Raw genomic sequence first — 72089 nt, 5'->3', positions numbered from 1 at the left:
AAAAGCACATTTAAATTTTTTGGATTAAGATTTCTTTTTTGACATATTGGTATAACTACAGGTCTTTAAATACCCAAAATACATAGTATTTTTGCTAGTTATTTTTTTGTTATTGATATCTAATTTAATTACAACATGGTTGTAATTATAATATGTATGATTTCATTCCTTTAAAATCTGGTGAGACTTGCATTGTGTTCCAATATTGGCCATTTTTGTAAATGATGTTCTTAGAAAGGATGTGTATTCTGTAGTCATTAGGTATTCCTTACTTAAGAAGCTTTAAGAAGGGTTCTCCTATCGTCAAAAAGCATAGCTGTCTATCTGCTAGTCACTACTATGAATTCCTTCCTTTATAATCCTTTAGAATTCAAATATCCTTTGGAGTGTTGAGTCACTAAAGCCTTCAGTTTGGATATGAGGATAAGTTGAATTACCAAGAGAATGGGATTTGTGGTCAAGAAAGTAGCAGGTGGAACCTCCTGCCATGTGGTACTCTGAGGAGGGAAGATCTGTAAGGATCTCTGTGGAGGATGGAGAAAACAAACGTCTAGATGAAAGAAGAAAGGGAGTTTCCAGGATATGAGAATGAAGACTGAAAAGTAGAGCAGAGATAGGAGTGCTTGGAGGGCACACTCTACTTACAGTCTACCATGCTTTCTTCTTTCTGGAAAACTCTGTGTTCTTCTTCAGCTGTGTAACAACTGTGACTTTGGCACAGTGATCTTATATAAATAGGGTTTCCAATTTGGGGCATCCTTCCTCAAGGACTATGGGGACAGGACCCAGAAAATAACAAGTGGATTAAAGTTCCTGAAGTATTCTGTCCCTCCCCATCTGCTGTTGAGTTAATAATGACAGTGTCACTTGTTGGATGGATTTTCCTCCCACTATTTTTCCTGTGCTTTCATTCTACCTGTATCCCTGTGTCCCTCCTTCAACTCCTCCAACCCCAAGAGGGAAGGACAGAGCAGAATGAAGAAAAAAGGGAGTCTTCCTGGCTTTAGGGAATCCGGGAGGACTTGAGATAAAGGCAGAATATTCAGAAGAAGTGGGCTTTGAGAAGAGTAGGACTCTTCTCATATAACGAGAACATTTCTCTGGTTGGGGAGAGGGTAGGAACAGGAGAGACACTGAGAGCAGAGTTTGGTGGGTCCCAGAGAGATGATGACCTTGCTTACCGTTCCTCTGACAGAAACTCGGAGGGGGATAAAACCCTACCAATTGGAAAGGTTCTGTGTTTTCTTTAGGCAACAGTACTTCAGAAAAGAAATGGCTTCTAGGCAATGTCCTTCATGGAGGACAGAGCCACAGACATTCTCACATATGTTCCTTTCTCAGTGGGGCACAGAATTAGCAGAGAGCCCACAGAGTTAAGGAGTTGTGAAGATGGGAGGGTGTCCGCAGTGACCTGATGGCTAAGGTCCAGCTACATCAGTGTGTTCCAGCGAAACAGATGCTCCTACACAACCCTGCACCTTGGAACTACATGAAAGGTTCCCCAAATTAGAGGTAACCCTATGAAAAGAACAGAGACCACAAACTAGCTGAGATTAGGTTTCTATCACAAAGGATGACTGGGAGCTCAAAGTACAATTTATAGATACAACACACATCACAGTTTATTAAAGACATTTGTATGCAGGTTTATTGTTTTAACATACATCATTTTACTTAATCCCCATGATAACCTGGATAAAAGGATATCGTACCTTATCTCATAAACAGGAAACTGAGAGTCAAAGAACTTAAAGAGCTTGCTAAGATTTGAACTCAGAGATGTCTGATACTGTATTTCATACTCTTTAATGACTATGTGCCTGTCTCTTTTTAACGAGCTCCACTCTCTTTTGGACCCCAATTCTTGTTACCTGTTCCCACAGTGCAGTTATCACCAGATCTGTAAAAGTTTTCTCTGATTCATATGGATACTAGAGAGATAAGTGGTGGCAGAATTGCTCATTCTTTAGTGTAAGTTTTTGAAAGTTATCAATTAACCATTTATCAATTGTCTGCTTTCCATAAAGCATTATGTTATGGGCCCAAGATTATATTATGAGTTTAAGAAATCAAAGATGAGAAGGAGAGTCTCTTACTCCAAAGGGTTTTTAATCCAGCAGTGGGACTGAGGAAAGAGATGTGTGTACATGCACAGCAGAGTCACGGGGGGTGGCAGGCTGGGTATGGAATTAGTCACCTTTAAGGCTTCCTGAGGACAAGGCTGGTGTCAGAATGTGCATATATTGAAGTTCTGTCACAGTATATGTATGGATATGCATGACTGGGACATTATGCTGTACACCAGAAGTTAACACATTATAACTGAGTATATACTTCAATTAAAAAAAAAGTTTTATCACAGAAGTGTAATCAATCGTAGAGAATTTTATTGCAGTGTGAGGAGAAGAGGGGGTAATATAGGGGCCTATTTTAAATTTATAATCATAAGTAGAAGATTGATTCTAGAATATGGTGAATGAATGAAGGTTCAAACACAGAGTCTGAAGGAGGTAACTTCATTTTCTAACCATTTCTTAAAATCATAGTCCAAAATTCCAGGAGAAAGCTCTTCCACTTCAGGGTAGCCCGTCAGAGGTAGAGCAGGACATTATTGTTAGACACTCATTTGGCCATTTGTGAGGCATGAGGAAGGGCTTTCTGAAATCTTGAGTTGGGGACAGAGAGCTTAAACTCAGAGCGCTTCTCTGCTCTCCAGTTTCCTCTCCCTGGGTTGCTCATTGTTCTTTATTGACTGTTTTATAAACTCATATGATCTCAACTTGGATAAGGAAAGCAGTCTTTAATACTGGCAGAGCTGTTAAGGACGATTAAACCTTGGGGCTGCTCCCTGAGACAGATGATGGGGCTCCCTTCCTCGAATATACTACTAATGTGGATTCTGCCAACACCCGTACTATTCAGAGTGTGTGAGGACATCCAGTGTCACCTTCATGCCCTTCTGAGATCCGTGTTTCTTTAATTCAGGGTAAGATGTATTAGCTTGATTCCTTCAGGGGTGGGTTTGAGCTCTGGCTCTGTAGGGTGAGGACGAGTGGGTGCAAATCTGAGATACTTTCCTTGGTTCTTTGGTTAGAAATAACTGTTTCTTTCTCTGTGATCCTGCAGTGCTTTATTTATGTTGTTTTCCGTGGTTGCCCTTATAAGAGCCTAATCTGTATAATGCCTACTTGTGGGAGAGTGTTTTCATCAACCCAGCACTACTTACTCAGTTCTAATTGCAGCACTATTTCTTTTGGATATTCATCTCCTCTATACCATGCTATTTCAATAGGGCTACCAGTTAAAATACCAAGTTTCTCCCATCACAGGATTGGGTATAAGATCCAAGCTTGGCCAGTCAGACTGCACCATTATCTTGGTCTCAGTGATTGGCTCATGGATGAAATAATAATTCTAAAGTGGCCAATCAGAGCTCTTCCTTGGAATATTTTTTATACATAGACAGTGGGAGGCAGATGATCTTTTTTTCCCCTTGGAGAACAAGGTGAAGGAATAGGACTGCAAAGGTAATTATGGTTATGTCCCCTAACTTATAGAAGGGTTTAAGAGAATAAAGTTTAATCCAAGTGAGAGATAGAAAGGTTGAGACTCAGAATTGTTATGCTATTTGAATCCCTGGATGCAGTCTTTTCTGAGGCTAGGTTCTTTTTATTCTTATAATCATACTGCTAGTATAATTCTCTATTTAAACTTAAACTAGAATATAAGTTCCATGATAGAGGACAGGGGTTTTAGTTTTTATTTTGTTTCTCTTCTGTATTTCTAAATGCCTAGAGCAGTATCTGTCACATAGTAGGCACTCACCTAATATTTATTTAATGAATATTTGCAACTGAATGAAGCAGAAAAACATAATATGAATGTCTTTCCAACTGTGTTATGAGATTTTTGAGAAAAATTCAGGGACCAATTACTGTCAAGTTGTGGGAATTGAAGCTTGTTTGTAGGGCTGTTATGCAAATTCGCTGTCTTTCTGTAACTTTTATTTTTAAATATAACACAGAAAAAGTGCATAAAACATAAATAATGTAATGGGATGAATTATAATCAGGATGAAACCTGAGGCCCACCATGCAGGTCAAGAAGTAAAACATTGCCAGCATTCCAGAAGTTCCCCATATGTTCATTCTGGAATGTCTCCACCTCTCTCTACCTGCTAGCGGTAACTACTATGCTGAATTTTATGGTAATCATTTTCTTGCTTTGCTTTATAATTTTAGCACCAATAAATGCATCCCTTAACATTTTTGCTTAGTTTGTGTTTTGTTAACTTAACATAAGTAAACTATTATATTATACTATATACTTTTTTTGTATTGTGCTTTTTTCATTCAATGTTATATTTATACGATTTGTCCAAGTTGAGACACATTGTTTTAGTTTGCTTATTTTTCATTTATATATTTTATAAATATAACATTATTGCTGCTGAAATAATTTTTCTTAGGTTTTGACTATAAAATCTATGCTGCTATTAAAGATATTGTACTTGTATCCTGGTACCTAAGTGTCCATGGTTTCTATGGTATTCGTACCTGAGAGTGAAATTGCTGAGTCATAGTTTGTGCCTGTTTTTTAGCTTTAGCAGATAATGCTTCACATTGTCACCAACACTAGGCTTTCTCAGCTTTTTGTTTTAGCCAGTTTGATGCATATATGGTTGTAGTTCTCTGTAATTTTCATTTGCATTTTCCTGGTAACTAAAGAAGTTGATCTTATTTGTTTATCAACCATTTGGACTGTCTCTCTTCTGTGATATACCCAGTTAAGACTTCAGCCCACTGTCTTTATTAATTTGTCTAAGTTTTTCTTATCAATTTGTAGTTCCTTATGTAATCTGGATACAAGTCCTTTGATAGTGAGACAGTTAAAAACATCTCACATCCTGCGGCTTGTATTTTTCACTATATTTATGATATGTTTTAATACCTAGACATTTTAAATATTATTACTGTCAAGTATATCAATATTTTTCCTTATGAATGATTTTTTGGGGGGCCTTTTACAACCTTTTCCCCAAAGTGACATACTGGCATATTTGCCATATTGATAGAAGTCTCAGTCCAACCCCCAGTTAAGAGGAGAGAAATTAGTCTCCAGCTTTTCAAAGGAGGAATCTCAAAGAATTTTTAGACATCGTTTAAAATCATTACATGGGCCACAATCAGGTGAAAGTTTTTTAGACAAAAGGGTGTAGGATATTTTTAAATGGAGAAAGGCTCAAGTTGAGAGCTAGAAACCATAGATGCTGGAGAGAGGAGAGATTAGAATATATGTTTTATCTTTTATAGGTGTTATTGTTCCCTTTTGTGCCCTAGGTCTTTGAGGACAGTGACTGTGTCTAGCAGAGATGGACACATACTTGGTGTTTAGTAATGACTTGCTTGTTGGCTGATACGTTGTAATAAATGATTCCCCAGTTCCTGATCAGATTTTTGTAGCAGTGGTGGTTCTTTCAGTTGATCTGATACTTTCAAAGTATTGATTGACCTTTAAATACTAAAATTAGGATCAGATCCTAACCAATATGCTAAGTAGAAAAAATTAACTTTAGGTCAAATCTGACTATAATCAGGATGATTAGAAGCCCCTATTGCTCTGTCCTTAGCCATCTGATGTCCTCCAAGCTTTCTCTCCTATTTCTTCCCTTTGAAATTTAGTTATCTTATTTTCTTATTCTCAATCTGTCATATCTGGGGAGATCTGTCAAATTTATCCTTGATGGAGACTTACTCTTATTAGCTTAATAGAAAATGATTATAACTGTTTTTTTTTTTCATTTTAAAAGTATATTTTGAAGACACAAAATTTTAATCTAAACTAAAGACTTTCCTCTGAGTACGGTCACATAGTGTCCATTCATACACTTGTTAATATCCAAAGAGTTGGAAGAAACGTTAAAAGACATGAGCTTCTGTATTTATGGGCAAGGATTCTGCCATCGAACTGTGTTCTGCTCTACCTGCTCTACTCATTTGCCCTTGAATTTATCCAGACCCAACATAGCAGCATATTTGGCCTTGTACTTATGTTTTCATGCAGTCGGTGATTTTCCTTCTCTTCCCAATTAGCCACTGCTCTAATCAATTTAATCCATCTCTGACAGCAAGCCATATTTTCCTACCTTGTTGATGAGCATGTCATGTGGAACAGAGTCAGAAGCCTCCCTGAAGTCAAAATATATTATGCCTGTCCCTTCCTCCCTGCATACAAGGTCTGCTACTCTGTCAGAGGAGGCAATTGAATTGGTCTAACATGATTTGTTGGTCAAAAAGTCATGCTGGTTATTACCCATCATTCTGAGCCCTTCCATGTGTTTGCAAATTGATTAGGCATCTTGATCTTGTGGTTAATGTACTTTTTGTCATTGTTTAGAGCTGGGGACATGCCAATGCAATCTTGGGCTACTGTGAGCCTGCATTTACCATCTCTTCCCAATTGCATAAAGATAAGGAGCTCATTTGCTTTTACAACTCAGAAATTCTCAAAAAGAAAAGTTAACACTTCCAAGGACTCCTGGGATATTGTATTTGTAGCCTAGCTTTGGTATCACAAAATCAAAAATTAGGTTTCTATCCTCATCAATGGGAAAGACAAATATTTATTGAGTCCCTACTATGTGAAAAGCATAATACTGCTAGGTTTGTGAGAAGCACAATGCTATTTAAGATGGTCTCAAACCCTGTATTGTCTATTGAAAACACGAACACATAGAAAAATAATGGACAGTGATATTTTGCATGGAGAATAGGGAAAAGAAAGACCATAAAACTTTTTCGTAGGTTCTATGTTACAAGTTGCCACATTTTCTTTATGCATAATTGTATAGCTAAATTATTTTAAATAATAACCCAGAAATATTATTTGTATATTTCTTTTTTAATTGATTGCTTCCTGAATTTTTCATTGTTTTCCAACTTCCTCAAAATTTTTAGCAGCAACAAGGTTGATTTCTTTATTCTCATTGTCATTACATATGTTTTCTGTTGTTTTCTTTGTCTACCCATATTCCTACCTTTTTTCTCCCCATCAACTTTATTTTTGTGCCTAGTTATAGGCTTATAGTTATGTTCTTCTAAGATGAGGAATTTTTTCCAAGGTTGTTGATTGTAGGGTCTCTTGGAAACTCTCATTCTACTGTTCTGATAAATGCTTGGTAATACCAATTATCACCATCGACAAAATGTAAACATACAAGTCTTTACATTTATAAAAATTAAAAAAAACTTTATGAAAAAAATAACATAAGTGATTGACCAAAAATGTCCAGTGACCACTTTTGTGTTTTATAAATTTATTTTAAAATACAATTTAGACTTGGAGTACTAAGCTGAAAATGTCTTAGGCCAGACCAGAACATTTTTCATTATACCCAACTATTATCAACTAAATTTATTAAATAAACTTTAAAGAAGTATCTTCTATATCACTTATAGACAGGACCTCTACCATTAAAAATTCCCAGATCTTTTAAGTTGGAGAAAAGTATATCAGATACTATTAGGTAATTATTGTTTATTCTTTTAGGTGTGAGAATAGTACTATAGTTAGGAAGGGAATTACTCGTTTTTGGAGAATGACGTTGATCTACTTAGAGATGAAGTGTAATGATCTATGTAAATTACTTTGAAATATTTTGGCAATATATAATGTATGCGTATATATGTGCAGTCATACATGTAAATGCATGTACATATAATATATGAAATTGCAAATCTTAGTTCCAGAAGCAGCTTTTTGTAAATTTTTTCCCCTTGCTTTTTCTTATCACTGCATTATTTCATGGCTTCATTACCCCACAATCTCCTTTAGTTTTTCACTTATATGTCATTGATTTTCCTCCTGCTACAGGCTCTAATTAATTTTTCCAGTGTATTAAAGGTGAATTTCAATTGCATATCATATTGTCCCATCAATGTTTTGAGTCTGACATTGTCCTTTAGCCTAACTCCTCTCTCTGTAGCCAGTGAAAATTAAAAGGTGGCAACAGGGGAACTCCTGGATTTACATCCACGCCTGCAATCCAGCCATGCTCCTCTGCTTTCTTTTTCTCTCTTCCCTTAAAATACACATGGAGTATGACAGTGAATATTTGGTAAAAAAAAAAACACTGGGGGAAAAAATCAATTGATGAGTGCCTCCAATAGACAGGTGGTCCTCAAGACAAGTTTATAAATCTGTAATTTAGGTATTTAGGAATCTGCCAAAGCCCCTCCTTGCTAGAGACATCTTCTAAAAGGCTTTCTTGAAAAGGCTTATGTTTTCTCCAAACATGAAAGGACAGAACATTTCAAAAGAGAGTTACATTGTGAGACAACTTGTCTATTTTCTGAAAGATATAGGGTTAAAGTAGAGCTCGTTAATTTTCCAATTTTATTTCAATAAAGCAAAATCAATTAATATGATGCTTACGTTTGAAATCCAAGCAAACGCTAGCACAGTGTAAGTGCACAAAAAATGTCCGTGAAAAAAGAATGCAGATCAATAATTGATTTTCTCTCATTTAAATTTTTTATTTTTTGTCGGTTGAGATACAGACTAGAGGGAGTGAAGACTTTTTAAAACTCCCTGCTTATTTGAAGTGTGTGATGGCTGGATAAAAGGAAGCTTCTTCCAAACATAGTTCTCTTGCTCTGTCATCATTTTAAATCTGTGAATGTGAAGCACACAGAGGCTCAATTTTTGAAATACATTAAAAACAACAATTGCAAAAAAAGATCAAACTCAAGTTAATTCAGAGGAAGTATGAGCTAAAGTATAAATTTGCTGCATAAAACCCACAAAATACACTTTTTCTGACTCCATTTATTCATCCATTCATTTATTCAAAATTTCATAGGCGCTTAGAGATGTAACAACTTTAGAGGTCTTTTGATTTGTCTTTTAAATTTTTGGAGTCCTACGTGGTGGCCATCCTGTCTGCAAGTTCTGGGAGGCTCCCACTGTATGAAAGCTAGACTTAATTTTATTGTTGGACAAGTTAAATTTTAGTTATATTGGACTCTGTTGGACTGTACTGTAATTTTGGTAATTTTTGCTGATGCATCCTAACCTTGTCTTTTGGAATTATATATAATAGCTAATAAATAGGAAAGTATTATATTATACAACAGTGGTTGTCAAGGGTGGTCCGTTGGTCACTGACATCAGCCTCAGCAGGGAATTTGTTATAAATCCGTTTATCTGGTCCCACCCAGAACTATTGAATCAAGAATTCTGTGGGGGTGGGACCCAGTACTCCATGTGCTAACAAGTCCTCCAAGTGATTCTGAAACATGTTAATGGCTAAGAATCTCTACTTTATCTCTTTCTCTTGTGAAATAATGCATATTATTCTAGGATAGTTTCTAGAACTTTTGTTAACTTCCCCTGAGCAAGGCATGGATTACATAAATAAAAACAAAAGCATATACATTTTTTTACATTTTCAATCAAGTCCACCAAATTCAGTTCAAGCAGCAGCAAGCTCTTGTCCTGACTGATCAGATCAAGGAAGATGAAAAAGAGAATAACTGTCATTTTCTATTTGTAACTTAAGCAAAATCGCCTTTTCTGATTTTTATTATCACTGTGGATCAAATTAACTATAGGGAAAAACTCAAAGCAACATGAACAAGAACAAAACATGGCAGTGAAAATTTTCTTTTTCTTTTTTGTAAATTGGGATTTATAATTTCTTTTTGTTGCTTTAAACGTCAAATAAAGCCTATCCCTAGTGCTAAGTCTAAATAAGATCATAATAAGTTACTACTTGAAGAATTCTGAAATTGGATGTAATACATCCTTGTTACTCTGTAGATGAGGAAACTGAGTTTAAAGTGGGTCAGTTAGCCACCTACATGGAATTTAGAGTCAAATGCATCCCCTTACAGCAGATTCTGGACCTGGAAACAGTCTATGGATTATTGATTCTCCATGCTTTCCCATCCATTTCTTTGCTTGTTCTAGATCTTTTCTTGTTACCATGGAAGCCACAGAAACAGAGCAGCATGGCAGCACACTCAGATTTGGAGCGGTTCATGGTTGTGCATGTGGCCTGGCACATCATGGTGCAAATGTAGAATTCCAAAAACTAAATTATGTGGACAGTCCAAAGGACAGAGAAATGCATTGTTCACCAGTTTATCTGTTTATTTACTCATTTGCTCATTTACCCATTCATTTTGTCTGTTCAATGGTTTATTTAATAGGCATTTTCTTAGAACCTATATGTGCTCAATTTTGAACTTGCAACTGGGGGAATATTGGGTGTTACACATAGTTGAGTGTCACTTCCATAAAGTTAAGTACTGGAGTTTATACACACTGTAAACTTGACAGTGATTATGCACTGTCTTACAAATGTTAAAATAATAGTTATTTGATGGATTATTGCAGAAAGAACAATCAAGAAAGAGATTTTATGCTAAGTGCCCCCTCTCCACCTAAGAGTAGAAAAAGCAGGAAGAGCTGTCATAACCCAGAGAAGAGTCAGCAGAGGCTTCAAGACTACAAAGCAATGTGGATGAGGCAGGATTTGAACCGAATGTGGGAATAATGGAAGTGACTTCTAGACTGAAGAGCATGAATAAAAGCTTCCAGTTCAGAAGGACCAGTGGGGCATTTGGGAGACATTGATGATGAAGGCAAAACTCTTCTAGCATTGTAACTTGGGCTCCTTGACTATCTTTGAACTATAGAGCCTAAAAATAATTGCACATCTGGAATTTTTGAACTTACGGAGAACTGGCATGAAAATTTAAGCTCATAGGCGATGGAAGTATTTGAGTGAGAAGGGGACTATTAAGATATTTGCCAAAGCTCCTCTTTGCCAGACACTTGACTTTCTGATTTTCATTACTGTGCACTACACACTGTGTTCATCTGTAAAACACCCATCAACAAATCATTTACTGAGCAACTGTAATGAACAGGGAAGCATGTGCTTAGGACAAGAAACAGGGCAAATGTAAATACTGTTGACTAAATTAGCTTCCAGGCTTCACCCCGCTGAGAGTCCCCATCTCTGTTTCCAAATGATCTGCTCTAGATACATGTTGTTAGATTATAAATGGTAAATTAAATTGTTCATGGGACCAGGCAATTAGGTAAAACAAGTGACTGAAGCAGGTGTAGGTGCATATGCTGACACTGAGCACCTGGAGAAGGTTTGCCTGCACACACACACACACACACACACAAAATGCAGCTGCTATTGAGACCCGGCTACTTACTGCCATAATGAAATGTCAGCTGGCTGCCATATATTCTGAATTTTTCAAGAGAAGCCAGGTATATAGATTCTATGTAAAATTACCCACTTTAAAAATATTGCCTCCAACTTAATAAATCACTGTGTCAGCTACACAGTAAGATAAGACAGCAGTCCTCATTTGGACCTGGACTGCAGTTTGTAAACTTTGAGGTTAGATGACTCTCAGGCTTCCAGGAAGCAAGTCTTTGGAGGAATAGTACCTGGACATTTGGTCTGGAACTCTGTGATCTTTCCTAGATACTATAACCAGCCTCTGGCTTCCTAGAGGCTTTTGTGTCTGCTTGATACTGTACAAAGTCTGATTGGCAAAATTTATATCCAGTGAGCCTCCTGTTAGGGAATTCTATTTGGCATATGTCTCCTTCTAAACCTCAGATTGTGTTTCCAGACAGACAATGTAATAATCATGCCCAAGATGTCCCCAAATGCTTCTAAAATTTGTGAGAATCCACTGAGGTTTGAATAAAAATGCTAAGCCTATTGTTATGGATTGAAAGTATTTACCATCTCTGATCCAGATAATAAAATGAACAAATTATGCATTTTGAAGTTTCCTGCACAGTTCTGAATTGGTTGGCATCAGCTGGATGAGACCTCATACAGTGGGGCTTTCTGCAGCTTCTGGAACCTGTGTGAAAATCACAGAAGGTGCATTTATTTTGTATGTTTATTATTTCTTTGTGACTTCAGTTTAGATTGATTATAAAGACAATGGTCTTCTGCATTACAAAATATCATATGTTGCAGTTTCGCTAGAGTGTGTTTCTGAAATGTTTTGGGCCATGATCAAACTGGAAATACATTTTCCCTTGCTATCTGGTACACACACACGCACAGAAACAAAACTTCAAGAAACAATTTTTACTCTTACTATGTAAAATGCACTGTGATATTTTATTTTTTTATCTTTTCATGTCTCTACTAGACTAGCCAAGTGTAAACTACTCTATTCTATTACATTAATAAATCATTAAAAAGATGTTATAATCCACTAATGAGTTGCAACCCACAATTTCAAGATAATTGTTCTAAAATATGTCATTGTTTATAGTGATTCTTGGTTGACCTGATTGCTCAAGGTCAATGCTGGACAAATCCTTATTAACAAAAAGAAGAAGAAGGAGAGGAGGAGGAGGAGGAGAAGGAGAGAAGGAAAGAGGAGACAGAGGTAGAAGGAAGGAAAAAACAACCCCAGTGGATAGTCCCAGTTCTTTAGTTAGTGCTTTCATTCATCATCCTAACACCTACCATTAACTGAGCACTAATTAAGCATTAGTTGAGTCCCAGTTGAGATTGAGATTAGAATGAATTGAGTGAGAGAGGGCACAACATTTAAGGAAGCTCTTGTGTTATTTTAAATTGTCCAAAGAACAAATCCTAATCAGGTCAATGTACGAATAGAGCTGGGACTTTAGAAGTGGGGAAGAATAAGGACAGAAAAGGGAAATCCACTGCTGTCAAAGGAAATGTTAGAAGTAATTTCAGGGATATTAGAATAAGTGTAGGATATTTAGGAGATTTGATCTGGAATAAGAAGGCCCTACTGGTTCTTGAAAATCTTGAATGTCTAAATCATATGGTGATTCACTTCTCTTTTTGTGAGGTTTGCTGTAATGAGCTCAGTCGGGGGTAATGCCACCGCTGCTGCTGCTGATGACAAACACAGTGGCATTTATAGGGCCAGGCACCAGGCTAAACAATTTACATGCATTAGGTCATTCAATAGCTTGCATCGTGTTTCTTCCTTCTCCATCTGGCTAGACTGTTCTTCCCTCACATGCTGATAGCTCTTTCCCACTTGGTCCTACATTCTCCCAAGTCTCACTTCTCTGTGACTGCCTTTGCTAAGTGCTCAGTGAGGGCTGGTTGATGGCGATAGAGTGAATGGTGCTGAGATTGTGCTTGCTCTGCTGATTCTCATGGACCATCTGTCATCTTCCAGACTTTGTATAGGGCCCTGTAGGGAAGTTAAAAAGCCAGTGGTATGGGGTAAGTATGTCCAAAATATTTCTGAATAAATCGTATGGATTGTTGATAAATACCAAAATGCAACCAATCATCATTTCTTACCCTAGTTCAGTTGTAGTTTATCAGATACTTTTCTCATGTTGCTTCCAGGGTGGCTCAGGGTCCTGCTTCTCCTCTTACCTTTCTACTTCTACTTATTCCTTCTTGGTTTGTTTGTTTTCTTTTCTTTCTCCCCCCACTCTTGTTTCTTCTTATCTCTCCGACCTCTAAGTGTTGGATAGCCCTGAATTCAGTTCACTGACCTTTATGGTCTTTTACTCCCTAGGGAACCTTGTCTTGTCTCATTACTTTAAATACCATCTTTATGCTGATGATTCCAAAATTTGTATCTTCAGCCCAGAATTTTCCTCTGAATTCAAAATGTATATAGACCTCTGCCTTCTTGACATCTACACTAAGATGTCCAAAGGGCATTGTACAGAAAAGGGGTCTGAGAATGGAGTTAACATCACAAGCCTGAGGCTGCTATCCTTAGAAAAGTTTGTCTGCAAGTTGAGTTGTTGGCTGGCATCTGAGAATTTGACCCTCAGAGTATTCCCAGTCAACAGTTAACTGATAAGAGTGGCTCACTGTATCTAAATTGTGCAAACAGTGTGGCTTATGCTGAACATGGACTTTCCTTCTGAAGTGTGGGATTTTGGTGAATGCTAGGCAGAGGATGCCTATGTGGCCAGCCTGCAGTAAAAATGCTGGGCACCAAGTCTCTAAAGAGCTTTCCTCATCCGCACATTTTGCCTATGTTGCCACAACTTGTTGCTATAGGAATTGAGCCTGTCCTGTGTTTCTATTGGAGAGGACTCTTGGAAAAGTGTGCTTGGCTTCCTGCAAACTCACTCTGTGTACCTTTTCCTTTTGCTGAATTTATTTTGTATCCTTTTGCTGTAGTAAATCCTAGCTATTAGTATAACTATATTTGGCATTCTGTTTGTTCTTCCTGTGAATTTTCTTAACTCTTATTTTTTACTGAAGTGTAGTCAATTTACAATGTTAGTTTCAGACATACAGCAAAGTGATTCAGTTATACCAATACATACATACATATTTTTTCAGATTCTTTTCCATTACAGCTTATTACAAGAAATTAAATATAGTTCCTTGTGCTATACAGTAGGTGTTTGTTATTTGCCTATTTTATATACAGTATTTTTGAAGCTAGGGTTGGTTTTGCAGATTCCTTACACAGCCATCTTAAAGTTAAATGTCCAAAATTGAGCTCTTGATAGTCTTACCAACCAATCAGTCAAATAGAAACAAATAAATAAGCAAATAAAAAGGATTCTTCCTGTGGCCCTTTTATAGTCTTCCCTCTCTTTGTTAATGGTAATTCCATTCTTCCAAATTACTCAGGCCAAAACTCTTAGCATCATCTTTGTCATCTCTCTTTCTGTCATGGTCCACACTTGATCTGTCAGGCTATCCTGTAGCCTCTAGATTCCAAACTTAACCAGAACTCAACCAGTTTTCACCATCCTCATTGGTACCATATCACCTCCTAACCACTCCACCAAACTGATAACCTGGGTTATTCTCAACAATAAAAGCAGTCAGAAAACCCTGTTAAAAGTGTGAATTAAGTCATGGAAATCTGCTCATGAGCCTACAGTAGTTTCTCATTACATCTCTGAGTAAAAGCCAAAGTCTAAGGTCTATGGTCTGTCCAATCTAGACCACTTTACCTCTCCACCTCTGCTCTCTAACTTTCTCCATTGTCAGTCATTGTCTCCATTGTCTCTCTATAAGACCTCTCCAGCCTTGCCTCTCTACAACCGCAGGTACTGCCCTGGACCTTTTTGAAGCTCTTTAAATTATGGTTCCCTCTGCCTGAAATGTTCTCCCTCTAATGTTAACATGATTAGCTGCACTATTCAAATGTCACATTCTTAGTGAGGACTACTCTGCCTATTCTATCTAAAATGTTACCCCAACCCAGCAGTTTATATTGCTTCCTGCCTTTTTTTTTTTTTTTTTTTTACTTTGTTATTTTTATTTTCTAACATACTATTATGGACTGAATTGTGTCTCTCCAAAATTCATATGTTGCAGACCTAATGCACAACATGACTGTATTTGGAGATAAGGCCTTTAAAGAGGTCATTAAGGTTAAATAAGGTCATAACACTGGGGCCCTAATCCAAACCAGCATGTCTAGTGTCCTTTTGAGAATCAAGGAAGAGATACCAGGGAGGCACACACATAGAGAACAGGCATTGTGAGCAAATAGGAGAATGATAGCCATCTGAAAGCCAGGGAGAGAAACCTCAGGAGAAACCCAACATGCCACATTTAAATCTTGGACTCCCAGCCTCCAGAATTGTGAGAAAATAGAGTTCTGTAATTTTTTTTTAATGGCAGACTTAGCACACTATATATATTATACTAGTTATATTTATATATATATATTATGTATATAGTTATATATTATATTATACACACACACACACTAGTTATTTTAATTATTTATTTTGCAGGTTGCCTATATCCCTCATTGAAATGTAAGTTTAATTTGGGAAGGAATTTTTATCTGTTTTATTCATCCCTGGAGTTCTTAGTACCTATAAGGAGCCTGAACCAGGAGAGGGATCAATTAATATTTGTTGACTGAGTAAATAAAGGGTGAGAGACCAGTCTTGATCTTCACTGCTTGTTCATCTCTGCATTGCTGTGGTAGATTGATTGAAAAAAATGGTTCCAATTATTTACCTTTCCTGTATATACCCTTTGTTTTCTTTCTTTCTTTTAATTTTTTATCTTTTTTTGGAAAAGCGAGGTAATTAAGTTTGTTTGTTTGTTTATTTATGTATTTATTTATGGAGGTAGTGGGGATTGAACCGAGGATCTTATGCATGCTAAGCATGCTCTCTTACCACTGAGTTATATCCTCCCCACTGTAAATGCCCTTTATAACATGATTTTGCAGTCCTGCCTTAAGAAGAAGTAACATCTGTTTCCTCATCTCTTGACTCTGGATTGACTTTTTGACTTGCATTGTCCAATAAAATATTGTGGAAGCATCAGTGTGCCAGCTCTGAACCTAGGTCCCCAGAGGCCTTGCCTGCTTCCATTCTCTTTATAGAACAATCTTTGTCATGAAAAGCAAGTCCAGGCTAGCTTACTTGAGGACAAATGACTTTGTGGAAGAGTGACAATCATCCTAGCTGAGAACATTCCAGACTAGCCAGTCTCCAGCTGACCATAGACTTACAAGCGAGACTAGGTTCCATTGGCCAGACTCAGCCAAGAGCAGCAGAGCTTCTCAGCTGACCCATAGACCAGTGGACAAGAACATATTTATTATTTTATGCCAGCAAGGATTTAAAGTTTTTGTTGTGGTGGCATTACAGTGGCAATAGATCATTACATATCTGATAGTGACCACAAGAAGTATTTTGTGTGTCAGAGATGTCTTTTGTCCTTGAGAGACATCCCAGCTTAAAGGAAGCTCATGGGCTCTGCAATCAGATCAGTTTGGGTTCAAATCCAGCTCCATCACACATGGTTAACCTAGTACAATTTACTCAGCCTTTTCAGCTTTTCCTCCTAATTTATAAACTAAAGATAAGAATACCTGCTCACAGAGCTTTTGTGAGGATTAAATGAAAAACTCACATGCCAAACAGCTGGCACAACTACTGCTGCTGATCTAAAAAATATCACCAAGTTCCCCTAGTAACTACTTGTGGCTGAATCATCTATAAATTAATCTAAGTGCTTGTAGAAACTATTTACAGTTTTTCTCATTAGAGCCATCTGCCTGGTATACTTGCTTCTGACTATTCAAAGCTGTGGTTCCTTCTAGCTATCCTCACTGACAGCTTTCAACTTCCAGAGGTGACCTTACAGCTGATACTTCAAGATTTAATGACCTGGCTCATTTTTAATTCATTTGTACTCTTCATCATCTTATTGACTTAGGCCAAACATCGTAGTTTTCTATTTCTGAACTAAAGAGGACTAATTTCTAAACATCACTATAGAGAAAACTGGACACTTCTGCTTCAGTACCTTATACCTCGAAACTTACTCAGATATTCCCAGCAGCCTTTGGTTACCTTCAGGAAGTCCAAATGAAATATGGGCTTCTCAATGCAAGGACAGAGGTCCTTGAACTGTCCATTCAAAGTCCCAGAAATCTGCCTGTAAATACTTAGGCAGCTACTTTTGAATATTTATTCTTTTATACTTCCTCTTCAATAAAAGCTAGAGAAGCAAGTTAAATCTGATGCAGTGTCTTGGGTATTAGATTTAATTTAGAGAAAATACATGCTAAAGAGAAACATTTTTTTTACTTTATTTTTTAACAAGAAGTTAGCTTAATCACTACTTTCAGGTGAAAGCATTCTATAACTGACATCATTTTTAAGTGCTGTATATTGATTAAACACTTTAGCTGGATTTGTAAGTCTGGTCAGAAAATATGAGTTGTAAATCAAGATGTAATTTCCCCTTTGATCCCATTTTAGCTTTCTCTTTCTCCTTTGGGTCAGAGGATGCACAGAAAAGGATGATAACTTCTAATAAAATTTGGAAACCAAAATCCATTTGATTGGTAATGATTTCTCTTTTAGAGAAGCTTAAACACAATTTTGTTAAAATGCAAAAACAAGGATTCATTGATACTTGTTTTCTCAAGGATAAAATTTATTTTCCTAAATTACTCGTCTCCAGTAAACTGTCACCCTTCTAGTCAAGTCATTAAAATGATTCCATCTCAGATTTTTTAAAAATAGAAATTATAAACTGTGTTTTTGAAAACAAAACTTGAAAAATATTAAGATTTCTTATTTGAAGGCAGGAACTTGATTTTTCTTTTACGTTTTCCTAGTAGAATATAAAGTTAGGGTCCTAAGGCAGCTTCCATATTTCTGCAGTGTTATGTATTACACTTTGCACTCAGATAAATCTGAGCATGCACCTATAAAATCCTCTAGTTACGTATAACAAGAACATTCAGTACTTGGAATACAACATCACACTTTATTATGGCAATGAGCACACTGCAATGATTTGAATTTCTAAGTCTCCAGGTCAAGTGGACATTTGAGAAGAGAAATTGATTGTCTGATTGATGCATACAGAAAGCCATTTTGTATGATGATGTTTGGTGCCAGGATTGCATGGCCATCTACATTATTTCTGTCTTCTGGGTCTAGATTTTATAGGCCACTGCTTTCAAGTAGGCTGAAGTTGAGAATATATTAGCTAGCATCAGGAAGGCTAATATTTTCCTAAATATGAGCACCATCCAAAGATAGAATACAGCTAACAGTTGACTCTATCCTTCTAAGCTTCCTTCTTTTGTGGGTGGAGTGGGTAGCTGTTGGGCTGCACTCTTCAGCGTTGTAAGCCCTGGACTTGCCCAGCCTCAAGACCCAAGAAAGAGTCCAGAGTCAGTGACAGAGACATCCATGGTTTAATGAATAGGGGTAGTTTACATGTCTGAGGAGAGGTCCTGGAGTGACACCGTGCCACGTGGGGAAGACAGCAGGCAGGCCATGGCAGTAGTCTTTGCTCCTGCGGGAGAGGGAGGTGACCAGTTACAGAGAGAATTGATGTCAGATGGGTTCATTCGTTACCAGGAAAACCAGCAGAGTGGCACACCCCTTTGATAAACTATCATAGTAGAGATAGCTCTGATCTAAAGATTAGAGCAGTTACTCTAATGAGTGCTGGGGGTAAGTATGTAGGCATTTACTGATTAGACTATGATTAAGAGGGAAGATCAGTCAGGTGAATAGGGTGTGGTTGAGGCGGGGGCGGGCAGAGCAGGGGATGTACAGAAAGCAAGAGAACAGCCATCTTGGGTGGCCTGATGATTATACAGTAGCCTACAATTAGACAACTACACACAAACATTAGCAATGGATCCCAGGCATTCATCTTCCTTGGGTTGATGTGTTTTTCCTCTGTATGAAAGGGAAGTGCTGTCTTGCTGGCAGATGATTGGAGCAAGGGGTGCTTCTGAATGGCGGATTAAGCATGTAAGGATGGGAGGGAAGACTCTAGGTAGTCACCTTCTCTTGCACCCCTATTACCCCCCACATTTCTGGGAATGTATGTTTAAAGAGAGCATCAAAGGCAGATCTGATCAATAGAGTGGAGAACTAAAAGTTCTGCAGAGCTTTGGAAACCCAAGGGAGCAACAAAAAGAGGAGGGCTTGCAAGCTAATGCAGATTCTATTTTATTCCTATCATCTTTCCTCAGAGCAGTCACAGGCTTCTTTCTAGCTCATCCACTAACCCCAAGTATACACAGCATAACTGCAAAGCCCCAAGTGTATCTATGGCTATACCCCAGGCAGTGCACTCCCAAATTGCAGTTTTCTCTAGCAAAATGTTGCCAGTTGGCCTGGACTTGCCTGACCTTCAGCAAGTACCAGTCCCAGTGTCAGTTAAAAGTATTGGGTTCTATTGCTAATTAATAGAGCTCAGTTTAGGTGTGTGTAGAGAGTGAACAAAAGGGAGCATCCAAAAAAATCGTGATTATTTTTATCAGAAGGTGGGGCAATAGATGGTTTGAGTAGGGGAAAAGTGGGGAAAAAACAGTTCTCATCAAGATCAGAAATTGCAATCATTTAAATAATATTTTAAAAAAGATTATGACAATGCCATATGCTCTTAGTGAAAATGAAAAAAAAAAGTTCAAGTGAGTATTCAATTATATAGTAAAAATAAGTCTTCCTTTAACCCCACATTCCAGAGGTAGCCATCATCTACTTTCTTGGGCATCTTCACCAAATTTTCCATGCATGTTCATCTATCTGTGTGTCTGTCTGTCTGTCTATCTATCTCTCCTTTCTTCTATTCATCTTTCTTTTTATACATGGTGAACTTATTATTCTCATGCAACTCAGCTCAGTGCCTGACAGGTAGCAAACCCTCAACGATGCTATCCGTTACTATTACTTGTGGATTTTAGCTATGTATTTTTTTTTAACATTTTTTATTGATTTATAATCATTTTACAATGTTGTGTCAAATTCCAGTGTTCAGCACAATTTTTCAGTCATTCATCGACATATACACACTCATTGTCACATTTTTTTCTCTGTTGAGTTATCATAACATTTTGTGTATATTTCCCTGTGCTATGTCTTGTTTTGAATTTTCCATCTTTTCTATCCTCAGACAGCAGTTAGGTCTGCACCGTGTCACTTGTTTCTCAGTCATCTGCCCACCACTGCTGACTATCATGGCTTCTGACCCTTTATTAGAGTGAAACTTGGCATGATCTAAGGCCATGGTCTCAACCTGACTGTGCTTTAGAGTGACCTGGGGAGCATTTAAAAATTATTAATGCCTGGGCCTTGACCAAGACCAATTAAATTAGAACCTCTGAGGATAGGTCCCAAGCATGGCTGAACTTTTAAAACTCCTCAGCTGCTGACAGCATGCAGTCAGTGTTGAGAAACACTAGTCCAGAATTTCAGCTTGTCTGGACCACTTTGAATCCTAATTTTGTTAGATAGTGTTTTAGCTCTTGCTCCTAATTTTGTATTATGTATGAAGTTGATAAGCATGCCTCTTGATTTCTTCATTCTTACCACGGGCAGAAAATCTCTCTGCAAATTTTTCCTTTTTTGGGGGGTTTGTTTATTTTGTGAGAAATTCAGATTCTTTTCTCTCAAATCAAATACAGAGAAGTTTCTGGTAAATTGAAGGTTTGTGGTAAACTGAGATTTTGTGTATGAAGAAAATCACATGACTTCAAATGATGAATCAGCTTCTGCTGCTGTAACATCGGTTTTGCTTATATTCCTCATCATCTCTCTTTCTCTCTCTTGTTGGAAATTTCCAGGCTAGGTTTCCGTATTTCCACTATTTACCTATATATACCTGCATGAACATCACCCAGCCATGATAACCAAATTAGTGGCGTTTCCCCTAGGGTTTCAGCTCACTGGTCACTTTCTAGGACCAACAGATTTTCCTGCAGCCTGTATTGTCTATGTTACACCAGGCAGACTTTCCATGGGCATAGCTATTTAAAGCCAGCTAAGAATATTTAGCATTTTTTTTTAAAGAGAAAGTGTTTTGACAAAGTTGTTACTGGTGAAGAGTCATGTAGGAGCTTTAAGGGCCTCATATCACCTCTATCTCTGATCTCATGGAACAAGTCCCGAGATTACAATAGTGCAAGTTCCTACTTTTATAAAATGCTATTTCTAAAAAGATACCATTTTGGCAGCATGAGAGTGAGTGTTTAAAACAGGTGTTTCAAGTCAGATTGGTGAGTGGGCAAGGGTGACAATTATTCCTGGTTTTGGAGGAGGTAGTGAAACTCCTTTCCACACAGCGCTATGTGTTCTATTGGATGAATGATAAGGAAAGGATGGTAAGCAGAGGATGACTGAGACCTGAAAATGGATGAAGTGGCTGGGTGTTGTGAGCAAGCAATAGAATGGATTTTTTTCCTTCCAAAAAACATTGATTTACAGGATTCCCTTGAACATCCCAGTTTTCTCCCCTCACATTTCATTACCCTCAAATGATTTGCTGTTCAAAGAGGGCAGTTTCTTTGGTTGGAGTAGTAGTTTTCAACCCTATCAAACCAAATACACCATTTTTGTAAGAAATATTTTGTGAAATCCTATTCACTGAAATATAAATATATATAAATGTGTGTATATAACAACATAAATACACTCTAACTAAAAATATCATTATAATGTCCTAACTATAATATAAAAAAACAATAAAAGAAAAAGGATTTATGATGAAATAATATGTATTCCAGTCTTTAAATGCTCAGGCATGCACAGGAATAGACATTAGTACACTAACGAATAGTCATTTCTATAGTCATTTTTTTCTTTTCTTTCTTTCTTTTTTTTAAATTTCGGTATAATTGACCTGCAACACTATGTTACTTCCAGGTACACAACATAGTGATTTCATATTTCTGTACATTGCAAAATGATCACCATGATTAGTCTAGTTGCCATCTGTCACCATACAAAATTATACAATATAATTTACTATATTTCTCATGCTGTACATTTCATCTCTGTGACTCAGTTGTTTTGAAGCTGAAAGTTTGTACTTAAACTTCCTCACATATTTCACTCATCCTTCATCCTCTTTCCCCTCTAACAATCATCTGTTCAATTTCTGTATCTCTGACTCTGTTTCTGTGTTGTTATGTTTGTTCGTTTGTTTTTCAGATTTCACATGTAAGTGAAATCATATGGTATTTGTCTTTCTCTGTTTGACTTATTTCACTTAGCATAATGCCCTCTAGGTCCATCCATGATGTTACAAATAGTAAGATTTCATTCTTTTTTTATGGCTGAGTGATATTCCAACATATGAGTGTATATATACGTGTCTGTATATATATGTGTGTGTGTGTGTTTGTGTGTGTATATATATAATATTTTCTTTATCCATTCATCTATCCATGGACACTTAGGTTGCTTACATATGTTGGCTATTGTAAACAGTGCTTCAGTAAACATAGGGGTACATATATCTTTTCAAATTAGCATTTTTATTTTCTTCAGAAAAATGTCCAGAAGTGGAATTGGTATATCTTATGGTAGTTCTATATTTAATTTTTTTGAGGAACCACCATAATGTTTTTCATAGTGATAACACCAACTTACATTCCCACCAATTGCTCCACAGCCTCTTCAACACTTGGTATTGTATTTTTGATGCCTGCCATTGTGACAGGCATGAGGTGATACCTCATTGTGGTTTTGATTTGCGTTTCCCTAATGATTAGTGGTTTTGAGCATCTTTTTATGTGTCTATTGGCCATATGTGTTTTCTTTTCTGTGCAAAAGCTTCTTAGTCTGATGTGGTGCCATTTGTTCATTTTTGCTTTTACTGCCCTTACCTAAGGAGATATATCCAAAAAAAAGATCGCTATGATTGATGTCCAAGAGCATACTGCCTACATTTTCTTCTAGGAGTTTTATGGTTTCAGGTCTTACAGTTATGTCTTTAATCCACTTTGAGTTTATTTTTGTGTATGGTGTGAGATAGTAGTCCAGTTTTATTCTTTTGCATGTAGCTGTCCAGTTTTTCCAACACCACTTAATGCAGAGGCCATCTTTTCCCCATTGTATATTCTTGTCTCCATTGCTATAGATTAACTAACTATATAAGTATGGGTTTATTTTCAGGCTACATTTGGTTCCATTGACCTATATGTCTATTTTTGTGCCAGTATTATACTGTTTTGATTACTGTAGTTTTGTAGTATAGTTTAAAATCAGTCAGCATGATACTTTCAACTTTGTACATCTTTCTCAAGGTTGTTTTGGCAATCTGAGGGTTTTTTTTGTTTTGTTTCAATATAAGTTTTAGAATTTTTTTTTTTTTTAAGTTTTGTGAAAAAGTGCCATTGGTGTTTTGATAGAAATTGTATTGAATCTACAGAATGCCTTGGGGAATGTGGTCATTTTTAAGAATATTAATTACTCCAACCCATGAGCACAGTATATCTTTCCATTTGTTTGTAATCTTCAATTTCTTTCATTAATGTCTTACCATTTTCTGAGTACAAGTCTTTTACCTCCTTACTTAGATTTTTTCCCAAGTGTTTTATTCCTTTTGATAAAGTTGTGAGATTTTCTTAATTTCATTTTCTAATAGGTCATTGTTAATGTGTAGAAATGTAACTGACTACTGTATATTAATTTTGTATCCTGCAAGTTTACTGAATTCATTAATTAGTTCTAATAGTTTTTGGTGGTATCTTTAGGATTTTCTGTATCTGCAAACAGTGACAATTTTACTTCTTCCTTTCCTGTTTGGATTCCTTTTATTTATTTATTTTTGTCTGAGTGCTGTGGCTAGGACTTCCAATACTATACTGAATAAAAGTGGAGTAAGCATCCTTATCTTAGTTTGCATCTTAGAGGAAATGCTTTCAGCTTTTCATTGTTCAGCATGATGCTAGCTGTGGGCTTGTCACATATGACCTTTATTATCTTGAGATATGTTCCCTGTATACCCACTTTGTTGATAGTTTTTATCATAAATGGATGTTGAATTTTGTCAAAAGTATTTTCTGCATCTGTTGAGTTGATCATATAATTTTTATTTTTCAGTTTGTTAATGTGGTTTATCATATTGATTGATTTATGGATACTGAACCATCCTTGCATCCCTGGGATAAATCCCACTTGATCATGGTGTATGATCTTTTTAATGTATTGTTGGATCAATTTGCTAATATTCTGTTGAGAATTTTTACTTTTTGTGTGTGTGTGATGTCTTTGTCTGACTCTGGTACGAGATGATGCTGGCCTAGTAAAATGAGTTTGAAGCATTCTTTCCTCTTCAATTCTTTGAAATAATTTGAGAAGAATAGACAATAACTCTTCTTTAAATATTTTGTAGAATTTATTCATCGACAGCTGTGAAACATTCTTCATCCTGGACTTTTGTTTGTTGGGAGTTTTTTAAATTAATTATTACAGTTTATTACTGGTAATTGGTCTGTTCATATTTTCTCTTTCTTCCTGATTTAGTATTGGGACATTGTACATTTCTAGAAACTTGTCCATTTCTTCTAGGTTGTTCATTTTATTGGCATATAATTGTTTGTAGCAAACTCAGGATTCTTTGTATTCCTGTGGTGTCAAATGTAACTTTTCCTCTTTTATTTCTGATTGTACTGATTTGGGCCCTCTCTTTTTTTCTTGATGAGTCTGGCTAAAGGTTTATCAATTTTGTATATCTTTTCAAAGAACCAGTTCTTAATTTCATTGATCTTTTCTTTTGTTATTTTTTAGTCTCTGTTTCATTTATTTCTGCTCTGATCTTTATTTTTTTCTTCTACTAACTTTGGGCTTTGTTCTTTTTCTAATTCCATTAGATGCAAGTTTAGGTTGTTTGAGATTTTTCTTGTTTCCTGAAGTTGGCTTGTATCACAACAGATGTCCCGCTTATGACTGCTTTTGCTGCATTCCATAGATCTTGGATTGCTGTGTTTCCATTTTCCTTTGTCCAGGTATTTTTGATTCTGCCTTTGATTTCTTCAGTGAGTCATCACTTGTTTATTAGCCTATTGTTTAACTTCCACATGTTTGTGATTTTTTTTGTTGTTGTTGTTGTAGTTCATTTCTGGTCTCATCCCATTATGGTTGGAATGCTTGGTGTGATACCAATCTTTTAAAATTTATTGAGACTTTTTTGTGTGTGGCCTAGCATGTGATCTGTCCTAGAGAATGTTTCATGTACACTTGAAAAGAATGTCTATTCTCTTGCTTTTGTTGGAAAGCTCTCTCTATATCTGTTAAGTCCACCTGGTATAATATGTTTTTTAGAACTAGTGTTTCCATATATAGTTATTTTTTTCTACATGGAATCATTGTAAATATTGCAATTACAATGCAAACTGATATGAATATGTTGGTTTTATTACAGACTCAAGGGCCATGAATGATGTTACCATCAATAATATGATTTTCTGATAGAATGAACATCTCTTGGCAAAGCTTAAAATACAATACAAAATAGTGTTCTCTACGTTTATGTAATAATTGAATTCCTGAAAAAAAGTTACTATTAAACTCTTGCAAAAATACTAGTGTTTATAATCAAATAGCATGTAAGCTCAGATGCTTAAAATTAGATGTTTCTACTCATAAAAACAATTTAAAAAAAAACCAAACCTAACAATATCAAGTAAGGATATAGTGTGATGGAATTCTCACGTACTGCTGATGGGACTGTAAACTGATAAAATCATCTTGGAAAATTATGTGGCAAGGTTTACTAAGGCTGAACATATGCTTACTCTATAACCCAAAAGTTCTACTCCTAGATATATATACTCAACAAAAAGTAGAATATATGTTTACAGAGGACATTTAAAGGAATGTTCCTAGCAGTCCTAGATGAAAACAAGTAATGTCCATTACTTCTGGACTGGTAATTTATAGTAACTTATGGTATACTTATACATAGAATATACTATAGCAATAAAAATTTATAAACTGCCACTGCATACAATAATATGGATGAATCTCACAGGCATAGTATAGAACTAAAGGAGCCAATCATAAAAGAGTGTCTAATAAGTAATTTCATTTATGTGGAGTTCACAAGAGGCAAAACTAATCTGTGGTGGGAGAAGTCAGAAGAGTGATTAACTCTGAGAGAAAAGGGGGACTTGGGGAATGCAAAGGAAATTTCTGATAGTGGCCATGTTCTATGTATTGTTCTAGGTAATTGTTCCACAGGTATATCCATTTGCAAAAGTGTATTAGGCTATATAATTAAAGTTATGAATTTTACTTCTAAAAAGTTTACAAAGATGAAACATAGGATTCACTTATATACATGTCTAGTGGAACATTGTTTTGGGGTAGATATGTTGCATGTATTGTAGGGCTTCTAGCACTCTTGGTTCCTGCCCACTAAACTCCTGTAAACTCCAAATTTTATCAAACTTCAGTAATTTCTGTACCACCTGAAATGTTACTTATTTAATATGTTTTTTAATTTGACTTGCCTTTTTAATTTAAATAAATGTACTCTAAAGAAATGTTATATAAGTATTAAATCAGTACTGTTTGGCACAGATAAACAGTAATTATAAAAAATAAATGAAATGACACTATTATATTCTAACCATGTTGCCCACAGAACCTCTTAGGATAAAGCTTGCTTTCTTCTGGTGAGTGTTGGTCAATATTAGAATAATGTGACAAGCAGAAGAGCATGAAACTGAGACTTTACCATTAACATAATCAGAAAGTTTGAAAAGTAATTGCAGTAATTCCCACTCCAGGACTATTTATTTTATTACTGTTTGTTACATGAATGTTGAGTTAGTACACCTTCATACATCTTTGGTCATCCTGCTTTTTCCTGAGTCTCTCATAGCAATTAAAAAATAATAGACACTGATATCTCTTCCTAAGTGGGTAGACTTATACTTCCCTCAACTTTGCAGCAAATTGTTTCATTATTTTCTGAAGAATGAACAAACATGAAATAAAGTAGTTAAGGTGGGATAGTAAAGGTACATTTTATCTGGTTAGCAGTGAGTGAGTGTTAATTGGGTGAGTGATCTAGGCCCAGCTAAGTCCACTAACACAGTGCTTCAAAAGAATGGTAAGAAAGTTGATACAAATAATGTCATTTCTAATTCTGTATTGATTTTACATAAGAAATTACAATCAGGAACCTGCCTCCATGGGAAAATTGGTATACATGACCATATATAATACTGATTCTCTTAGCACTCCCAATTTCAGAATTGTATCCCAACAAACTAACATGATTCAATGTTATTTAAACTTATTTATGGGTACCATACAAATAAATCACATAAATCACCAAAATCATGTGTAATACTGTTCACATGTTAGAAAGTATGACTCAAGGAGAAATGATCTAAATTCCAAAACACACTGGGGAAATAACTGCAGTATTAAGTTGGACTATACCCAATTGAGGTTTTTGAAGGTCAGAAATGGTCAACTATTGGCAATTTAATATGTTTCAAAATAATTCTTGATAATCATTATGAATTTTTTTGTATATGGCCGAGTGCAGTGTGGTCTTATTGCATGGAAAGAGAGACCAACTATGGGTCAGGATCCAGGAGCATGTTCCACCATAAAACAGTGTAATGTTGGGTAAATTACTTCTCTATGGGTAACGTTTGCTCTTGCTTGTGGAGAAAACATTAAGTAGATTTGTGGTTCCTGAAACGCACATCATTGGCCTCTGTGAGTCTGTGGAGTTGATAAAACATGTTCCTGGATTTGTGTTCTCATCAAGCACATTTTTCAGGAAGAATAATTTATATCTTGCACAATGTATGAAGCATTCCATGATGAGTGAAGTGGTAAATTAATACACTGAATTCATAATAGAATTTTATAATGTCATTATATATCATATAAATTCTAAGATACTAAGAAATAATTATTGCATTTGAAGACATGGAACAGAGCTGTGCTCAACCCTCATCTGACATAAAGCACAAGCAGGAAATGAACCTTTGTTGTTAAGCCATTGAGATTTTGGGGTTATATGCTATTGCAGCATAATGTAGTGAAAAGAGTTTAATGTCATCATAGAGCTAATGATAACAGAGCCAAAACCAGAACAAGGGCTATTGATTCCCACTGATAGGGCTCTTTTCATGACATCTCAACTCCTTTCATGAGTTGAGTATATATGAATGTCTTAAGGGTGGTTGTAATTTTAAAAATACTGTTACTAGGACACACATGAGTATTAGAATATTAAGATATTTGCATGGACCATAAACTACACTTAGGACATGTCCACACAGCCAAGTTAAATAGAAAGTGGAAGCAATTGTCTAACTAATTTAACTTCTGATATTCCTTGCTTCAGTTATCTAGATATTTAAAGGGAAAGATTTTTCAAAAAAATTATTCATTTTTTACTCTCTTGGGTTTTAGGCTTACTTAGGTAAAGATGCAGTCTTAAAATTTCCAGATTTCCACTAATGTCAGTTTGAAGTATGATAACCCTTGGAGTGGAACACTAGATTAAAATGGCCTCTTTCTTTTCCCACTTGGGAACTGGTTCCAATAAAATCCTGACTAAATTAACTAGAAATCCTTGCACAAGTGTCCAAAGCCACAAAAAAATCATTGCATGGAACGGTCTTGAGTTATCACACATCACTGCCAACTGCAAAGAGTAATACCCACAGCAGTAACATATTTTAGTGTCTGACTTAGAGACATCATTTAATCACCTTTATCTCACATTTGGATTGTCTTGTTTTATGGAAACTGCTTTAATCACTTTTTTTCCCTACGATATAATGAGCCTAATGTACCACTTTTTGTGTCCTGAGGTAACGGCAACTTAAATATATTCAACCTCAACCGTCCTTTATTAAGGAGAAGGTCCCTGCTCCACAGCTGAGTCTGAAAGCTATTTAGGATGAGGCTGTATCTTTATACTAAACTTGTTATAGAGAAGCTGCTGCCATTTGGCTCTGAGAGTTTTTTACTGTAGCAAAAATGTAGTCGCATATATTCATTTTATTTTCCATCATTCCTATCCTATTCTCTTAGTTAAATTTCTTCTCCAAAGGTAATTTTCTTTTTCTTATTTTAAAATAAAATTGTAGCAAAGTCTAGTCAAGAATCTTGGTATGTGAAAAGAGCACAGAAAAGTTTTTACAAACCACGTGCTAAATGAGAAAAATAAAGGGGAGGATGGATAAAAGAAAGAAGTGAGTATTGTGCCTTAAAAACAGAAGGAGTTTGCCCTAATGTGTGAGTATAATTTTCAAGAAATTGGAACCCAAATGGTAATGGTGTAAAAGACCATCACACTGAGTCTCAAGAAACCCAGGTCCTAGCTTGGGGTCCTTGGCTAGCTGAGACCATGACCTGGAAAAAATCTTTTCACCTGTTTATTTCCTTATGTACAAATTGAAGCCATTAAGTCAGTATATACTTATCTCTGTTTCATCTGTGACCTATGATTCTAAAGAAATCATAGGAGGAGGAACTATTTGCTCTAAACTGGGAGTTTATCCACTGTGTGTTCAGAGACAGATGGTCTGTATGTCTGTATGAGTACCGGAGCTACTGCTGTCAAAAGTGCCTAAAAATCAAATGATGAAAAATAAATTGGAGCTACTTTCTAAGAGCAAGGCAATGTTCAATGTTCCAAATGCTGCTAAGAGTGCATTGCCACTTTTATTTTCTAAGAGTTTAGCAATGTAGGGAATCTCTAAAATAACCTTTTCTTGGTACCATTTTTATTTTGTTTTTCTCAGACCTTGAATTGTCAGCCACCCAGCATGAAAGGTAAGTTTTTTGGGTTTTTTTTTTTTTTTTTTTTTGGTAAAACACTTTAAAGAAAATATACCCATTCTGAACATTTCTGAAGAAAATGACCTCTTGCCTACAGAGTTGCCAAGGCATTTGTGTTAAAGAAGTGTTCTTTTCGCCTGCAGGCAATTTGGTGTATTTTGATTTATGCCCTTGACATGCTTTAAAGGTTAAGAAAATGTTCAATTTATTTCTTCTTCTAAAGTTAAAGGAGCCACTTCCCCAGATATGGCTGCTTAATGTTGAATATATATTTTTGAAAAGTTTAGAAAGCTGGAATTGAAGGAACAAGATTCAGTTTTCGTGTGAAATATAATGTGCAGAGTTGCTGTTGGTGTGTATTCAATATTGTTGGGGGGAAATTGAGCCAGTTTTGGGGAAGGGAGTGAAGTGAAGGTAGGAAGTTTTTGAAAAGTTGAGTCATTTCTCTTGTGATTCTCTCCCTGTGGGGCTAAGCATCTTGTATGACACCCAGGAGACATAAAATAAAGACGTAAAATAAGCATCCTGTAAGCCACAGCTTTATTAGAAATTTGCACCTTTTGCTTGTACAGATGAGAGCTGAAAGCTGGAAGAACGGAGCAGATTAAGTAAGAGCCCCGCTTTTGGAGTTGAACTCTCTGAAATTTTGAAAGTAAATGATGCGTTTGACTGAAGTGTTGTCAGAGTGACTTTAGGGTCACTGGCTCTGGGTCCAAATGCAAGATAGGAACTGTGAGCACTATACCCCCCTGTCCCCTCAGACTAAGCCACTAGGAGACTAACCTGCTTTTGTTTTTTCCTCTCTGGCCCTCACTTTCCCACCCTGTAAGATGAAGGCTTTGGTCTAGATGATTTTTAGGGTGTCTTTTTGTGACACTTCTCAGGTTTATTTTTCACGCCTCATCCTTTCAGTTCTCTTCACCTCTAGAACCTTTCTAATATCCTCTTCTCTCGTGGGGAGAAATGGATCTAGTGAATAGGATGGAATGTGCTACTTTCCAAAGCTATTTACTTCTTTTTTTTGTTGTCATTGCTGTGTACTTTATGTCTTATTTGACTTTGGGCATCATAACATTTCATCATTATTGATTTATGTCAACATTCATTTAGATTTATCTACATTTGTATCACTTCTTTGCTCTATTTCTTCCTGTATTTCAAACTTTTCCTCTGTGATCATCTTCTTCTGCCTGAAGGCCATGTGTCTTCAGAATTCCCTTTAATTAGGCTTTGCCTCAAATTGTAGTCTGCCTGAATATGTTCTCATTTGGAACATAGTAAGTGTTATATTAATATAAGCCACTATTATTATTTAAAAATGTAGGATTTGTTTACTTATTTGCTTCCTATCTATTTAGCCCATTTAAAATGCAGGCCCCAAGAGGGCAGGAGCTCAAGTTGTCCTATTCCTCATCGTCCTCCATTGTCAGACCAGTTGCATAGTTTATTGGAGATGCTCGTTCAAGACTGAATGCTTGAATGCATTTACTCATCCACTCACTCATTCTTCATTCTACACATGTTGAATGAGTGTCTTCTGTGGGTCAGACATTGCCTGACTAGGCTTTGGGACCACAAAGACAAGAGTCTCTATCTCTGTACTGACGGGGCTAACTCTCTCATGGGAAGACCGTTAAGCCAAGATGCAATTGAAGTGCAATATGGTAAGTGCTCTATGATGAGAAATCACTGATAATTCCTGGGGGCTGGTGGATATGAAACAGAGAGATGCTTTTGAAGAGGGGTCCTCTAGATAACGCTTTATAGTACTACCTTGTAAGATTGACCCTATATTTTGCCTTCTGGTAGGTCAAAGGGAGAGGTAAGCAGTTGGTTATCTAGCTGTCCTAGATCTCATTAAATTTCTACAAGGCAGGGAAGGTGAATTTGTGAATCAACAGGCATATTTCACTGAAACTAATGAGTTGGAAAAAATAGCCTGAAACAAAAAGAACTGCTGTGTTGAGAGTGGCCACATTGCACCCACAGAATAATGATCCTGGATAGCCATTACTTCAGGTTATGATGAAGGTGCTTTCAGCTCAGCATGGCCCTACAGAGACAGGACAATATCCTTGAGAGTTTTCCTTTAAGGGCAGTGCACTCTACTGAACTTCCAACAGAAAGACCTTAAAAAATATTTTGAGTAAGAGGAAAAAGACAGGCATCAGGAGGTTAAGAAACAAGCCCAAATTCTGATTAAAGGTATTAAGTTCTTGCTTCTCTACTTCATAGCTGTGTGATATTGGGTAAGAGACTTAACCTCTCTGAGTTAACTTATCTTTAAAATAGAGATAAAGCTATCTATAATGTTGTGACAACTGAAACAATGTACATAAAATACTTGGTGCATAGTAGGCCTTCACAGCCATTATTACTAATAGTTATTAATCGATGGCAAGAAATGCATATAATAAACTTGCAACTTAATATGCAAATTTGTTCTTAACTCTTTCTTTGCTTTTATTTTTATTATTGTTGATAGTTCTGCCTCACATGCTAGTAGCTTTGGCTTTCTTAACAATCAGTGGCTCAAGTAGGCCAAGGTAGCAGACTTGTCTTATCTATATTTGAGTAAATATATTGCAGCCTACATAGTTTTTTGTGAATGGATTTCAGGAGTCATGGAAAAAATGTCATCAATTGCCAAATCCTATCCTGGAATTTCAAATACATTCACAAGGGCAGTGGCTTCCCTCTTGCCACTTCCCTTCCTCCCCATTAAAGTTAAAGCTTAGATAACACCATTATTCTTGGAAGTCTTTTTTTGCTCTTTCCTCTTCCACTTTTGTTACTCTACCATCTCCTCTACATACCTTTCAGACAAAATTAATCACTTCTCTCTCTATGTAGTGTGTCTACATTGCTTATATTTACCATAATTTATGAAAACTACAATATTATTTATGGTAAGGTGTATGTAGATATTAAAGATATTATAATGTGAAAAAATGTGAAATTGGTGAAATGTGATAAATTCCAATATAGGCTGCAAAGTTTTTGAAGGAAGGCAGAAGCTATCTCCAAAGAACCTGGCAAGATTTCAGGTTCACTGGGCATAAAAAAATAATTTCAGATTTCTTTCTATGGGCTGATTTAGCTAGCTGGGTTTGGGAGGGGGTGAGGAAATCATGAGGACATTTGGGAGTGTGTTGTAAGTGGCTGCTGGGAATGAAAGGAGGGGGAAAAATTATGTGGGACATGAGGACAGCCACTACAGAAGACAAGCATCATCAATATCCAGCTTTGATCAAGACCTTTCTTACTAAGGGCATACTTAATTTTAATTTTTTAGCACCTTCTCTACTCCCCAGATAACTTGTGGAATATTTTGTGCTCATAAAAATGTGGTTTTAGATAGGAGAATTCCAGACATTTAAAACCCAAATGTAAGAAAGCGTGTTCTCATGCCAATAAGTTCATATTGTAAATAGATGTTAGTAATGAATTATAAGTTACTATAAAGTAATTGTGTAAATTATTAAATGATAATGAGTTAATATGTGAACTTATGTTTTTAAGGGGAGAGTTAAGGTTGCTGAGCTTTTTGCAATACCAGTGTTAATTACCAAAAGCTGTATTAGAGTTCAGGAAAAAAGTCTTATTAACCCATGCCTGAGGATTTTAGGGACAAGTGAGAAATGTCAATCTGCAACCCAATTGTGTTAAGTATATGTTATTTTTCTTGATGGGTTGACTTTTTCTAAAGGATGCATCAGCTTAGTTCAGCATAGCTTGTTCTTTGTGAACCTGTGATGATGCCTGGTGATAACTGTCCTTTGAGCAGAAGTCTCGTAGGGATAATCAGGCATTGCATTAAACTGTCCCCCTAACCCCTGGAGACACCCTTTTCCATCTGTGAAAACCAGGACAGCAATTACTTACCTATGGGCTACTGGCACCTTATTATCCCATCATTCCTCAAAGATTACATTAAATATGTGTTTTTGTGATCAGTTTTGCATGTTATTTTAGTTCCCTGGGTATAATTGTTGTGGGCTTAGATGCTTGCATTCTGTTAAAGCAACTAGCCACTTTTATTCCAGCTAAATTTACCTAAATTTTTCCACCAATCCAAAATCCTTAATCTGGCATTTGAGAACCTCCCAATTCTCAAAACCATACTTGATATGCGTTTCGTATCTTTACCCAGATCTCAAGGAGTTTTCTCCCAAGGGAGATGCATCAGAAATTATTGTAATAATAAGTATTGTTTGATAAAATCCTCCATAAGCTTACTTGAATCCAGAGTTAGTGTTAGGAGAGGGTGATTTTACAACTAGCACTGAATAAGGGAAATGCATATAACTATAAAGCTTGTTTTTATCAAGCAAAAAAAATTTGTGCTAATGAAGCAAATAGATTGTGAACTCTAGCCAAAACTAGATTTATCATAATTAATATGTATCCACTTTGTCTTCGTCCCTATTTCTGTGCTTGTGCAAAACTTGCCTGAGAAATTATAAGATATAATTCAAAGATGAATATGATTTAGGAATTATCCAGGTGAGAAGTTGGGGAAGGCTGTTTCAGACTGGTGAAACTGCATAGGGGCCCATGGGGAGCCCCATGTGGGAATGCCATTTTGCATTGGAGGCATTTAAAGGTCAAGGGGCTTGGTACAGAGAGCAAGGGAAGGCTAGGATAAGGTGAAGCTGAAAGCCTGGAGTGGCTGATGAGGTGTCACGGAACTGTGGTGTTGGCAGGACATGGGGCTTGCAAGCGAGGATACTACCGGGTTGTGACGGGCTGCCTATAAAATGCCAATGGACTTACATTTTGTCTAAAAAGTTCACAAGCAATGAGCTCCCGATCCGAGTACTCTTATTTTAGAATAATCACTCTAGGGGTAGCATTAAGGGTAGGGAAGTGGAGAGGAGCTGGGCGTGGGTGGACACCAAAGTCAGGCATGTTGATTAGGAGCAATTGGAATAGTCCACAAGATAGAGTCTGAACCATGACAGGGAGAGAAATCAAGAGACTGACTGGTGGGGCTAGAGGAGGTTCTGTGTATCAAGAGACACAGCTGTGGTTCTTCACATAAATGACTGAAAATAAGTCCCTGGGGAAACAAAAGAATAGGGATATTGTTTCCTTAAATTCCTTTTGTTATTCCCATACGATTTCAATTTTACCTCCAAATTCCTATGCCCACTCACAAGGGCACTCATTGGGGCTGTAGTAGCAGACGATGCTACTGCTTCAGTGCAGAAGTCCAGTGCACACTGGGATCCTCCCCTTCTGCGGCCACAGTTTAAGGCATAACTGTATCATCTGCCTGGGTGGGGATTCTAACAAGATGGCAAGGGACCATTTTGAAGGGTAGCCTTTTATTACTTTGGAAATAATAAAAGTGACCCGAACAAAGTCAGTGAGTATAAAAGTGCTCAGGCCCAAGAATTATTAAGAATTAAATCACCTTAATCTGAATGCTGAATTCCCATGGTGGGCTCTCCTGAGAGGGCCTGGAACCGGGCTGTTAAGAGCTGTAGAGGCAGCAGGTAGAGGGCAGTTAGTAAGAGTTTGAAGCATGCTGGGATCACTAGAAGACGGAAGCCTGACTTCACTGATGGTGTGGTAGTTCTGTGGGAAGAGGGAACGGGTGCCTTTTATTTAAAAGAGCAATATGCCTTCTTGAAGAGATCAGTGATAGGAATATTACACTGCTTTTATCTCTCATTTTACCCCCAGAGAGTGGAGGGAATCCACATGATATGGAGAGGCAGAAATGGGTCAGAACTAAGATTAGGACCTCATCCCTCAGCAGCAGACCATCCATGGGACATTAGGATAGTGCTGTGGAATAGGGACCCTATTGAAGTCCATAAACAGATCAAACCTTTTAGAATTCCTATTAAATCCAGAAGGAATGAGAATTTTGGCAGATGAATTTTTTTTTTTGGTGCCAATAAATTTTATTGACAGACACTAAAATTTGAATTTCCTATAATTTTCATATGTCATGAAATAGAATTCCTTTTTAAATTTTTTTTAACCATTTAACAACGAAAAGATGACCCATGGCTCATGGGCCATAGGAAAGCAGGTAGTGGGCTGCATTTGGTCTGTGGGCAGTAATTTCCCAACCCCTGGTCTAAACATATCTCTGGACACTTATTTTCTGCTAGCAACTAGGTAACTTCTACTTCATTATTAAGTAAGAACAATAATACAAAATAAAAAAATTTAGCATCTTTATTTTTATAATTTGTAATAGTACCTTTATAATTTAGTGTCTTTCCTCATGCTGGCATTCTTCTATTATTCTGTTTTCTAGATATACTATAAAAGGGTGTATCATTTTACAGTCACACACCCCAAAGACCTGTGTCAAGATGAAAGACACCAGGGCCTCGGTTGGGCCAGATGAAATGTTGCTCACAGGCACTGCAAGCAGTATAATTAGAGATGTCCAGACAGGAGAGAAGCCCAGAGCTCAGACCTTTGGAATTGTTTCAGTGCCAAGCACCATGAGACAGCAAATTAGGAACATGTCGGTAAATGCAGTGTAAGATGAGCTGAAGGGAACGTTTTAGGACGGAGTCTGTGAATGAAGTGAAAGTGTCAGGAGCCTTTCCTTGTTAATGCTGGGTTTCTGGAGTGTGGTAAACCTGTAGTCTAAAGGCATAGGGCATGTTCGGACCATAGTAGCAAGTTGCCGTGTCTGTCAAGAATAAATGAACATCTGGGGCATGGATTCTCAAATTGTGGTCTCTGGACCAACATCATCACCTGGGAACTTGTTAGAAATACAAATTACTGGATCTCTCCCATCATCTACTGAATCAGAAACTGTGCGGGTGGGACTTACCAATCTGAACCTGATGTAAAACAGTATGGAAATGTGTGCACACAGGAAGTGTTGAAGGGGACAAAGAAAGATAAGGACTGGGAAGAGTTGAGTTTAGTTTTAAACAAAGTCTGTCTCCTCTAGGTCTAAGTGATATCTATTACCCTTCCCTTCTCTTGACTACATGAGGATGGAAGACGATATAGCTGGAATCTGAGCCCAGTAATCTGGGGGTTATTAAAGCAGTGTAAAGAATTACCCATCGTAACAAATTCTCAAGATGATATTTTGTTTTTTTCCCTCCCTGTTCCTAATGCAAAACCATGATTGATTAAATTAAACAACAACAACAACAACAACAACAACAACAACAACAAACCATGCTACACTGATTTAGATGTTACTTGGCTCAACCACCACTAATTAATATAATCACCTTAGATGTGGAGGCCACAGAATTTTTAGGGGAGGGATGCCTTTCAAATCTCAGCCAAAGAAACCAATAGCTCCTAACTCTCGTCCCTTAGCCTTTCCAAAGATGTTTAAATAGCTCATGGAAGTTAAGTAAAAAATTTCAAATTACCATTCAAATGGTATTACATTGGAATATTTTTCTCTAATCTCGAAAGATTAAATTTTCAAAAATCCTGCTTGATCATTAGCACAATTGGTGTCCTCATTAATAACCTGAGCTGCCAACATCCATGTCCTGTTACCTTTGTGCTCTGCTATTTACAAGCTGGTCGCAAGGAGCTCTTGCAAGTCATTGCATAATAATCAATTTGCTTGGCTTTCCTTCTAGATTCATTAAATTATCTTTGAGGCTGCCCATTAAGCATGCATTTCTCATCAACTAAGTGGTTCAGAATGATGGCCCTTGAACATTTCTAATTAGCTATGTAAAGTTTAGAACAAAGTTTAACAGAGCCCCCAGAAGACTATTGTTTGGCGTTTCAGGCCACAGATCACCAGTTGCCAAGAAATGCAAAATCAAGAGTTAAGTTTTTCTTTCCTGAAGATATCATTGAAAACACCAAGATAAAAGAAAGTACACTGTTTACAGTGGTTGTCACATTTGTGGCTAATGATTGTTATTTAGATTAACTCACTTGCATAAGAAATGTGTTGCCTCACTTGAAGAATGATGATGAAGTTTTGCAGGCCCTGTAGGCCTTTTCTGAAACTTGAACCAAGGGAGGCTCGCATCTAAGAGATTGTTAGAGTGCTCAGGAGTGGAAAAAAAATTTTTTCCCCTTGGAGGAAAGCAATAAAAAATGAACCTAGCTACAGGAATGGAAGGGCCTTAGAAGGCTACTTATAAGGTGTTTGAGGGGCATATTGAAAAATGATCTCTCAAAAGTGTCCTCTTAGAATAGCAGTGATTGTCAACTTTGACCATGCATTGGAATCACTTAGAGAGCTTTGAATGAATGGTTATGTCTGGTCCCTACCCCAGACCAGTTAAATAAAATTCTCTGCCACTGGTATAGCCAAGGCATGATTATTTTAAAAAAGCTCTTCAGGTGATTTTAATGGACAGCCAACATTGAGAACTATGATCTTAGAATTTGCTAGTCATCATTTTCTGGTCCCCCAAAGGAAAAATATTGGGACCTATTTGGGATAAAAGAATGCCCTCCCAGCCACCCACCCATTTCCTCTTCATTAAAGAATAACTGTTCTTCTGTTCCTTTTTCAGAGCAGAAACACAAAAGTCACTTGTGTGTCTTGATTGCTGTATTAAATCTTTAAAAATGTTATCCAGTTGAACTTAGTATAAATAAATAATGAAGTTAGTTACATTCAAACTAATCCTTTAAGCATTCATTGACTAAGCCTAGAGATGCATGTTTTGGGGGATGAAGGCCACTAAGCTTGAAATAGCTCTTCAAAACATACACCACATAGAAAGAGTTGAGAGTAAACTCTCAAATATTTTGATTTCCACAGTTTCCTTGGTGCTTTCTCAGGCTCTAGAGAGTTGATGTGGAAGGACCATGGTGCACAAGGTGAATTAGACAGACACTGACACATGACACATAAAGGCTCCAAGTGGCTTTCAGCTGTGATCCCAGATTCTATATACTACGAGTCCACTGGAATTCCCAAATCTTGGTGAACTGGACTTAGAGAGAAAATCCAATTATTCATATCAGTTCCTCGTATACTATAAATTAAAAAAAAAATTATTTAGTTCAGAAGTTACAAACTGCTGGCTGTCTTTTGTTTGGCTAGCTTAGTATTTGAAAACTTTCATCCAGTAGAATTCTTTGTGTATCAGGGTACTATGAAACAAGAGCCAAATAAGATTTGATATTCTTCAGACTGTTCTCATGAAAGCAGTCTTATGGGAGATAGGTCTTCCTAACACATTTTTCTCTTAGTAGGGCAAACCAAGCTACATCTCACTCTGTGTCTCCTCTCCAAATCTAGCAGATGAATCTTTTAAGATCTAGACAAGTTAATCACTAATAAATATTTGAAGGTGTGAGATAACAGATGAAAATATATGTTGATCTCTGCTACCAGTTCCTGGCCTAGAGCTCCTAAAATCCTTCTGAATTTCTTATAGAAGGATAAGAGCACTAGGATCATCTGCTGTTCTAATGAGGTAACTCCGGGTGGGCTCCTGGATGGCTCTTGGATGGGGCTTATCACCAGAAAGATGAGGGCATGAGCAGAAGCTTGGGATTTTCAGCCCTTCCTCCCTCTGACCCAACTTCTCTAGAGAGTGGAGAAGGGCTGGAAACAGAGTCATTAACTGACCATGACAACATGAGGAAGCCTCCATAAAATCCCAACAAAAGGAGGTTCAATGAGCTTCCAGGTCTGTGAACACAACAATGTAAGAGAAGGGTGATTCATCCCAACTCCACAGGGAGAGCAGCTCCTGTGCTTGGAATTCTCCCACACCTTGCTCTATGTGTCTCTTCATCTGGCTGTTTATCTGGATACTTTATCATATCTTTTAAACAACTGGCAAATCTTTCCCTGAGTTCTGTGAGCCACTCTTGCAGATTAATTAAACCCAAGGAAAGGGGTATTGGAATATCTGATTTGTAGCCAAGTTGGACAGACATTGTGGGTAACTTGGGGAACTACTACTTGTGTTTGGCATCTGGAATAGGGTGGGAGTAGTCTTGGGGGGAGTGCACCTTTAACCTGTGGGATTTAAAACTATGTCTAGGTAGATAGTATCAGAATTGAGTTAAACTGCAGGACACCCAGCTAGTGTCATTGAGAATTGCTTAGTGAGGGAAATCTCCGCACACATTTGGTAATCAGAACTGTCAGAAGTGAAATGTCAGAAGTTGTAAAGGAATCACACAGGAGGACAACTGTAGGTTTTTTGTTTCTTTAATACAGAGGACATGTCTTACTGTCTTCTACTCTTAAATATTACTTTTCTCCTCATTTAGGTTATAAGCCCTGTAAGAACCACTTATACTTCATTTATACTCCCCACATCCCATGCAGTATGATATTAGACATATCATTGTTGTTAAATACATGTTGGGATCAGTGATGCTATTGGAAGACATGTAGAAGTGTGTGTATGATACATATATGGTGCATCTGCACATGATACATACATATATATAAAGAAGGGGAATTGAGGGGAAGAACTGAAGGGCATTCTTAGCATTTTATGAGTGTGATCATTGTCCTTGCCCTTGCCAATAGAGCATGCCACCAGATGCAGAAACAGAACCAATTTAAACAAATATCACAGATAAAAAAGTATGGATGTTCTCACTGGATTTGATGCCCTAACTTCGTATACTGACTGCCAGATGGAATGTGAGTGCCTCAAACTAGCATCTAGTAATAAATATTAAATAAAGAATGAAAACAAGTTAGTGAAGGCATTTTTCCCTTCTTGCTTTAGGCATTGGTTCAAACTGATTTCACTGTCCTCTGTAGCTTCTTATGATGTAGAATTTTATTTTCTGGGGAATTGAAGTTTCTCTCTAGAAGAGCATATTAAACGATTATTCTTACCACTGAAGGCTCTTCTTGGCAGGTGTGCTTAGAGGCTAAAGAGAAACACCTTTCCCTGGAGGAAATGGGAAATAAGGAGAAAGAATTAAAAATATAATTCTAATGTGTTACAGTCCAGCTATACTAGAAAAAGGTGATGAATAATTCAGGAGAAAATAAAGTACAAATTTGGAACCTTTTGTGAGCATACTAGCAATTTAAAAAAAAGGGGGATAAGTAGACTTGGAGAGGAATGTAGTTAGATCATTGATTGGTGGCTTAGAATTTAATATTATTTTCTTTGAGTTATTGGTCTGGTTCCAGTCTAGGCTGGGCATAGTTGAAGAGTGGAAGGGAGAGTGAGCACAGGGACTGGAGCTAGAGTAGTTCAAAGCACATCTCTTCCCTTGCACAATAATAGGGGTATCTCTGATTTCTGTTCTGTTTTGGTCATGGTGGTATTCACCTAGAGATCTCTGGTATCCTTTGGTGAGATCACATCACCAATTCCCAGAGCTGTCTAAAACCTGACAGATAAATTTAGTGTTGAAAAGATAATGATCGCATAACCCCAGCATCAGAGTTTAATTCTGCTTGTTCAGGTAGTACTTTAACATTCTTATTTCTAATCAGAATGGTTGCTATTCTAAATCTGTGAAACTGGCGTGGTTCTTTTTGTCTTGTCTTAGCACTGGAGTGGGAAACCATCCTACCTGAGAGATCCTACTAGTACTCATTAAACTCCCCCTACTTAGCTCTATTCTAACTCACATATCCCCCCTCCCAGCCAGAATTGTCCCATCTCTAATCATGATGTAACATTTCTTTCTTCTCACGCTTCTTCTCAAATTCAATGCCCTAGGAGAATCTCTGATTACTTTCATTCTTCTGGATTTTTCTAGATTCATGATGGTTTGGGACTTCCCCTCTTCCCATGTTATCATTAGGACAGATTGGAATCATTATGAGGTTGGCTGGGAACTCAGTGATTCAGAAAATTGAAGATCTGGAGGTTTGCTGGCTGCCTTCTTGAATCCTAGTCTCTATTAACCAATTGGAAATTTGACTTTAGATGCCTTGCCTGAGATGCCTTCAGATATCATTATCACTCAAATTCATAGATCGCTCAAATGCATATTCAAATAGGCAATATGGACAGAATTATTCTCCCAGGACACCATGTAATCATGTGCCAAAATTATATGCTTTTAATGGAAATTTAAAATATGATTCATAAACATTTTGAAAGTTTTTCTAGTGATTCTTTCCTGTATGGAATATGTCCTTCTAAAGTTTGGAGAGGAGGTTATACATGCAGGGATGAGCAAACAGGCTGTCATCTTCAGCTAAATCACAGTGAGAGGAAAAAAAAAGTTTTAAAGGGAGAAAAGGGAAAATTAAAATGTAAAGAATCAGTAAAATTAAATGTGGTCTTATTTGTGTCTCAGAGGAATATATAACTTGTTGCTGCAGAGGAATACCCTCTTGCTATTGTGATTTTAGAGAAGTCCTCCACTTTCTGATAGGTTGTACTCTGAAAGCTCATTTTTAACTTGAATTTTGACATTTAGTGAATATAACATTGTTATAAATAACAATGAGGTCCCCTGGCCTGTCCACAAGAATTCACTGAGTTCATAGAGTAGCTGAAATATTGTGTATTTGAAACATATAAAAATCTTCAGTGTTGGATTTTGAGAAGAGTAAATTTATTTAAAACGAAATTGGGAAATAGATGTACATGTTTTAGAAATTCTAAAAGGACTTAGGAACATCTTCAAGGAGCTTAGAGGTCAAAGACACTTCTTATTTTTATAGTTATCACATAACTTTTCTTTGACTCAGGTATTTCTCTACTTCTACTTTTATTTTTATAAGATATGATCAAAATAATTTCTTGTTCTTGTTTTAGTTTGGCAGAATGTGAGGGAAAAGAGGAGATGAGAATTGGAAGAGAGATTTTTCTGTGGTAACTTTAAAGTGTTGGGGGGGGAAAGAGATGATTAAAAATAATAAGACAGATGTATAAATGAAGGAATTCTTTTTTTAAACATTTTTTAAATTGAGTTATAGTCATTTACAATGTTGTGTCAATTTCCAGTGTAGAGCACAATTTTTCACTTACACATGAACATACATATATTCATTGTTGCATTCTTTTCCACTGTGAGCTACCACAAGATCTTGTATATATTTCCCTGTGCTATACAGTATAATCTAGTTTATCTATTCTACATATACCTGTCAAAATCTACAAATTTCAAGCTCCCAATCTGTCCCTTCCCATCCTCCACCCCCCTGGCAACCACAAGTTTGTATTCTATGTCTGTGTTTTGTATTTATGTTTTTGTTTTTGTTTTTTTTTTAGATTCCACATATGAGTGATCTCATATGGTATTTTTCTTTCTCTTTCAGGCTTACTTCACTTAGAATGACGTTCTCCAGGAACATCCATGTTGCTGCAAATGGTGTTATGTTGTCAGTTTTTATGGCTGAATAGTATTCCATTGTATAAATATACCACATCTTCTTTACCCAGTCATCTCTCGATGGACATTTAGGCTGCTTCCGTGTCTTGGCTATTGTAAATAGTGCTGCTGTGAACATTTGGGTGCAGGTGTCTTTTTGAAGTAGGGTTCCTTCTGGATATATGCCCAGGAGTGGGATTCCTGGGTCATATGGTAAGTCTATTCCTAGTCTTTTGAGGACTCTCCATACTGTTTTCCACAGTGGCTGTACCAAACTGCATTCCCACCAGCAGTGTAGGAGGGTTCCCTTTTCTCCACAGCCTCTCCAGCATTTGCCATTTGTGGACTTTTGAATGATGGCCATTCTGTCTCGTGTGAGGTCATACCTCGTCATAGTTTTGATTTGCATTTCTCTGATAATAGTGATATTGAGCATTTTTTCATGTTCTGTTGATCATTTGTATTTCTTCCTTGGAGAATTGCTTATTTAGGTCTTCTGCCCATTTTTGGATTGGGTTGTTTGTTTTTTTCTTATTAAGTCATGTGAGCTGCTTATATATTCTGGAGATCAAGCCTTTGTCAGTTTCATTTGCAAAATTTTCTCCCATTCTGTAAGTTGTCTTTTGTTTTACTTATGGTTTCTTTTGCTGTGCAGAAGCTTGTAAGTTTCATTAGGTCCCATTTGTTTATTCTTGCTTTTATTTCTATTGCTTGGGTAGACTGCCCTAGTAGAACATTTTTGAGATGTATGTGAGATAATATTTTGCCTATGTTTTCTTCTAGGAGGTTTAATGTATCTTGTCTTATGTTTAAGTCTTTGATCCATTTTGAGTTTATTTTTGTGTGTGGTGTAAGGGAGTGTTCTAGCTTCAGTTATTTACATGCTGCTGTCCAGTTTTCCTAACTCTATTTGCTGAAGAGACTGTCTTTATTCCATTGTATATTCTTGTCTCCTTTGTCAAAGATTAGTTGACCAAAAGTTTGTGGGTTTATTTCTGGGCTCTCTATTCTGTTCCATTGGTTCATATGTCTGTTTTTGTACCAATACCATGCTGTCTTGATGACTGTAGCTCTATAGTATTGTCTGAAGTCTGGGAGAGTTATTCCTCCAGCCTCTTTCTTTTTCTTCAGTAATGCTTTGGCAATTCTAGGTCTTTTGTGGTTCCATATAAATTTTATTATGATTTGTTCTAGTTCTGTGAAATATGTCTTGGGTGCTTTGATAGGGATTGCATTAAATCTGTAGATTGCCTTGAGCAGTATGACCATTTTAACAATATTGATTCTTCCAATCCAGGAGCATGGGATATCTTTCCATTTTTTAAAGTCTTCTTTAATCTCCTTCATCAATGTTTTATAGTTATCCATGTATAAGTCTTTCATCTCCTTGGTTAGATTTATTCCCAGGTATTTTATTACTTTGGATGCAATTGCATTTCTTTACACTAATGATGAATCACCAGGAAAAGAAAGTAAAGAAACAATCCCCTTTAAGATAGCACCCCCCAAAAAGAGAAAGAATTCTTGAGATGACCCTATCTAGATTGGTAAGAGGAAAGAAAAAAAAAACCCACTATTCTTGACTGTAAAGGTCTTGCTTTTCACAGTTCTGATATACATGGATTACAGTTTCCACAACTGTTAAGTAAAATCAGTCTTGAAAATGTTGTTCACATTTCAGTTACCACAGTAACTACCATATTAACTGTGAATAATTGCACATGGAATAAACTTTGCTGGTAGCACAAATCACTAAGCATATGACAGATGCACATCATGGTCAGTGGCCAGTTATTCACCTCCTTCAAAGTCTGTGGTGATTGGTCCCTGCACATCTATTATTTAGTTTGTGCACAGACAGCAATGCATGTAGTTGTGTTGCATCCTTGTCTCCTCTCCCTTGATGAATTAACATCCCATTTTACAAAAATGGATAATCAAAAGAGAGAGTGGCCAACAAAGATGAAAGTACATTAAAGAAAAAAGGGATCATTCTGGAAGAGAGATTCAAATTGAACACAAGTGGAGTTATAGATCAAAGAGCTGACCTGAGGATGGTTGTCACTGCCATCATTTGAGAGACCACTTATGAAGCCAGGGAAACTGAGTGAAGGTAAACTTATTGACCTAAAGTGGTTGTGATAAAAAGGATGAAAATGTCCTGGAGAAAGTAATGCCAGTAAAGACTTCAAATGAAAGGAACTCTCAGAGATATTTCATAATATTGAAAATTCAAAAGGTAAAATGTTAGAATCTTATCCAAACTTTGAAGGGTATATGACAATTGCCAAGATATAGAAAAGAAGCCCACTCCAAATTGTAGGTTACATGATGGGAAGACTGGAAGCACTGTTCAAATATCTCTTGATAAGTTTTTTTTACAAAGAAATAAAATGCTTTAATTCTCAATGTCTCTATAGTTTTAAATTACAGTGTACTAGATATATACTAGTTTTACTATTTTTGACCACTTGACACATTTATACCTGGAAGTAATAAGGCTTTTAATATCTTTGACAAAATTTTTCAAGGACTGAAGAACAATGACAATTTTCACTGTTACATACTAAAGATCACTTTGCACAGTATCAGCTTCACAATCACTTTTAGGGTCCTGGACTATGGTACAGAGTGAGGACTGCCTGTATTCTCATTGAGATAAAGAGACATTGAGTTGGATCTTTTACTGTGCACAAATGAGATGGTCATACTGGTCCAAGACAGCTTGATTGGTAATCTTCAGTAACCTGGGAATCCTTGCCTACAGGTTATATGCAAATCAGAGTCCTGGAATTTGACTCTATCCTGAACAGACAGGGATAACATTCTACCTTAAACCAAGTTTTTAATGTCTTAGAATCACAGGCACTTAGATAAGGAAAGATTATTTTCTGGTGGCAGTTTACAAATGGTGAAACTGAGGTCCACACAGGTTTCAAGTCAAATGACTCACCCAAGACCACATAGCTGGTTAGTGACAGTGTCAACAAGAACTAGTATCTCTTGACTTCTGATCCACCTCTTCTTCATTGAAAGAGAAAGAGTGCATCCTTTATGAGACCACCATGGAAGATATTAGGAAGGTGTCTCCTGTTCACCATAAGGCTTCTGTAGACATAAACAATGGCCATATTGAAAATGCAAGCTCCCAGTATATTCCTCTATTTCCCTTTAATGCTTTAGTTTGTTCTTGTTTTTTTTTCTACCAGCATATTAGAATGCCTCAGAAGAGCATTTGAAGAAGGACTAGGTTTCTCTTGACATTGTTAAATCAAGATCTTTTTCAAGGTAATTTCTTAAAAGCTATTTAAGTTGTCCCACTAGATGAATACCTGCTGATGACTATTCCATTCACCGACTAATCCCTGAGCTTTTCTTTGCTTGATTGCCTATTTAGTTTGTGTAATGTAACATTTTGGTGTCATATTTGTCTTAACTTTTCACTTTTGTTTTCTTCTTACCAGAGGCAAGCAGGTAGACAAGGAAGAATGATTCGAGACTCTTTCTAGTTTGAAATTGTTGTCCTATATTTATTTTTCTCTGGAAATTAAATAATTTGAAGTGAATAGAGGTATGAATAAGGGTTGCTTATATAGAATTAGAGTTTGACATCTGAAATTCAGTGCCAAATTACATGTTGAAATTTCTCATGAATTCAATAATACAGTTCAGCCAACACATAATCATACCTGTTTTGTTCTTCATAGTGTGCATCACTATCTGAAGTTGTTATTTATAATGGTTCTTGCTGTTTTTTATTTCTCTACTAATATGTAAGCTCTGCCCTTGTCTATTTAGTTCATGTCATCCTAGATTGGTGCCTAGGACATAGCAAAGCTTCCAAAGATATTTATTGAGTAATTATTAAATAATACCAAACTAAATAATAATTAATAACAAACAAATTAAATGCTAGGGACTATGTCATGTATTGAGGGTATAATGTTGCATCAAACAGTTCTCCAACTAAAAGAGTCCCAATCTAGTCAGAGGTGGGAGGCCACATAAAAGGAAATATACTGCAATGCTGTCAACATGAAAAGCAGGGTTGCATGTTAAAGGAACAAAGAAAGTGCAATAGGGAGAGGGCATCTCAGATCAGGTGTGAACTTCCTTTTGAAGGAAGGATAGGGGCTCACTCAGCAGACAAGGGGGAGGAAAGAGGAAAGAAAATTCCCGAGACAGGAAACAGCAAGCGCAGAGACAGAATCACAAAATAACAAGACGTTTCTAGAGGGTACCATTGCCTTGCGGTGCTGCTGGAGCATAAAGTGGGAAGTGGGAAGTGGCAGCAATGCCACCAAAGCGAAAGCGGGGTCAGATCATGGAAAACCGGGTCAAATATCAGCTAATAATTTCCCAATTTCTTCTCTCAAAATGTTCAGCATGTTTTACCATTGTAAAAGGGTAAACGGCATGGATTTTGCAGCAATAATTTAGTTGGGGAGAACTGAGGTGACGCTACAAAATACAAATAACGGTAAAAATCAGCATATTCAAAGTATCAAAGGGTCTTATCTTCACACCTTCATATATTGTGTTCTGTCTGTGTGATTATTAGTATTTCCCTGCCTGGCCCATCCTACTCTTCTGCAAGATTCAGCTGACCCTTTCCTCCTTTGGGAAGCCATCTCTCATCCTCTGGGTTGGCTAAGTAACCCATTTCCCTGCTCCAGGATTGCCCGGTTTCTCTCTACTTACCACTGCACTCCTTACGCTCTCCTACCAGTGGTATTCTCAGCCCTGGAGGTGTCTTCCTGGAAGAGTGACTTGAGCCTCTCTGTTATATGGGTTCTCATAGTGTAATCCTTAAGGACTACATTCTCAGTAGTTTACAAGGGCAATTGTTTTTGTTTTTTTGTTCTTTTCAAATTCTCTGAAACAATAATGTGTTTTAGATATATTTTATTTCACCTATTAAATGTATAGTCAATTCTTCTAAGTCATGGATGCATTTTTGATAGTTTTCATAATGTCAATGTATCACCAAACCCCCTCTCCTTGCTACTCCTTAGCATCAGTTCTCTGGACTATTTTCTAGAAAGTACTTCCTGAAAGAGTCCCCAGTGGGACATTTTGTGTGTGTGTGTGTGTGTGTGTACATACACGTGTGGCTGACCTGGTGCCATTACTTGTATACCATTGTAAACCATTATGGGTCAAAACTGTTGTATATTGCATAAAGTAAACGGTAAAAAGAGGTCTCAGTGGGCGGAATAACATGCTGCAAAATAAACTCACTGGGGAGAGCAAAGTAGAGTTCTCTTTGGCCGAGAGCAGAGACAGTGTGATTTGCTAATGTTCATTGGTCTAGAACTGTGCAGTTTGTTCCATTTCCCTAGTTCTCACTGACTTAGAATATGCAGCCATATTTATGTATGATAACACTAAGTATAAAAAATAATGGTTTGTGATAGTTTACTCAATATACACTCACTTTTTATTTTAGAAAAATAATTGAGTTAAATGGTGTTAGGCATTAAACTGGATATCACATATATTAGTTTCCTTTTGCTACTGTAACAAATTTTCACAAACTGAGTGGCTTAAAACAACACAAATTTATTAACTTAAGGTACTGAAGGACAGAAGTCCAGAATAGGTCTCACTGGACTAAAATGAAGATGTCAGCAGGGCTGCATTCTTTGAAGGCTCTGGGGTAGACTGTCTCCTTGACTTTGTCAGTTTCTATATGCTGTTTTTATGCATTAGCTCATGGCCCCTTCTTCTAATCCAGCACTGCAGCATCTTCAAATCTCTCTCTGGCTCTCACCTCCTCTTCTGCCTCTCTCTTCCATTTTAAAGGACCCTTGTGATTATGCTGGGCCCATTTGAGTAATCGAAGATAATCTCTTTATTTTAAGGTCAGTTTATTAGCAATCCTAACTCCACCTGCAACCTCATTCCCTCTTGCCATGTGACATACATGGTCATAGGTTCTGGGGACTGAGATATGGGCATCTTTAGTTGGGGGCATTTTTCTGTCTACCCCATCTGATTACTTAACTGTCTCTCCAACAGAAAATGACTCTGAAAACTATGATTTCCCTGTTCAGTATCTCACACTTGCTCTCTCTTTCAGTAGGTACCAAGAGGTAGTCAGCAGAAATTCAGAGGGAGCCATCCCTCAGTCTGGAGGAGGGCATATTTGAGAGAGTAAACTTCACTTGGGTCTTAAAGGATAAATATTATTATTATAAAAACAGAACAGGGATGTGGACTATCTAAGGAAGGAGGACAGGGATAGGAGGTACAGAAGAAAGAATATTAAGGGCTTCTTTATACGACTATGAGTGGATTGGTGAGAGAAATTTGTTTTCCTAGGTACTAGGGCTTCCACTAAAGCAGCTATGTTGTAGGCTGTAAATGACATTTGCAATTACATTGCATTTTCTTCTTCCTGGCTGATTGAGCTTCAATACTGGTGGGGTTATAGCAGATGCTAGGGAATGAAGCAGACTCTGAGTCAACAACTGAGCCTTAAATGAGTCACTTATTTCACTAGGTTATGGTGGGTGGGGAAATGCAAAGTCAGGGAAGGTCTGTCCTTAGCCAAGGACTCAATAAGAAGTCTAAACATTGGCATTTCTTAGTTAACGTTCTCTCCTTTCCCCCAGTTTCCAGAATAGTCACTAAATTAAGATTCATTTCCATTGCCAATAAATCTGTGATCAGTGGGGCCCATGTGACACAAAGCCTGATGTGGGCCTGTGACACTGGTGGAGGCTCATGATCAGTTAGCCCTGCATTTGCTGAAGGAAGAGACTGAAACTTTCAGGAAATAGTCTTTTGAGTTAAGAACCCAAGGTTACTATAGGAATCAGTTGCCATCTAATCACAGAAGATCCATTCCTGCTCTTGCTTCCCTTTTCTCAAGTCTCAATCATTGCAATCGTTTTACAGCATTTTCCCCTGCCTTTATGCTCATGTATTTCCTAGTAGCCAGAACAATCTTTCAACACTTTAAATAGGATTATTTCACACCTCATCTGAATACCATTCACTGGCTCCCATCTATCCTTAGGACAAAGTATAAATTCTTTAGTAGTGCCTTCTTCAGCCTCCAGTCTTATTATTCCCAATATCTACTACCTACTTGCATATTCCACTGACTGTTGAATACTACCATTCACCCAACAGATATCCGTTGAGCATCTGCCTTGTGCCTTTGCCTGGGCTCTTTGATTTAAATAATTCATCCAGTAAATATCTATTCAACACCTGCCAGTTACCTTTTCTTGAGCTGCCCAGTGCTGTAGAATACTTATGTCCTGCTGTTGGCCTGATAAAGCCCACCTTGGCCAGAGCCTTGGTTAGGGCCTGACTTAGCCAGAATGTACCTTATTCAGTGAACAGGACATTTTCAGAGCATTATCTCTAGGACCAACCACAAAGGGGAGAAATAGCATTGGAAAAGCAGATGGCTTGTGTAATTGTGCCTGGATCAGCACAACCTCTGCTTTGATACTTCTGGTCACATTGCAGCCACTGAAGCCTGGTTCCAAGTCAACCACATAATTGTGGATTAAGTCTGTGAATCAGGCTTTTCTTTCTACCTTAGATTTGGGGTCCTTGAACATCAAACATCTTTTTCTTCACTTTTCTTTCATGGGTCTGGTAGCTTCAACTTTTGGACACTCAAAACACAGAATATCTGATTTTATCCCAGTTTTTGAACATTAAAATTTCCCACACTGCTAAGGGCACTGTGTTCATCCTAAATCTCTCTACACCCTCCTCTCAAATGGAGCTTTATTTAGAATCTAGATTAGAATATGATTGTTCACCAAAGAGTGATTTCCTGTGACTTCAAGATGATATTCTGTACTGCCCTTTCTTAGACAGACATATATGAGGTATACTGCTCACCTTGACTGATCTGAGCTCCATAAGTATCTGCTATCTCATGCCCATGCAAAGGGGCATTCAGAGGCTGCAGCAGTTTGAGCTGGTATATGACATATTAATTGGGTCAGCTACATTATTCTGATGGTTTGTCTTGATTTCCATCTTTCAAGATGGAGTCTCACTGCAGTTTTTTAAATCTCCCTTTGTCTTCTCATTAATCCAATGTGTCTAGACTTAGCAACCCTTAAGTAGGTGTGAGTTTCCCCAGCATCTTTGTAGATCATCTGGTAACTGGCATGTCTGAAGGGAAGAATATTAAGTTTAGGAGGAGTTTCTTTCTCGCTAGTCGGGTGGAGGATGAGCCTGGCAGGCTGGGTTGTTTCCATTGAGGACAGTCTTCCTTTGAGGGCAGTCAAGGTCCTTTCTATTGAGGTTCTTTAGGTATAAGTGAGGGTGGGCAATCCTCTCTCAATGGAAATAAAGGAATCACTAGAGGTTCTCTGGGCAGGGTTCCTCGAGGGTGGCTGGCATGGCAGGGTTACATCTGTCCTCAGCTAGGAACAAGATCAGTTCCTCCTTGTGTACTGAAGATGTCTGTAGTAGATGTCTAATTTTCTGCCTCTATGCAACTCCCTTCCTCTGGGTAATAAGTTTGAAAGGAGTCACCTGCCACACAATTTTGACACAGATACATTAAGCATGCTAAATTCGACATCCAGAGCAAACATTCTCTAAGCCATTTAGGAGTGTATCATGTCGGTAAACACTACCTTCTGTAATTGAGAGATGCTGATTGAATATTTCTCTCACTGGATAAGTTTCACCAATCACACTACATTAGTGAACCTTAGCCCAGGGATCTAGAGTTTCTTGAGTACAAGTGTTTGGGATTAACTTGCTCCAGCTGGGACAGAATGAAGTTTGCAATTGCTCGAAGCTGGCTAGGGGATGGCAGGTGATACCAATATTTCTAACGCCTTCACTCAAAGGGTCAGCTACGTTAATGTAGTATATATAACTATGGGTTATGAAGATTGTCTTTGGTTATGGATAGTTTAAAACATCTCCTAGAATTTTGAGGTAGATTTTTATTGCAATACAACTTTTATGAGTTTTCTTCCATATGCAAATAATGGTCAATGCTCTCCCCAAAATTCTGCGGTCTGGGAAGGCAAAGGCTACCTTATTACTGAGTGCAGCTGAATTTCTTTTTTGGTCTGTGTTCTCCCATATGGAAAACATTAGACAGCTTTTGCATAAATCTTCATTTTTCTTAATGGAGGTTGAATATGGGCCTTAGGGACCCCTGAGAAATTAGGCATCGTCTGTTTATAGTATTCTCTGAATGGAACGCTTGGACTTGAGCTGTTTGGTTCCACAATGAGTTGCAGGTGCTGAGAGGGATTGGCATAGCTCTCTTTCATTGCTTGTCACACGGCTAATCTGATGAAGGGGACATCAGTGCCAGGGAGATGTGTTTTAAGCAGCGGCAGCTGGCAGTATTCTCACCCACAAACTGAGGCAGCTTCCTGGGCTAAGAGGTTGGGACATAAAAATAATAAGGATTCCTCTCTCTTCTTATAGATGGTTCTTAGTCTATTATAGTTAGGATCTGGCTTAAGTTTGGGAACTCCAAATGAAACTAAAAACGACATAGTTAAAAGAACATAGACTGGTGTAGGAGACGCCTAGCTTATCCCAATTAGGTGTGTGCCCTTAAGTAAGCTATTACACTTTTATGAGTCTCAGTTTCTTCATTAATAAATTGGGGATTAAAAATATCTAACCTTATAGGGCTGTTAGAATTAGTGCTAACCTAAGCACCACAACCAGTAAAATGGAGCTCAGTGGTTCTGAAAGTGTGAGTCCTGAACCAGCAGCAGCAGTGTCAATGGGAGTTTGCTAGCAAGTGATTTTTTTTTTTTAACTTTTCCCTACTATCTCCCCAGACCTGTTGAAAAAGAAACCCCTGTGGTCCTGCAGTCTGGTTTAATAGGTTCTCCAGGTAATTCTGATGCAGCTGAAGTTTGAGAATTACTAGGGTAAACTTAAAAGAAATAATACGTGAAATGAGTATAAGGGAGCCAGGGATCAAAATTCTAAGTAGACGAAAGAAGTTGGAAGTCTAATCTCCAAAAGGAGTGAGAAGAGTTGTTGCACAAGGAAGACCGGGTAAAACTTGTCTCAAATGTGTCAGTGGGATTCTACACAGTTCAGTGTCCTTTGCAGGACAGGCTCTTGAGACCCACCTGGGAATACTGGTCAACCTACAAACATCATGTTCCCCTTGTTTGCTCCTTAGTTGACACCTCAGTTACTCTCATTTCATATCTGCTGCTCTCAAATCTATCAAGTCTTTTGAGTCCTTTTTCCCCAAATAAATAATATTCTGATTTAAATTTGAAGTATTTGGCATTTAAACATAAATTTTACGATGAATTAAGTTTATAATCACCCTATTTAAAATAATGCAAAATGATTTACATTGATAGAATTATGACATAACTTTTCCCTGAAGAAGAGTAAATTGCTGTGTCTATAATATATAGCTCTTTTTATGTTTTCAATGAGGATTCTGAATATATCTGATCTATGTAAGAGCAACTAACAGGAACAAAATTTTAACATTAATAACTAATACTTAAATTTTACATAGATTTTTATAGATTCCAATATGTCTTCATATTTACTCACTCAGTCTGATTCCTACTCACAGCAGGTCAAAAAAGAGTGTGAGTTCAGCATTTTTGTGTTTTGTGGATATGGCTTAATAAATGTGCCAAGGTGATAGCAATGGCATTTGGGCATTAGCTGAGACTGTGTGGAGTGTTAGGGTCACCGTAAGATGGGGGTCTGCAGCACTTGTGAGGAGGAGGATGACAAACACCATCTGCCCAGGTTCAGTCTGAGTGAATTTCTTCTAGAGTCAGCTGGGGTGCCATCCACAACATCCTGGAAATGCTCCAGCCATGTAATTATATCCTGCCTGGCTAAATCACGCTTCATCTTTCTAATTGAATAAGGCTGCATTTCATCATGCTCATTTTAGATACTTTCTCCTCACATTTCAAGAGTTTAAATAACAGGCATCCATCACAACTCTGAGAGGAGGTATATGAGGAAGAGCAGCTTTCTGGAATTAGGTCCCACCCCTGGAGACATCTCCCAGCAATCAGGCTAAGATACCCCACACAGATTCTCTCTCACCATTTCCCCATGCCCACAGACACAGTTACTAGCTTCTCCAATGCATGCAATCAGAACTTTGGTCTTCAGGGCAGCACCAGCCCATGAGACTGTGGCTTGCTGATTAAGAAAGTAGGAACTAGTTTGCCAGACATTCTCTTCAGCTTCATTTCAGAAACCTCATTTAGTTCTTCAGCTGCTTTAAGCAATATTGGTGAAAGAAGAAACTTTATTATTTAGGAAAATTTTGAGTTGATGCTCACATATTGCTTTTGGGTATTATCCCTTCTCAGTTGCTGTGGAAGGAAGACACAAAGGAAATTGGAGATTTAATTCCTCTCACCACACGTTCAATTAATACTCTGAGTACCTACAATGTATAAGACAATGTAGATTATGGAACTATGAATCCTATCTAGAACCTGTCTTTAAGGAGCATGAGCTATAATAATAGTTATAATAATTACTAGTCTGACAGCAGATCCTCCTTAGAACCACATCCTACAGAGCATAAAATCAATGTGGAGGTCAAGAATCTCAAGTAGTATAGAGTCAGGGCAGAAGGTAATAAAGATGAACCCTAGAATCGAGGTGCTTCCACTGAATGATGTGTATTACTGTTAGAATAGATCCATTGTCTGTTTAAAAGAAGTTTATAAATAAAATGCTTTGAAATAAATAAGGAAAAAAGTCCCAAATTTTAGATGCGTTTCAGTTGTTAAGTGCAGGGCAGCTGCATCATACAGTGTAGGGACTGGCCGTATACATCTCCTGGGGGGCACTATTCACATAGATTGCTATGTGTCCTGCAATGTACAACCTGTACAAACATATGTGGTAGCTCTATGTGAATCCTTGTACAAAAAAAAAAAAAAAAGATTTTCTTTGAAAAAATGGTTTATAGCTCTTAATTTAACTATTCACAATTTGGGATTTGTTTGCAGCCAAAGCAGAATTAGGCAAAGTTTCCAAATATGATGTGACAAAATTTCTCTTATGTCAATTTTTATGAAATCTTCTAGTCCTCACTTTTAGCTCTAGTCTCAGCCTTTCATTCTCTCCAGATATTTCCAACTGGGAAAACTGTGGGCTTTCATCCCAGGGTCAATGCTCATGATCTTCTACATTTTTTCCTCCTTCACCACAAAACTTTCCTGTTTTATATGACATTCCCTTGTCACATTTCTCCCTGCTGGATAACTGTAAAACTAGTTCATATTACAGTATTGAAGACATTAGTGTGCTTTATAAATGCCCTAGATAATACACATGATTCAGACAAAGTGATCTTCTCCAAAATGCACTTTAATTTTTTTTTTTTTTTTGGCAAAACCAATTTTTTGGTCACAGGCTTTCTCTTCTGAGCCTCCATCCACATTTTGAACTCTCCCATTTCTTACCCTTGAAGTCATTCTCCCCAGGATCTTCACTCAAAACACTCTTCCAAGTTAATTTCCCCATCATAATCCTTTGGAACACAGGTTGAATAAAGGTGCAGGTTGGTGAGAGGAGACTCTTCCAGGACAATTGGTTATCACTTTTGGAACTCCAAGTCTGATGGAGTAGAAGGGAGAGGAGCGGAGATGAAACTGAGGTACCCCAAGCCAGATGGGAGGGGTGTGACAAATTTCACAACCCCAGGCTGCTTAAGCATTCTCATGCGAGTAAGATGCAGAACGTCTCTTTATGACTCCAATTTCTAAATGTAACTTTTCTATCAGATGTGTGTGCACACTCTCAATGCACAAAATACTCATTGCCCAAGGAGGGACATTAGTTCTTTGTCCAAACCCCTAAAGGGGGAAATAAATCTTTCAAAAATGTTCTGTAATGTGCATTGCCACCTTTTAGTGGAGTTAGATTTTTCACATTATTATGTAGAGAAATAGAATTTCTGTCCTACTTGGTTTGTCTAGAAAATAGAGCCCTAAGAAAATGATTATCGAGTGAATAGGTCTATCATTTTATTAGAGAGTTTAATCCCGCAGGGTGGGCATGAAAGATAAAGGAGTGAGACAGAGCAGGAGAGTCAGCATTTTCTAGGATGCCTTGGGGAGATAACAATCATTGAATGCAACTGACTGCTTAATTCCGTAGAAGAAACTAGGTCTTAGGATCATCTCCTGGAGAGAAAGAAGAAAAAATTGATCTGCTGGCTTCTGTATCCCACTTGTCAAAATGTACCCCACAGGGAGTTAATTTCTCCACAATTTTGGATTGTGTATGTGGAGACTAGGTGTGGTTCTGTCATCACAGATTTTAATAGAGAAACGGGATGGGAGGCAGGAGGGGCAAGAAGCAAGGTGATGAAGGCTGTGCCTCTGTGAAGTAGTGGAGCCCAGGTATCAGTGAGGTGAGGAGAATCTAAAGTGGTCCATAAGAGGTATCTGATACAGTCTCTGAATTTCCCGTGCTTCTAAGATTATGTATATCTCCTTGGACGTGAGACAAATTAGAAATTAATTTATTACTGTACTGTGTATAATATATTTTCCCCTTCTTTCCTTCCTCCATCTGTCCCTCCCTCTCTTCTTTCCTTCCTTACTTCCTTTTTACTTTGTATAAAAGAATACACATCAGTAATTTTTTGCATGCGCACGCACACAGACACACACTCCAAATGGTACTAAATGAATTATATAAAAAGTAACTATTCTCTAGCCAAGTTCTACTCCCAAAAGAAACCACTTTTAAGATATTTTTTGAAGAAAAATAACTACCGGTTTTTTTTTTCACAATGACACATTGTTTAAAATTTAAACAATGACAAGTATAACAAAGAAAGTTAAAACATTACTTAAAATCCTGCTACAGAGAAATAACCATCATTAACATCAGATGAATAGCTTTCTAGACAATACTCTAAATATAAAGGTGAAGACAGGTAAATATACAGTTGAATACGTGATCGATATGAGTAAAATTTATTAAACAGGATATCTTTTTTTATTAAATTATTATATTTATTCTCTCTCTGTGTTTAAGAAAAAGAAAAAGAAATCCAACGGAAAGGATTGCACAAATAAATATAAGGATTGTTTATATAATACTCAGATAAGTATTTTTTTAACCACTAGAGATATATTTATCTTAAATACTGCAAGATCTCTCTCTATTAAAACAAAAGAATGTGAAACCCAGTAAGAATTGCAATGATTATATTTTTGAAAACTTTATGTTTAAATTTTATACTCTACCAATTAACTCTTTACTGTGAAAAATGGAAAAATGAACACTTTCACATTTTTTCACCTTTTTTGGCCTTTCTTCCCAGTTTTCCATTGTTATATTAATATTTTTACAATTTCAAGATTTATAACAATCGTAGTCTGCTCAGTTACCATAATTCCCACAGTTATGTAATCTTACCTCTATATTTGCTTCTAGGACTTACATTCTCTGAGTTCTTGTGTGCTTAGGAACATCTGTTGTCTTTATGTTTCCAGACAAAAGAAGTTGGGTAGGATATTCTTAAATCCCCTATCTTTCTCTCAGATCTCTGTAGACACTGCTTTATGGACTTCTGAATGGACTATTAAACAAATTACAACTTCTTAAATCATCTTTTGATTAAGTGGACTTGTTTGTATTTTTTTTTTTTTTTTTAGAAGAGCTCTTGTATACATTTACCTGATCTCCTTTGTATTTGAGAAAGTTAAACTATTGGCTTTAAAGTTGAGGACTGTTAGTGACTGTTGTTCCCTCAAAATTCAATGCCTTTATCTTCACTTAAAGAATTGCTTCATTCTTCCTGTTACAATAATTATATAACTTTGTTTATTGATTCCCAGATGCTTTGTGGTTATTACCTACTTAGTGACATTCTCATAATAATCCTTCATGGACCATACTATCGTCCTCATGTTATTGTTCAAGAAGTTGATGCTAAGAGAGGTTAATAATTGTCAGGGTCGCAGACAAGTAGGGGAGCCCTGCTGTGTGCACAGATCTGTTTCAAGTATCTCGCCTCTTTATTCCTAGATGTAGAGAGTCTGGGGATGAGGCGGGCTTAAGGTGACATGAGGCATGTTCAGCATGGTGGATAGAAAGGAAAGGAAAGATGACCTGTCTCCTGAATTCTATTACCAGACATGTAAATAAGATAGTATTTCCAAGAATCCCAAAGTCAAAAATAAATAATGCTAGTGAAATTGGAGAATATTTCTTAGCCCTATGCCCTGTGGAAGATTTCTTTTCAGGGTGACAGTTTCTTGGAATTCTCGTGGCTGGCATAATGTACTCTGCTCCGTCATGTTATCATAAAAAATGTCTTCTGTTTAGGAAAATTAAAGGCATTACATCAAGATCCATACTCTCATGTCAGCTCCATTATCTTGAGTCATATTTAATAGCTGTAATATTTGATGCCTTTTGTTATGAACTCTCCTTTGGGATTGGTATTTAATGTATTCCTTAAGCCTAATCAATTCACGTGATTCTACATCTGATCAAAAAAAGTCACCTTCAGTCAAATGGTGAAGTGGTGAGCATCTATGAGCAGAGTTCACAGTGAAATTTGATAAAATGAATGGTTTGTGTATCACAAGTGAAATACATTACCTTGGTAGATTGGGGCCATTGCATTACTTATAGTCTCAGTGAAAAGTAGAGATATTAAATTATATTATGTACAAAAACCAAAAGGACTTCTTTCACACTCAGTACATTTAGAGAGGACTGCCTGGGTCTTCAGGATGAGTTTGAGGGCAACCTGACTGGGATGGATGCTTTCCTCTTTCCTCCATGACCTCCCACGGCACTTACCCTCTCTGTTACCTCTTGGCACCTTATCAATGGGTGGCATTAATCCTTTAGTAGATTAATTTCTTACTTATTAACATCCACTATGTATGTTAGCTCTGGAAAGGACTATGTATGGTCTACCTTGTATAGTTCTTGGCACATAATAGGCATTCAATAAATATTTGTTAAATATTGTTTTTCCTGTAAATCTTGTCTTCTGAACTACGGTATGAAGTACCAAAGGACAGAGTTCAAAGGTTACACTCTGAAAGGTCCACTGGACCCTTTAATGCTGAGCAGAAAGCAGGATCTCAGTGATGATTTGTTACATCGAGTTGGATTAAATCATATGGAATATGAAAGGCTGCCTTCCTGGCTTCTGGCTCTGTACTCCTGTAGTATTTTGTACGTGCCTCTTTTATAGCCTCTAATCAACTCTATTTTAACTTTTTGTTCCTACATCTAGTGGTTTCTCCACATTTTGTACCCTCTGAGAGAAGTATTTATTTATTTAGTCTTGTTTAAATTGAAATATAGTTGATTTATAATATTATGCTAGTCTCAGGTGTACAGCAAAGTGACTCACTTTGTGTGACTTTCAAAGTGACTGAAAGTATATATATATATATTTTTTTTTTTCAGCTTACTTTCCATTATGGGCTATTTCAAGATGTTGAATATAGTTCCCTGTGTGATACAGTAAATCCTTGTTGCTTATCTCTTTTATGTATAATAGTTTGTATCTGTTAATCCCATACTCCCAATTTATTCCTTCCACTCCTCCCTTTCCCCTTTGGTAGCCATAAATTTATTTTCTGTGTTTGAGTCTGTTTCTGTTTTGTATATAAATTCAGTTGTGTTATTTTTTAGATTTCACATATAAGTGATTTCATATGATATTTGCCTTTCTCTGTCTAACTTACTTCACTTAGTATGGTATTCTTTAGGTTTATCCATGTTGCTGCAAATGGCATTATTTCATTCTTTTTTTGTGGCTGAGTTATATTCATTATACACACACACACACACACACACACACACACACACATATACACACCACATCTTCTTAAACCAGTCGTCTGTCAATGGGCACTTGGGTTGCTTCCATATTTTGGCCATCATAAATCATGCTGCTATGAACACTGGGGTTTATGAATTTTTCTGAATTACAGTTTTTATATTTTCTGGTTATATGCCCAGGAATGGAATTGTTAGATCATATGGTAAATCTATTTTTATTTTTTTAAGGAACCTCCATACTGTTTTCCATACTGGCTGCACCAATTTACATTCCCACCGAGAGTGTAGGAGAGTTTTCTTTTGAAAGAAGTACTTGTATATCATTCTTTGAATAATTTTGGATGTAGTAAATGATGAATAAAGAAAAGGGACTAACATTGTATTAATTGGCTACTACGCCAGGCATAAAACTTGATTGCTTGCCCTAGATCATGGTATCTGGCAAGAGCCAGACCAGAGATGGAAATCCCTACCTTTTCAACTCTAAAGCCCTTACTCTGGGTCTGTCAGGTGATGGGTGCTTTAATATAGCAGTCTTTAAACTTGATTATGGCTACTTATGGACACAAAGAATTTTAAGAATATCAGTTTCTAGATCCTTAATTTCCACATATGTATGTATTTTTTTATTCTAAAATGTATCTGCCTGAAAACTTACCTATTCTCAAAATAATGCTTCTTCTACTTTATAAAAGAAAGGCAAGGAAAGGGGGTGGGAAGGGATAAATTTGGGAGTTTGAGATTTACACATGTTACCCACTATGTGTATAAACAGATTTTAAAAATGTTTCTTCTGTATAACACAGGGAACTGTGTTCAATATCTTGTAATAAGCTTTAATGAAAAAGAATATATGTATGTATATGCATGACTGAGACATTGTGCTGTATACCAGAAAGTGGCACATTGTAGTTGACTGTACCTAAAAAAAAAAAAAAAAAAAGGGAGGAAAAAACAAAGAAAGAAAGGCATATTCTTCCTGCATCACCCATCCCAAACCTTACAAAAATGCACAGCCTTGGGTGTTAATAAAATCTAGGCGTCTAAGGGGCAGGCTCCTTTAATAAGTAAGGCACCATGAACCCACAGGGTTTTCATTCTTTCCATGCCTTAAAAATGTTTGTGTTAAGGTTGATCAACTTGTTAGAGAGAAAGAATCTGAGGCTGTATTGGGATTTCTTATTTCACATACATGGTAGAGTGGGATAGTGGGGCTAATTACAATATTCTTTTAGTGATTTTCCCTCTTCTACCCCTCAGCTATTGTCAAAGAATGTACTCCCTTTCAGGCAGAGTCCTGCAAGAGCAAAGAAAAGAGATACAACTAAGAAGCACTGAACATGAAAACTGGCTTTTCCCCATATTTTTAGAAGCAAGCATTTCTTTTCAGTTCTTTTCAACACTTATGATCTGTAATTCTTATGATCTGTTGGAAAGGAAAGGACCTTCAATCAGCCAAAGAATTAGAGATACTTTTAAATGATTTAGAATGTGTTCCAGAATTTGAAAAATTTTTAGGTTATATTCAACAAAATCCACCAATTAATAAAATTTCATGACTTCTTTCATGTTTGGTATAATGTTAAGATTTTTTATTTTTAAATCAAATTACACCATATATTTCTTCCAATTGCAGGCACTCCTGATTTGGTTTAAATTTTCTACCTCATACTAACAAGGTATAAATTTATGTGCTGGATGTTGGATCCATTAGTTTTTAGTAGTATATCCCTTTCTTTATCATAAAGTATGCCCCAAAACTTTGATTAGGAGGCTTAAAATTTGAAGTTATTTCTTTAGTTTATATTTAATTATTTTAAAAAGCTACATTCCAGAATTAGATATGTTGACCACACATACATATAATCAAAGAAATACCATGCTTGTGTCATATTTTTTGCTTCCCAAGTAAGTTAAAATTTAGGAATTCATTATATTGCATTATTATGAAAATAATAAAGTACATGTTAACCTCCTTAGAAATACTGTTTTAGATTTACACAGTTTCAATTAGATTACTTTTATCTCTCTTTCATAATGTTATCCTAATTTATCTCAGTAGTTTTTATAATATTCATCTAAGTGATTATTAACATATTTTGAATTAAAAATTATAGTCTGATTGGTGAATTTGGTTGAAAATGAGAACTAGCTTAGACAACTAGGTTATATGTTAGTTGATCCAATGTAGTTAGGATATATTAGTTTATTTTCATGAGATGACTAAGCTAAATCAGCAATGCCAAGGTTTACATGAGAATATATGTATAGCATTTAAAAACATAAACTATTACCCCAAAAATATTATTTGAGTGAGAGATTTAATGAAATTAATAACATTTAATTTTCCCAAAGTTTTCTAAGAATATTAGGTTATACAGATGCCTATAAGTAAAAGAATAAAAAAGTATAAATAATATGTCTTCGTAAAATGAGGTAGGTAGATAAGAAAATGATTTGACTAGCAAATCCCTCTGAGTGTTTGGTGTTTTTTCATTATTTCTTTTCAACAGCCAGGGAGTAGGATATTGAACTTTTCTCCTGTGAGGCAGTTGGATTAATTAGGAAAGAAGAGGGATTTAGCTGTGTTTGCACCCTGTGTTGGGAGACCAGGAGGTATTTGGTTACATAAATAGATAGGGAATTATCAGTTAATCCACTGGCTCTATAGAATGGGGAGCTTCTAAATATTTGGGAGTTTTGGTACCTGGTAAATACCTAATTAAGGTATTAAAGAAAACAAACCTTTGTCATCATTCCATTCCACAAATATCTTGAATATTGACCATGCAGAGTGTGTCCCAGGCTCTGGTGGTGCCACGCTGCACATCACATACAACCTCAGTCTGCAGAGACCACCCTTCAGTGGGCATAGTTAGACCACGGATAGGAGAGTAAATAAATAAGATTATTTTAGATTGTGGTATTCACTATGGGGAAGACAATACAAGGAATTATGGCGAGGATTGACTGGGTGAGGATGGAAGGAGGGCTTTAGCATGGGCAGTCAGAGAAGTTGAAAGCACAGTGGAACCCTCTGACATAAGTAGAAGCTGAGTGACAACCTCATGGTGAAATGAAAGAGAAGAGCAAGTGCAGGAAGTCTTGTGGTGGTGATGAGCTGGAACACTTAGCCCTACATCTTCGATAATGAGAAGTATTGTCTATTTTGACAGTTCTTAACAGTTAACACAGACTACACAGACCCTGAGATTTCTGAGTTCCATAACTTGTCCCAACTGCTCACTCTGCAAGAAGTAACATTTCTAGGATCCTCACTGCCTGTAGACTATCAAAGTGTAAACTTCCCCTCCCCTCCTGTCTGCTCTCAAAATTACATATAAAGAAATACAACTTTTATTTTTATTAAAAAATTTTAAGTTGAAATATATTTGATTGACAGTATTAATTAGTTTCTGGTGTAGGACATAGTGTTCAATATTTTTATAGACTATATTCCACTTAAAGTTATTACAATATAATGGCTATATTTCCCTGTGCTGTACAATATATCTTTGTTGCTTATTTATTTTATACGTAGTAGTTTGTATCTCTTAATTCCATACCTCTATCTTGCCCCTTCCCCTTCCCCTTCCCTGTACCTACTGGTAACCACTAATTTGTTCTCTATATCTATGAGTCTGTTTCTGTTTTGTTATATACAATCATTTGTTTTATTTTTTTATGTTCCACATATAAGTGGTAGCAGAGTTTTTGCCTTTCTCTGTCTGATTTATTTCACTAAGCATGATACCTTCTAGATTCATCCATGTTTTTCCAAGTGGCAGGATTTCATTCTTTTTTATGGCTGATTAATATTCTATGTTATGTATATACCACATCTTCTTCATCCATTCGTCAGTTAATGGACACTTAGGTCGCTTCCATATCTTGGCTATTGTAAATAATAGTGCTATGAACATTGAAGTGCATGTATCTTTCTGAATTAGTGTTTACATTTTCTTAGGATGTATACCCAACAGTGAAATTGCTGGATCATACAGTAGTTCTATTTTTAGTTGTTTGAGAAACCCCCATACTATTTTCCATAATGGTTGCACCAGTTTACATTCCCACCAGCAATGTACTATGTCCCCTTTTCTCCACACCCTCTCCAACATTTGTTATTTTTAAACTTTTTGATGATAGCCATTCTGACAAGTGTGAGATGACAGGTATCTTTGATTTGTATTTCTCTCTTGATTAGTGATGTTGAGCATCTTTTCATATGCCTGTTGGCCATCTGTACATCTTCTTTGGAAAAATGTCTATTCAGGTCTTCTGCCCACTTAAAATTTTTGTATATTGATTTGTGTGAGCTATTTATATATTTTGAATATTAACCCATTGTCAGTCGTATCATTTGCAAATATTTCCTCCCATTCAGTAGGTTGTCGTTTCATTTTGTTGACGGTTTCCTTTGCTGTGCAAAACCTTTTAAGTTTAATTAGGTCCCGTTTGTTTAATTTTGCTTTTTTTTTTTTTTTGCCTTAGCAGACAGATCTAAAAGAAATATTGCTGCAATTTATATCAAAGTGTTCTACTTATTTTCTCTTCTAGGATTTTTATGGTTTCAGCTCTTACATTCAGGTCTTTAATCCCTTTTGTGTTTATTTTTGTATATGGTGTTAGAGAATTTTCTAATTTCATTATTTTACATGTAGCTGTCCAGTTTTCCCAGCACCACTGATTGAAGAGAGTATCATTTTTCCATTGTATATTCTTGTCTCCTTTGTTGTAGATTAATTGACAATTAAGTGCATGGGTCTATTTCTAGGCTCTTTGTTCCATTGAGCTATGTGTCTGTTTCTGTGCCAGTACCATGCTGTTTTGATTACTGTAGCTGTGTACTATAGTCTGAAGTCAGGGCACATGATACCTTCAGCTATTTTTTTTTCCCCCTTCAAGATTGCTTTGGCAATTTGGAGTCTGTTATGATTTCATGTAAATTTTAGGATTATTTATTCTAGTTCTGTGAAAAATGTCACAGACTATTTTGATAGGGATTGCATTAAATCTGTAGATTGCTTCGGGTAGTATGGACACTTTAACAGCATTAATTCTTCCAGTCCAAGAACACAGAATATCTTTCCATTTCTTTGAAGGAATACAACTTTCATTTTTGTCTGATCATGAGATAATGTCTATTGTGAAATTGTTGATGGAAAAAGGAAAGAAATGTAATGAAAGAACTAAAGCTTCGAAGAAAATCATACTGCAGTTTGTTGAATAGTATGGAAGAAAATGTAATGAAAAGTATAAAGAGTAAAGGAAAAAAGAGATGGAGGACTCCCCATTCCTGCAGTGAACCACTGATAACACTTGTGTGAATTTCTTTTCTTTCTTTCTAACCCTTTTCAAAAACAAACATGCAGGCACATACAATTGCATGTATATACATATGAACAGTGCATTCTATTCCTTTAATTTCAATATAATACATAAGTCTATTTCTATATATGTATCTATCATCTAAATCTATATCTATGCCTGTACCTATACCTACACCTGTCTATCTACCTACCTATCGTCAATCACACATGAAATCAGGGAAGGTAATGACTAACTTTGTGCTATTATAGGAACATCAGGTATCCTGGACTGCTTCTGTGATTAGTCCTGATTATAATTACTTACTACTCTTTGTTTAGAATAAAACATTGAAAAATCTATTTGTAAAATAAATATATTGATCTACTAATAAAATGAAATAATCATCTTAGAAGATACCACTTTAACTCATTATAGGTCACTCTGTCCTCACTTAGAATTATCTTTTCATATTATACAGACAGCACAACCCTGCCAATGTACTGTTGAGCCTATGGTACCATCATGGGACATGAACATTCATAAGTAGAGAGACTTACAGAGTGTATGAGATATGATGCCTTTATTTTCTTTCGCCACACCTTCATACTCCGCTAGGAAAATTGGCTATCTTCCTTTTTGTCCCCACACATGTTTCTTTGATGGCCCTTATCCCTTATTGCATTTATTTAAGCAGCAGAAGTGAATTTCCTACCTAAGAGGCAGGTACAAAAGCACATCAAATTTCTTAATTTTTCTGATTCAGATCAACCTGGCTCCAAGCCCTTGCTTGAAGGAGTATAAACTAATTCAGTCTCTGTTGTGTGCTCCCTATTATAATACAGGAATCCAATGATTGCTTGAGGAATGACCTGTCTCATGACAGCCACTCATCCAAGTGCCCATTTCCCAAGTCCTTATGAGCATCTCAAAGACATGTGACTCCATTCCCTGAAAGGCAACTTCATTTTCTTGGTCAATAGTGTGGACCTGTAAATCTTTCATCAGGTTCTTAATTTGTGGTTTTATCAATTCCCACTAAGGTTTTCCTCTGCTTGTGAGAGGGACATGGGAGTACCATTCACAGGAAGTCCCCAACTCCATTTAGAAAGGTAGAAATATGGAGGAAACTGTTTCAACTTAATCTCCAAGTGAGAAAACAAGAAGTTAGCATCACAATAAATCATCTGGCGTGTTTGTATACATGTCTGTGCCACCTCACTGTTCTGGAAGCCCTCTATCTCTGGATCCTCAAACTAATGTAGCCCTTGGCATATAGTAATGTGTCCAACAAATGTTGGTTGAATGAATACAGTTATTCATTATTATTTCTGACTTAGAATCAAAGTAAGACACAACGTTTTATATATTTCCATGTCTCTCTATCACTCATAATTCGGGGTTCAAGCTCCTATTTCTAGCCAAATTACTTTTCCCCATCTCTGTAAAGCGACTAGATAGTAAACCAAACCTTTGAACATCAGTATTTTAACCAGGTAGGTTCTGTGAAGAAGGATTTGAGAACCTGAAACAAAGATCAGAATATCTGGGAAGTCAATTCTTTCTCTTGAGAAAGACCTCTTAGAAAGAAACTTTATATCTACCGTATTGCAGCTTCCCACATACTTGAGGAATTATTGTTGTAAACTATTGTGGTTCTGCCACAAGGCAAGCTGAGTCCTTGTGATGGGCTGGCAAGGGGAAGGAATCAGCAGCATATGGGCTGGGAGGAATTTTCAATGCTTTGTGGTTACCCCTTGCCTGGGCATGGTGGTGGGTATTTAGCAATCTAAATCACTGTGTAAGTGTCTGAGAAAGCATGACGATTCTGGGCTCATAGCAGCAAGGCTTTAGGCAAGTTGATCTGGTGGATGGGGCACTGCAGCAGGAGTTTCTAGTAGTGACAAGGATCAGCTGAGTTATTTTTAACATCCCATGAAGGTGATTTTGCAGATCAGAAAGACTGTTAAGCAAATTAAATTTAACATTCAAGTTATTAATGTTATAAAATTCAAAACCTAGATTTAAAAAAATGCTTTAAGTCTGCATGTATTTCTTAACTTCTTTAAATAAATAGCAACATTTAAGTGGAACATTTGTTTGTTTGAGAATTCCATTGGAAACTTTGAGTGGAGAGCGATAATGAAATGCTATAGTCATCTATGTAGGACTTACTAAGAAAGAACCAGACTAGTCCTGGGACTTTTATCCTCATTTTCCATCAATGTTAAAACAGGAAAATATATAATGGAAAGATAGAATGCAGGAAATTCCTATGGCTGAAGAAGCTTTAGAATTTCCTTCTCTCTATTATTTACCTGATCCAAGTGAGGGCGGCTCAACAGTCTACTTGTAGAGGCTGAGAGTGCCTACAAGGGGGAGACGTTAGCTTCTTAATCCCTGGGTGGAGTCCACAGTGTGGTTTTTGGTAAAAGAGCTCTTGGAAGAACACGTCATATGTGGCTAGCATTTTGGAGGAATTCTGAAGGACGGAGCTGAGCTCTGTGACGACAGAGAAAGGAGAGAGCAGATAGAGAAAAAAGCCTGTCCTTCTGGGGTTTAGCCAAGGCAAGGATGCATGTGATTCCCCAGGTAGAATGAATGTTCAGGAAGCAAACATGGTTGAAGCCAAATTGAGAGACTTTCTGCACAAGAAGGCTGCCTGTGGAGCAATGCAAGAATCCTGCACTTGTGCTGAGGTTGAAAGTAGTTCACATCAGAACTCGATATTTTTTAGGTAGTCTCTTTATTGACTGGATTTTGCACCCCCACCTCACCCAAATAACTGTACAACTCTATGGCCATCTTTCTGACAAGAACCAAAAAAGAGACCCATAATATAGTTTCAGATACCCTACGGTTTGAAGCAGATTCTTAATCCAGCAGCTGTTGGAGAGAGACCAACATACACAGGGAGAGACTGAGAAGGGTTGGGTCTTGAATCCTGTGAGCCTCAGGGAAGGAGGCTGGGATTCATTGGAACAGAAGAATGGATACAAAGCTCTGGGAAAGTTATGGTCTTCAAGACCTTTTTTTTTCTCCCAGCCTGATTCCAATGTTCTGCTCTCAGAATATTCTTTTCTAATTGTAGGTGTTTTTGAGGGATTAGGATAGCAATGAGTCTGCTAGTTGTTCCTTTATAATAGATTTATGTTGCTTATCAAGAGCCATATCTAACTATTTTTCAGTTTAGTGATAAAAAATGTGATTGCTGAAATATGTCAGCATCTCTGTGGGTACAGCCTGCAAATAATCAAACGTTGCTGGGTTCTGATTGGCTGAAAGTAGAGTGTGGTCCAAAGTGTTCTGATTATCCTATCAGTGATGGAAATCATAGGTCTGTACGCTGAGGTGACTACTCATGATATAAAGTAATTTTGCTTTACATTTTAATAGCACATAACATTTTTTGTTGTTGAAGAAAATCTGATAACATCTGTTTCAATAGATTCTGCCCTAAAAATCTCTTCCTCTAGAAAAAACTAAAAATATGATGCATGTATGTTGTATTTCTGACGCAAAACACAGCTATGTGAGTAATTATGGATGGTTTTAAGTGCATTAAAGTGTTTCGCATTCTTATGTTAAATTTGGAAGTGAGGAAAGGAAGATGCAGGCAGTCATCAGAATCTATCAGGGTCCTTCGCAACGGTCCTTTAAAGTATACCTGTTTATAGGACATTAAGGGAGAAGTGTGGGTGGGCAATAAGTTGGTAAAAATAAGACAATAAGGGTGCTTCTTGTTGGGAGGTATTTAGGGAAAATGTACTGTACTCACTTTACCAGATGATTTCCACACTCTGCACACTGATTGATCCAGGCCTTGTTGTATATTGCCAAGCATATCTTGGACTGGGACAGGGTCTGGACCCAGATGGCTTATATGATGAAATTCCTCTGTGCTGGCAGCCAACGGGGATTGGGAAAAGAGAGAAACTATTAAACATAAAAAGGAATTGCAGCAAGCAGCAAGCACATAGTGAGCAAGCAAGTAACAAAGAAGATAGAATTATAAAAGCAAATAGAATTATAAGACTCTAGCTTAACATCATTGTTCACATTATCAGTATAAGAGGATTGGTGCCTTTCTCCAGGATAAAGGAAGGAAGAGAGAAGTTCCTCAGCTGAGGACAATAGCTAGGTTTTTATATACTTAGGAAGGTTTTCAAATTTCTCATGAAGAAATATTTATAGCATGGTATATTGGTTTTATTTAAAGTTTTGTGATTTTATTAAACTTAAAGCCATTGTATTAGTCAGGAATGTGTTCAACTGCAAAGCACAAAAAGCCTGGTTAGCTATAGATAAAAAGCCTAAGTGTGTATTTGCCAAACATAATGAGTAGTTTGGCATTAATAGTGCAGAGCAGGAGGGTTTAATAATGACCTTGGGGAATCTATGCTTCTCTCGTGTTTCTATTCCACCATCCTTAGCTTATTGGCGTTTGTGCTTATGTGTGTTGCTTCATGGGCTTTGGAAGCTGCCACATCTCCAGGCTTCATGACTGCATTCCAGATTGAAGAACAGGCCTCTATAATTGTCAGGCAAAGGAAAAGGCTGTTGAAAATGCAAGTTGTATTAGCCAGTCTTTAAGGTTGGCCCACAGGCATTCTGAGGATAACTATTATGAGATAAGCAATTATTAGATAACACAGTATGTTCTAAATTATTACTGTTTCTCACTTCTCAAATATAGTAATATGAGCAATGGGGTTTTTAGATCTTACTTGCTTTTAGCATAACTTGTCTTAGGTTCAACCCAGTTTCTCCCATACCTGGGCCTAGGGCTCTATAAAAAATGTCAGGCTTAGTTATATTCAGGCGTAGCAATTAAATTCTGTTGTACAAGCTAACTCCAGCCAGTTGGAAGGGCTGCCAAGACTGCCATGTATAAATGGATTCTGAGGTTGCCTGGAGCCCTGGCAGGAAAGTGGGCCTTGATATTCGCCATGAGGGAAAAAGAGGGAAATCGTTTGGCCGTGGGCTGAGTGGCTGTTCTTTCTTTTCTGCAAAAGCTCTTATGCTGTAGAAAGGAAGGCCAAGTAGACAGTCAACTAAGCTTGTTTAAGATGAGGAAATTTAACTAGTCTTTGGGATGCTATCATAAATTGTATATTCTGACTAAGTACTGTACAAAGGAGTGAAACCCACCATGTTAATTAAGTGTAACCATCAGAGGATACACTATCATTCTCATAACTAGTTATCAGTTGGGACAAAGCTTTATGCCAAGAACAGCAACTTTAAATTTCCCTACCCAGAGATAGTTCTGCTCAAAATGATCTGTTCATGTAAATGAACAGTCAGAATCCCTTGTATTAGAATCCCTGCGCTACCATAACAAAATACCATAGACTGCATGGTTCAAACAACAGAAATTTATTTTCTCATAGTCCTGGGGTCTGGAGAGTCCAGGATCAAGATGCAGGCAAGGTTTCATTCTGAGGCCTCTCCTCTTGGCTTGCAGGCAGCATCCACCTCACTGTGTTCTCACGAGACCTATTTGTACGAGTGTAGACAGAGTGAGAACAATGTTTCTGGTGTCTCTTCTTATAAGGACACCAGTCCTATGGTATCAGAGATCTACCCTTATGACCTCATTTAACCTTAATTACCTCCTTCTAGGCCCTATCTCTAAATAGTCATGTCAGGGATCAGGGATTCAACATATGAATTTTGTGGGAGTACAATTTAGTCCATAGCACCCCTATAAGATATAACTATAAGGAAGTTATAATCTTGAAACAGAAAATGTATTTTTTTCATTCCAAGTTCAACAAAATATCTTTTGTACTTACCTGTGTCATAAGTCATGGTATCCTCCATCCAAAGAATGTTCAAGGTCTTTAGAAAGATTTGTGAAGAAGCATAAAAAGCAATCCAAATACACTTTTCATCACAGTCGTATTTTTGGCCAGAATTATTCTTCTTGAGAGGTCACCAAGAATGATAAATACCAGTAGTCCAAAGGTTAAGTTATTTTCTTTCATATAAACTTTAATCAGTTTTATGATTTTTAATTCTTGTTTTAATTAGACATCAGAGAATATTGAAAAATTCACTCTAATGAGCTTTTTTTTTTCTTCCATGAGAGATGGCTTAAGTAATAAGACTTCCCAAATGTATATCAGCTCTTGATCAAGGAAACAGTTCTGAGCTGTTTAATATAATATTTAAAACTAAGGATATAAACAAGCCACATTGATAAACTGATCACTGTGATTTAATAGAAAAGTGTTAAACTAGAAATTTAGGAGAAAAGAAAAGTTTAACTTCTGATTGTCTCTATTGTCCTGGAATAAACCTTAGAAGAAGAATGCCTAATATAAAACTGGCAAGAGCCTTGGATTAGAAGGCTGAAGATCTGAGTTTGAAAATGTCACCACTTAACTTTTCTGAGTGTCAATTTCATTGTCCATGAAATGGGACAATCAATTTCTGTCTAAAATTATGTGATACGACTATGAATATATTTAGAATTGGGTCAGCCATATTGTTGGTATGAAATAAATTTGTACTAGGAGTCCTGTGTGGGCAGATATGTATGGAGCTAATAATTGTAGCTGCAACACACTCTTGATTTTTGATTAAATTAATTTACAATAGCCAAGACATGGAAACAGCCTAAGTGTCCATCAAGAGATGACTGGATAAAGAACATGTGG

This window comes from Camelus bactrianus, chromosome 5 (genome assembly GCF_048773025.1).
Source record: "Camelus bactrianus isolate YW-2024 breed Bactrian camel chromosome 5, ASM4877302v1, whole genome shotgun sequence".
NCBI lineage: Eukaryota > Metazoa > Chordata > Mammalia > Artiodactyla > Camelidae > Camelus > Camelus bactrianus.
The sequence above is the reverse complement of the archived record's forward strand: the minus strand, read 5'-3'. Positions refer to the sequence as shown.